Raw genomic sequence first — 71,784 nt, 5'->3', positions numbered from 1 at the left:
ATGTATAATAATGTGAAATGTATATATTATTGTTTTATCTTTAACATGTGATTAATTGCAGATATTCGAAAGAAGTAAATCAAAATGTCTTGGGACCACATTTTATTTTTGGCAAAGTAGTAGAAAGGGTGAAATTGGTATTGTGCTATGTACTTACAGGCCGATTCATGGAATTAATGTGCGCCGAACATTTCGGCGCAAGCGTGTGAAAACGTGCGATTCGCAGTGGAAGAGCGAAAATCGCAGTGCAAGTGCGAAAAATGCAGGGAAACCAGCGCACATCGATTCATGGAAGTACATGCGCGAGAAAAATATTGGATGTGTGCTGAAAAAGTGCGCGGCGCACGCTGGCGCACGCTGGCGCACAGGTCATCGAACGCCATGCGATAAGGCCACAGTGAATTCGCACATAGCGCGGCTCACATAACAAAAGTAGGCGTAACACGGGGTGTTACACGCAGAATGGGGAACAACTCGTGAAAATGTGGGCGTCACGGGGGAAGTACAGGAGGCAAGTGCGCGGAACGCCCACACGCTCGCCTACAACACGTATTCATGGAATGGAATAGGGAAAAGCAGCGCACGGCCAAAGACGCGCACAGGCCCATACATGTCCGCCACACGAAAGCAGGCGGTAGCGTCCCTGCGCAGGCAAAAAATGTGCGCCAAAGTTCTACACGCGCAAGAAGTTCCACGCGCGATCGGGCCTGGGGGAGCGTGTGCGTGTATTTCAGAGGTGCGCGAGAAGTTCCACACGCGATCGGGCCTGGGGGAGCGTGTGCGTGTATTTCAGAGGTGCATGAGAAGTTTCACACGCGATAGGTTTGGGCGCGTGTATTTCAGAGGTGCGCGAGAAGTTTCACACGCGATTGGCCTGTGCGCGTGTATTTCAGGGGTGCGCAAGAAGTTCCACACGCGATCGGGCCTGGGGGAGCGTGTGCGTGTATTTCAGAGGTGCGCGAGAAGTTTCACACACGATCGGGCCTGGGGGCGCGGGGTATGTGTATTTCAGGGGCTCGCGGGTGGTTTTACACGCGATTGGGCCTGGGGGAGCGGGGTACGTGTATTTCCGGGGCTCGCGGGTGGTTTCACACGCGATCGGGCCTGGCGGAGCGTGTGCGTGTATTTCGGGGGTGCGCGGGAGGTTTCACACACGCGTAGCCAACACCCACCCACTGTGAAGTAATAGCGTATGAACCCCAATGACTGGAAAACACACGCACCACACCCCTCGGAAAGCACATACAGAGCAATGGAAATCCACGTGGGATCTCCAAGCCCTGCCAGGGCAACGCCCGTGCGTGATACGTCACAGGCGTGCTTACGCGCTAAGGGCCTTTGGTCCAATGAAATCGCGTATGCGTGCAGACGCGCTTACGTGCTAAGGGCCTTTCCTCGAATTACACGCTGACGTGCAGAATTTTCACGTGCCAAATCACTCCGTATCAAGCTGGCCACGCGTAAGCCCACGGAAGACCACGCTCCTGCCCAGAAGGCTGAATTACTGCCCCCCAGAGCCCTGAGCACGCTCCCACCTGCCATCTGCTGCTGCCTGTCTGCCTGCTGCCCACGTGCCCTGCCATTTGCTGCCTGCACATCAGCCAGGGGTGCTGTTGCTGTGACCCCCCCTGCTGGAACCCAAGACTCCCGACTGGGATTCCATCGCTCCACAGCCCAGCCCCAGGACCCAGTTGCCCACCCACTCCTGCCTCTGGGGTTGTCATGTCGGGCACTGCAACATCTGGCACCACTGAAAACCCCCGGCCAGAGAGGCAGAGGGGCACCAGCTTCAGTGCCAGGGAAGTTGGTGTCCTGGTGGAGCAAGTCCTGGGGCAGTATGATGCCCTCTTCGGAAGTTCCCGCGCCGACAAGGAAGGACGGAGTCAGATCTGGACGGACATTGTGACTGCCATCAACGCGGAGGGGGTGGCAGTCCGCGACTTCCAACATGTCAAGAAGCGCTGGGAGGACTTCAGGTCCAGGACCCTGAACAAGGCCCGGCACCTCTTGAAGGCAGCGGATGTTAAGGGGTGCCGGGGCCACTTGTCGGAAGATCAGATGAGGGTCCTGGAAGGCATATCCCCAGCGCTCCACGTCCAGGTCCTTGAGAGGCAGACCCATCTGGAGTCGAGCGGTAAGTGTACATGCATCCTGATTGTGAGCTGTGCGTGTGGTGATGTTTCAGTAGTGTGCAGGTTGCACATCTGTTTGTATGGGGTCAAGTATGGGTGGGGGTGTACAGGGCCGTGAGGCTAACACATGCGAGGGCTGTAATGTGTGAGACATGGATGGTGCTTGTGTGTGTAGGCTTGCATGCCAAATGCAGTTGTGTGGGCACACATGTTTGGATGAATGTGTATGTAAGTAGACATGTTTGTGATGTCACGCATGTATGTTGTTTTCAGCTGCATGTATCAGCACTGTGTACATGTGCATTTGTGTGTATTTGACAAGGGTGCAACAGTGATGCAACATGGATGCATGTGACAGCGGGATGTGGAAGCCTGATTGGCAGATTTGGCAGATGTGACATGGATGCCCATCTGAACACTGCGACAGTTGGCAGAGGTGTACACATGCATGCAAGTGTGGTGGTGTGTGTACATGTGTAGTGCACTTCCTGTTTTGCATGTGATGTCTGGCTCAGCTTTGCCTGCTCATGCTGTTGTATGTGTATGGATGGTGCTGGCAGTTGCGATATGGCTGTGGTATGGCTCATGTGAGCGAGTTGAAATGACATGTGTGTTGGGGATTGTGATGGCATGTCTGAGGTTTGCCAATGCCAATCATGTACAACTGTCATGTGTGTATGTGTCCATTGTACAGTGCCCTGATGCCTGTGTTTTATTTCTCCCTGTCTGCAGCGTCAACTGATGAAGAGGGCGGAGAAGGTGCTGTGGAGCACAGCGGCGGGGATCCCACCGCCAGCCGGAGACGCAAGGCCCGGCTCTCCTCCCAGGTTGTGATCTCGTCGGGGAGTGAGGAGTCTGGTGCCGCGTCCCAGGCCGCAGCTGCCGGGGGGAGGTCCAAGAGGCGGAGGTTGGAGTTGGACTCCTCGGCAGCAGAAGGGGCAGCTGGGACCCCACAGGGCCCAACGGGGGAAGATGGCACGGAGTCATCCAGGTTGGTGGGTGGTTTGGTGGAGGAGGAGGCCGTGCAAGCAACAGAGACGGGGTCTGGAGGTGGGGATTCCACTGGTGCTAGTGGTGCAGTGCAGGACCAGGGACAGGAGGCAGCACAGGTCGCCGCGGAGGTGCCTGTGTGCAATCCTGTCCCTGCTCCTGTCCCTGCATCATCTTGCACCAGCAGGGATGCCTACGTCCAGACCCGTTTTGAGGCAGGTGATGAGCTCACGACAACTGGCCTTCCTCTGCCTATGGACGTGGCTATCCGGGTCCGGGTCGAGCCTGTCCTGACTGGTGTGGCGTTGCGTCAACGGCCATGCGAGGTGACCTGCAGTCTTTTCATGAGAAGACTGCACGTCATCTCGAATGGCTCGTTGACCGCGTCGGCCTACTGGGACAGGTCACCCAGGCCAGATTCCTCCGTTTGATGGGGCTTGCTACGACCCCCTCCTCCACTGAACCCCCTATGCGCCAGTCGTCCTCCGTGCCATCTTTCCACCCATCAGTCGCCTGGGTGCCCTGGGGAGCTGCCTCTGACGGTGCGGCCAGGCTGGAGGAGGAGGCATCCCTGCCACAGTCGGGAGTCGGACGTCCAGCAGGGGTGGCCACATCAACGACTGCACCCCAGCCAGCGGAGGATGTGCAGGCACCAGGAGACAGTGCACGGGCAGAGGCACAGCAGCAGCAGCAACATGGTGGGAGCCATGAAGGCTCGAGTCCTTCGACATCGGAGGGGCAGGCATCGGCCGGAGGGCAGGAGGACCCAGGACAGAAAGTGTCTTCCGTGTGGCAGCGGTTGGGCCACGCCATAGATGCGGAGCGGCAGCGGGCTGAAGAGGCACGGCTCATGATGGTCAGAGCGGAGAACTCCATGCGGAGGGCCCTGAGGCGGGCCCAGTGCCTCGAGGCAATCCGCAGGGGGTTGGAGGTGGACACGTCGACAGCCCTGCGGACCCTCAGGGCCATGGAGGAGGACCGCCTCCGGGACATTGAGCAGGAGTTCGATGATGCCCTGGCCCGGAACATCCAAAAGTGAGCTGTCGGAGTAGCCCGCTGCCCTTGTACATATTTCTGTAGTTAGTGCTAGGTTTCCTTTGTTTTTGCATTTTTTTGGGACCTTTTGGACAATGGGCCACATTTTTGTATATAGTTTTTTTTTATTAGGTAGTGTTGTTAGATAGGTTTCATTTCTTTTGTTGGGATCATGGACCCTGGCTTGTTCATCTGTACATAATTCACTGTTGGATTTTCTTTTTATTTTACAATTTACCCATGGAGCAATGACTTTCGATTATTATTTTCCATAGGATTTTCTTTTGTGGACTGTGACTTTGGACACCATTCCTTTGGATTATGATTTTTGATTTTGCATTTTTTTCACAGACATGCTTCTTTTTATTTTTTTACATTCCCATTTCTGTTTGTTTATTTTTGATTCAATTTATGTTTCCTTTAATAAATATTTCTTGATCAAACTTCAATGTGTAGTATCATCTCATTGGTTTCATGCATATCATGATATGGGTTGTGAGATTCACTGACACCCATTGGGTGTATGTGAGGGACATGTGTTCGTTTCCAAACTTGCAATTGGTGTTCTATCATGTTATTGCCATTTCTAAGTGGGTGGATGCAATACTCGGTTGGGTGTTTTGCATTTGGAGGCTGACCATAGGGACCAGGGATCTAGATTGTGATGACATGTTGGCTGGGGAACATGAGTTGGGGCCTGGTGGAGGGTGCACCACAGTGCTGGGGGGTGGGGGTGATGGGAGACATGAGTTGGACATGAGTGGGTGCCTGCTGGCAGGTGCCCCACAGTGCTGGGGGGTGGGGGTGCAGGGGAACATGAGTTGCGGCCTGGTGGAGTGTGCACCACAGTGCTGGGGGGTGGGGTGATGGGAGACATGAGTTGGACATGAGTGGGGGCCTGCTAGCAGGTGCCCCACAGTGCTGGGGGGTGGGGGTGCAGGGGAACATGAGTTGGACATGAGTGGGGGCCTGCTGGCAGGTGCCCCACAGTGCTGGGGGGTGGGGGTGCAGGGGGACGAGTGGGGGTGCAGGCTAGTCCCCCGTGGTGTGGGCTGCCTGCAGGGGCCTTGGAGGTTGTGGAGCGAACACCTCACGGCCAATTCACGTGTAGTACTCCACGGAACCCCTGAAATACACGCACCCTGCTGATGTCGCGTGTGAAACTTCCCGCGCACCCCAAGATACACGTAGCCAGGACATTCGCATGTGGAACTTCCAGCGCACCCCTGGAATACATGTACCCTGCTGATATCGCGTGTGAAACTTCTCGCGCACCACTGAAATACCAGCACGCAGCCCAATCGTGTGTGAAACTTCCCGCGCACCCCTGAAATACCCGCGCCCAGCCCAATCGCGTGTGAAACTTCCCGCGCACCCCTGAAATACACGCACACGCTCCCCCAGGCCCAATCGCGTGTAAAACTTCCCGCGCACCCCTGAAATACACATACCCAGCCCAATCACGTGTAAAACATCCCCCGCACCCCTGAAATACACGTACCCAGCCCAATCGCATGTGAAACTTCTCGCGCACCCCTGAAATACCCGCACGCAGCCATTCGCGTGTGAAACTTCTGGCGCACCCCTGAAATACCCGAGCCCAGCCCAATCGCGTGTGAAACTTCCCGTGCACCCCTGTAATACACGCACATGCTCCCCCAGGCCCGAACGCGTGTAAAACTTCCCGCGCACCCCTGAAATACACGTACCCAGCCCAATCGCGTGTGAAACTTCTTGCGCACCCATGAAATACACGCACGCAGCACATTCGCATGTGAAACTTCCCGCGCACCCCTGAAATACCCGCGCCCAGCCCAATCGCGTGTGAAACTTCCCGCGCACCCCTGAAATACACGCACACGCTCCCCCAGGCCCGATCGCATGTAAAACTTCCCGCGCACCCCTGAAATACACGTACCCAGCCCAATCGCGTGTGAAACTTCTCGCGCACCCCTGAAATACCCGCACGCAGCCCATTCGCGTGTGAAACTTCCCGCGCACCCCTGAAATACCCGCGCCCAGCCCAATCGCATGTGAAACTTCTCGCGCACCCCTGAAATACCCGCACGCAGCCCATTCGCGTGTGAAACTTCCCGCGCACCCCTGAAATACCCGCGCCCAGCCCAATCGCATGTGAAACTTCCCGCGCACCCCTGAAATACACGCACACGCTCCCCCAGGCCCGATCACGTGTGGAACTTCACGCGTACCTCTGAAATACCCGCGCCCAGCCCAATCGCGTGTGAAACTTCCCGCGCACCCCTGAAATACATGCACACGCTCCCCCAGGCCCTATCGCGTGTGGAACTTCACGCGCACCTCCGAAATACACGCGCCCAGCACGATTGCGTGTGGAACTTCTCGCGCACCCCTGAAATACACGCACCCAGCCCATTCGCGTGTGAAACTTCTCGCGCACCTCTGAAATACACGCACACGCTCCCCCAGGTCCGATCGCGTGTGAGACCTCTTGCGCACCCCTGAAATACACGCACACGCTCCCCCAGGCCAGATCGCGTGTGGAACTTCACGCGCACCCCTGAAATACACGCGCCCAGCACGATCGCGTGTGAAACTTCTCGCGCACCCCTGAAATACACGCGCCCAGGCCATTCGCGTGTGGAACTTCTCACGCACCCCTGAAATACACGCACCCAGGCCATTCGCGTGTAAAACTTCTCGCGCACGCCTGAAATACACGCACACACTCCCCCAGGCCCGATCGCGTGTGAGACTTCTCACGCACCCCTGAAATACACGCACACGCTCCCCCAGGCCAGATCACGTGTGAAACTTCTCGCGCACGCGTGTTCCTGAAACCCGTAATACGCGTTCCCCGCTTTGCGTTTGCTGTTTGCCAGTCCGGTAAACTGGTACAGGGTTGGCGCAGCCCTTTGCGATGGTTTTGCGATCTTGATGGCTTTTCCTTGCGCGAGGGCGTTCTTGGGGGCGTAACTGGTGCTGCTGCAGGGTCGCTGCGCCACTCTGCGCCACATCTGCTTTTGGACACGAGAATCCATGAATACGCTGTGCGCGGAAATTGATTTTATCGCACGCGGCTGGCGCAGACATTCGCACGGGCACGCTGTGCGCCAGTCGCGTGCGACACTTTTGTGCGAATTTCCATGAATTACCCTGTTAATCTGTTCCTTTTCTATTTGATTTGGAAAAAAAATAACTAACATTGGTTGGGGTCAGAGGTCGCAGGACCGGAGGACGCAAGACATGATGGAGTCCTGAAGTCCACGGGATGAAGCTCAAGTGAAGTCTCCGGACCGAAGTATGGAGGTGAAGACAAAGAGACTGGGATGCCAAAAGAGGTGATTTTTGTGGAAAAACACCCAAGAGCGCCAGGATGAAAGACTTCTACCGAACAAACAATGTGATAAGAATTTGGTGATCAGGACATCTCAGAGGTGCGGTCATGAAGATGGTGAATGCCATCAATGGAACAGTAGTGAGTTGAACTTAATTTTGTAGCGTTCCTGATGAAGCATAGTATTATCCTATTTGACAGAAAATGGGAGTAATGTAGACTCACAAGTTTCTTATTTTATTTTATTTTTTAGTTAATTATGTTGGTAATTTATTTTATCTATTTATTTTATTTTATCATTTTGTTGTTATAAATGAAATGTTGATTTCACATATATAAAGACTATGATTGAAAAGACATTCAAACATATGGGGACACTTCGAGTGGAAAATATGTGTACAATATTCCATTATACATCGACTTGCACATGCGTGTGAGGACTGATGGGCCCATTTGGGATTTGATTTACTGTTGTTATGATTGAGCAATGGTTTGTTGTGAAATGTTTAAATGTTCATTTATTAAGATACTATTATTTCAATTAGGATTCATATGATGGAAAAAGAGAGATGTACATTCTAAAAGGTTTCCTCTAATTATGGGTTTGTAAGCCAGAATTGTTGGAAAAAGGAGGGTATGTAAGGATATGTATGGGGTTTTATTGCCATGCAACATGCAGCATGGAGGTGCAGCCATATGTAAGGCTGTGTGGGGTTTTATTGCCAACATACAAAATACAGCATAGAAAAACAGCCAGGCCCAGTTTAAAACTGCAGGCATTATTTCAGTAACAGCCAGCAGGCAAAGTTGTCAGAACACATTAAAAAAAACACAGTGTACTGCCAGTTAAAATAAAGAAGTACACAATTTATATTGGATGTTTCATGTGTGAAAACTGCATTAGAATACATTGTCAGTCTAGAAAAATGTATACCTCTCATGATTGACGGCAAACGTATTTTGGTGGCCGTGGGCCAACCGTCTCATGCACGATATGATAGAAATACAGGTTTCCGAGTTTACCAATGAACGGCCATTTTGATGTAACAAGGATCGCCATTTTGTTTTCTAACAATTGCTCATTGCTTTCTGTTCAAATTGCTTCGCAGCACATTTTCTGCTTACACTGCTCGACTGTTAATATTGTTGCCTGAACGTGAAAGGACAAGGCCGCAGGGCCGCGAGGCTAATAAGAGTTTGTTGAAACACAACCTAGGCAGTACCGGGAAAGAATGCCCGACTCCCTCCCGAATGTAGCCTTGAAGCAGAGCCGCAGGGCATTTAATCATTTCACAACTGCCAGCCAGTCTCGTTATATGGTAGAATATGTTAGAATAAAGCAGCTAAAGGCTTGAATTATGCTCTTCTTACGGCCCCCCTTACTGAGCCCTGTAGAGCGTGTCGGCTCCCAGGACACGAATAGCACCTCACAGATAGCAAAGTCTGGAATGTGACTCTTCCCCCGTATGTAGCTCGCTTCCAAGAACAGAAGCACTGTGTTCTGTTCAACAACTAAAAGATGCCTCCGCACTTGCAAAATTGCATATTGTTACTAGAATAGATATTTGAAGGTGTCATATTTGTCGAAAGTGTCCATCATCACACCGAGTTCAAAGAAACCCAATAAAGGGGGGCTTAAACATGTCACAGCTGATTGTATGATATGCATTTTGTATATATGTAACTGATGTACCTAATTCACTCTCTTGCGTCCCTCGAGGTCTATAGATACACACCGCGGGGCGTGAGACCGAGTTGGCCAACTGAGACTTTTTGCTTTGCAATAAACCCTAGCTTTGGGAATACAACCTTGTGTCTGGCGTATCTATCGTGTGTGGTGACTTGCCTTGTTTCCATAGACGTGAGGGACCCCTAGGGGCCCCTTTCAACATAACTGATTAACATTGCACTAACATTACTAAAATACTAATTTCAACTTCTCTAACATTATAATGCAGTCTTCTATGCACAATGAAGTACAGTCCATGTTTTGGGTTCACTGTTTAAAATTCATTTTTTCCATGAGGAAATGCACACTAGCGTTTTCTTCATCTTGTGGAGAGCAGAAATATTTAAAATGCAGGAAGAGAAATGAAACAGTTGCTTTGAAAATTAAGTCTTCATTGTCTTGAAAAACAAAGGCTGGCATAGGGCACATTCCTTTATTCTGATTGGCAGGGATTGTAGTTAGACAAGCCACATCAACAGGGGGCTGAATGAGAGTTTTCCTAATGAATGAAAAAGAGGGAGTTGGCAGTTCGTGCTGGGACCAGGAGACGGACGGTGCCATCTCTGCTGAGCTACATGTGGGTCGAGTGCTGACTTCGAATCTAATCAGTTGGCTGCTCCCCACACATATACGGAGGAGTTTCGCACTGAGCCTGGGTCTGCGAATACAGCGAGGTCATGCAGGGATTTCAGATCACTGGCCTTGGTAAGATTTTTGCCAAGTGAGGAAAAAATAGAATGATGTACGTGTGTTGCTAGAATCCATTGGCAGAGCAGGGAGGTTAGAAAAATGGTATGTTTATTTTTCTCTCTATGTTCAAAGTGTGAGAACATAAATTCATGTTTGCAAAATACCCGCTTGTTTCTGTTCTGTTGTTCTTTTATATCTTCCAGGTGATGCTGTAAAAATCATGTGGTAAGATGTTTTGCGGTTTGTAATTGTCATTTAATACAAAGTGCAGAATAAAAAAAAGAAACGGAGGCTTTGGTGTCATTCATTCATCTGTGAATCATTTATATAGGGGAAGCACAGAGGTGATGTTTATATCAGAGCAGTAGCGCATTTACTTAATTATTTTGCAAAGTTTGGAGAGGTTTGGTCCACTGGGGGCCAAGTTATAGGGGGGGTCCCAAAACTTTTGTTTTTTCCCATAGACATAATGGAAAAAAAATTTGCGCACACCTACAGCCCAAACCGCTGGACGGATTTATACCACATTTGCGGCAGGAGCGGGGGCTTGGTCCCGAAAGCGTGCTTTTGCAAATTTAGTGTACATCCATCCAGTACTTTTTTTTAAAATGACCAAAATGTAAGGCAAAAAAATGTGTGATATCTCCGTTCGCTTCGCGGACGGACTTCCCGGTTCGCTCCGCGGACAGTGCCCTGATTGGCCGAGCGGCTTGCGCCATGACCGCGGACATGCGACGTGTTCACTGATTGGACGGCGTGGTGCGTGAAGCGCGTCAGATTTTCTGTGGCACCCGCCATCTTGCATTCGCGGACGACCACGGACAGCGCGGTGAAACTTGGATTAAAAATTGTATTTAGAGGAGTGTGTTGATGTGTAAGAGTGTTTGGGGAGGGTGGGGGAGTATGAGATAGGTTCAATGTTCTGTTTTTTTATGAGCTAGACACTTTTGTTGTGTTCGATTTTTCTGCAGACAACACGGCTGTTCGGAAATGTTCGTAAATAAACAGAATGGATTCAGTGAAAGTGTTCTAAGAAGACTCGTGGGGTCCTGGAATGTTCGCAGGGGGTGTCCTGAAGACGTTGTCTGTATTGTTCGTTGTGAAGCTGAAAGTGTTCTAAGAACACTCGCGGTGTCCTGAAATGTTCGTACATAAAGAAAATGGGTGTGTTCTGAGGACGTTGTCCGTATTGTTCGCTGGCAAGTTGAATGTGTTCTAAGAACACTCGCGGTGTCCTGAAATGTTTGAAAATAAACAAACTGGGGGTGTTCTGAGGACGTTCTCCGTATTGTGTGCCTGCTAAGCTGTATCCAATGAGGGAATTGAACAGAAAATGAAGTGGAAATGGTAGAAGGGCTGTCTAAGAGTTATGCGGTCTGCGGACAGGGCGTGCTACATCCGGGGTTTTCCAGCAAATTCAGCATGGAAAGAAGACTGTAGGGATCAGCCAATCAGATGTTGAGGTTGTGGATTTGTGTTCAAAGAGACTGTGTGTAGTGAAGATGGCAGAAGTGGGGAAAGTCAGGGTGTTGGTGCTCGGAAATATATTTGTGCATGGTTTACAACAGTATTCTAAATGCAGGCATGTTGCAAAGAATTGTGATGTTAAAGGAGTGGAGGTGGTGTGGAGCACTGTGCCTGATTGCAATGTACGGGGAATTGTACAAGTTTGTGAAGATATGGGCAGGATCAACAGTCCCCATGTGGTAGTTTTGCATTATGGTGCTTTCCATTTGGGCTATGTCAGTGCCCCTACATTGTTGGCAGATTTGGAACACTTGGTTCAAGCAGTAATGAACATCCTTCCAAATGCCAAAGTATTTTTTTCTGGATTAGTACCTAGGGCAATATGGGACAATAGTTCAGTTTTTTGTCCTCAGCAAAACAATGCTAGGTGTGTAATCAACCGAGACATGTGTGCCTTCATACTTAGAGCTGGTATGTTCTTCTGTAATAATGAGAATATTGATTCCAGTAATGCTGTTTATTTTAAAGAAGATGGCATTTCCTTATCTTTTATGGGAAATGCCATTCTGTTTTGGAATGTAAGGGTTGCTTTGGAGAAGGTTATGTGAAGATTTTAGGAGTAAAGTAAGAAAACAAAATGCTAAATAACAGGTGCCTGTCAAGCATCTGCAAAAAAAACCAAAAAAAACGGCTCTTTTTAGGGCCAACCTCAAAGGGGAAATGGGGCACACTATTTATATTTACATTCACCACACTCAGATTTTCGATATGTCCGCGGACATGGCGGTAGTCCGCGGACATCGAAATCACTAGCTAGGGGATCAGTATGTTCTATGTTACATGTATACAAAGTCAGGGATATTATGGTTAAGTTGTGCTACTAAAAACATATGAAATTCAGTAAAAAACCTTTGTTAAAGGGACGTTATGGTTAAGTTGCGCTACTAAAAACCTATCAAATTCAGTAAAAAAAACTTTGTTAAAGGGACGTTATGGTTAAGTTGCGCTACTAAAAACCTAGCAAATTCACTAAAAAACTTTGCTTAAGGGATGTTATGGTTAAGTTGCGCCACAAAAAACCTATCAAATTCAGTAAAAAAACTTTGTTAAAGGGACGTTATGGATCAAAGTAAAACCGAAAAACCCCTGAAATTCAGCAGTTATGGTAAGATAAGCAACCATAACTCGCGCCACCGTGCACTGCTAACACTAATACCCAGGAGATCAAAGATGACATCACAAATGTCATTGATGACATCACTGATGACATCACATGTGCATTTACTTTTCATGAAAACTCTGTAGGGGGGATTCTTGTAATGTTGACCAAAAAGTGTGAAGGATCATTTGAATAAATATCATGAGCTAATTAGTGCATTAAGCAATGCATTGATATAAATAGCATTCTATTATGAAGTTCTATCCAGTATACTAAGCAACTCATGCAGAAACTTAGGCAGTGTGTGAAGTATACATGATGAAGGTGCAATATTCATAATCTAACATGTAATAAGTAGCTAATAAAACCCACTTAATACATAATTACACTTAATACAGACAAAACACAAAGAGACAACAACACATACAAATATGAGCATATACAGGGACAGAGGAGTAAGCAAAAAAGCAGAAGTAGTAGCAGAAAGAGTTCATAACCTAACTGATTATCTTTATGCAGAGAAATGATTGCTCTGTCATCAATGACATTTGTGATGTCATCTTTGATGTCCTGGGTGTTAGGCTTAGCAGTGCACGGTGGTGGAGCAAGTTATGGTTGCTTAGCTTACCATAACTGGTGAATTTCAGGGGGTTTTCGGTTTTACTTGGAACCATAACGTCCCTTTAACGAAGTTTTTTTCACTGAATTTCATAGGTTTTTAGTTGCGCAACTTAACCATAACGTCACGCGTCCCGTTAACAAAGTATATATATATATATATATATGGTGAAAGAAAGGAGAGGGGCGCACTCCAGTTCCCTGCACAGTAAACCTTCTCAGCCACTGGTGTTCTCCTCCTACCGGTTTCTGTGCTCTTCACATCATCAGGGAGGCAGTCTTAACTTGCAGCTCACAGCAAGTGCAGGTGTTAACAATCAGTGATGATTCTGCTGCAAGGACTTCTGGTAGCTGTGGTCATCAGGTTTGCAAGGAACAAACGCACACCCAATCCCTTAAGTGGGGAAAGGGGGGAGTAGCCTACAGTGAGGCACTCCAAAGTAGGGCATATGTCACCCCGGTGCAGCACCCTATAAGATTTCCGAAGATTCCACCCTTCAGAAAACTTGCAAATGTGGTATAAAAAGAGGAGAGGGGCGCACTATATACATACATTAACCTTATATCTTCTTAAAGTACTTTCCATAGAATTTGATTTCACCTCATAGTGCACATACATGGGACAATAAGCAGCCCTCAAACACACAATTCATTGTGCACATGATAATCAACTCTAAGGTTATTGTCATTTTTTGGTGCTGTTGTTTCTTTCTTCTTTACTTTATTTTCCCTATATCTGGCTCTAATATAGATGCATTCTGGGTTTTTATATTTTTATATGTATTTCTATATGTATTAACACACGTACATCGTATGTTTTAAATTGTTAGCTACTTATTCCATGTTTAACATTACATACAACTTTGATAAGGTGGCATTTATTATTTTGCTATTGGAAATTACCAGATTATACATATTGTCTTTTTTTAGTACATGCTGCAGCCATTGCCTATGTGTGTGTATGATTAGGTTCCTGTATTAATAACAACACTCAAATATAATGTTTTCTTTAGATGAGAACATTCTTTAATACATTAAGTAGGGACTGTTCATGAAAATGATTCAAATATGTCATGTTATCCAGTGATGTCATCAATGACATTTATGAGGTCATCTTTCATGTCCTGGGTGTTTGTCTAAGCAGTGCACTGTGGTGGCACGAGTTATGGTTTCTTAGCTTACCATAACTGGCGAATTTCTGGAGGTTTTCAGTTTTACTTGTAACCATAATGTCCCTTTAACAAATTTTATTCAGTGAATTTCATGGGTTTTTAACAGTGCACCCTAATTTGCGACACCTTACTAATATCATACTTGCCCCAGTATAGCAACATTATTCTCCAATTTAGAACATTTCAACTTAAAACTCTGCCATTCCCCATGTTCTAGCATAATTTTTAACACTTGTATACACTTTTTGCAACTTTTTCCAGTGTTTTTTTGTTCGCCGATGTTCGCGAATGTCTGATGTCATTGCAGACTTTACGGACAGTGTCACATGACCACGCACTTGCGCACGCCATGATGACATGTTCACAAACGCGTCCGCTTTGCGAATGGGTCCATGCTTTGTGAATAGTTCGGAACTGCATTTTCTTCTGATCTCGGAACATTGAAGCTCAAAATGTACCCTTGCACAGCTCCTACACCTATTCTTACTCATTATCCATTAAAAATCCAGCACACAGCACATACTTGGAAGAATGTTAGGAAAACTGCTATGTATCTTAAAAATGGCGTCCGCTATTGCCATCCATCCTCCCAAGAGCCACCACCACCAGCTGGAGGACCTACACAATGAAAGAAGCGCAATAATTCAAAAGACAATCAAGAAGAACAGGAATAAGAGGTAGAAGAAGTGCCTACCCCAACACCCAAAGAGAATCATGGGTGTGGCAGTTCTTTACCACTGTTGCAAATGTACCAAAGTCTAAAGCTATCAAAGTGAAATGCATTGACTCAGTACTCAGTCGCAGACAACCTGGGCAGTACTCCTACAGGACCACATCCATGCAGCACCACACCAAATCCAACCACAGCAATTTTCTCAGAAAGGCTGTTCGTTTCCTAGGAAGTAGTAGGCTGTCTTCCTCTACCTCATCTTCCTAAACCAATGCTGTAACCACACAGCCTACTCCTGTGGGACACAAAATCCCACCAGCTGCCTTGCAAGCGATAAAAGAGGCTGTTGATCCATATCTTTCAAAAAACAACAGTACTCTGTATATACTACAACACACCACACTGCAGGGGGGAGATATTTCGAAGTGATTTTGAAGTTGTAATGAAGGTGCATGAGAAACACTGCCCTCTAACTTAGATTTAACACACACTCAACATCGTCCCCTGTCCACCTGCCCCTCCATGTGTGTAGGCAGTGGCCCTTCCCTCATTTCCCCCACCTTACTTTCTGGCCACTCCTGCAAAAAAGCAAAAAAGAAAATAGAAAAACATTGAAAAAGAGTCCTTTAGGAACCACCTTTCACAGTTAAAAAATAAAACCCAAAACATAAGCTTATAGACTCCATCTACTTTACATTTTTCAGTAATGTAGTTAGATTTAATAAGATTCTCCAACATTCCCATTAGCATTGTCTACTATGCTAATAGAAATAATGGACAATTATCTACTGGAGAAAAAGAAAAAAGCACAAAAACAAATTTCTGTTAGAAATTCCTCTCTCTAGTATACAATAAACACCTTAATCCATTCCTGTTTATAACTATCCACAGTCTCTGCATTCCCCTGTCTAGCCCATGCCTTATTAGAACACCCGGATTGCACAGGCACACCATCACAGAAAACAGTCCTTCTACACTTTTTACTCATATGTTCATAACACTCCCTCATTACCTGCATAAACCATTCACACATATATCCACCAATCACTTAAAAAAATTCTACATATAGCCTAGCAACATATTAAACTTCCACCCACCAACTGCCACTTAACAATGTTCTACAAATCTTTTGCATCTACATTTCCCATACGTATAGCAACAAATTGTACATAGTGCTCCTATAAATTCACATTTGCATTGTGCAGTGACAAGTGCATAAATAAAAGGGGCAGTACGGATGGACAAGTGCTTATGGGAGCCCAGGGTGGAAGTGCCAAAGGATCCCAACATGGGAGGCCACTAGCTAACTGCTGTGTCAGAGGAGTCCCAACGGTAGGGTACCTCTTAACCGTAACATCACTTTAATAGAGTATTTTCTGTCAATTGAATACATTTTTATAAGGGAAAATGTTTCATAATGTTACATCACTGTATATAAGTTATTAATAATTCATCTTTTAACGTATATGAAAGAACTATAAACTTCCTTTAGCAAACATATTTTTTGCAACGCATACTTATGTGAGTCGTTATCAGCATAGCATACCCCAATAGGTAAATCAGAGTAGACATTTGTCATTGCCAAAGGCCAGGCCCTCTGCCCATGGCAGAACATTTATAACACTATTTTGTGTACTTGCGTTTTGACAATATCAAAAATGTAAAACACAGATTTCCAAAAGCATAATTTCAGGTCATTGCTGATGCTCCTCGCACAACTATGCTACAACCCCGTTCAGCACTCTGGGCTTCAGCCGCAAGCAGATTTTTTTCCCACTTAAACCTACAGCTTCGGTCACGGCGCATGCCTGCAACTTTGCTGCAGTCCTGTCCAGCACTCCGGGCTGCAGTCACAAGCATATTTTATTTATCCCATTTAAATCTACAGCTTTGGCCATGCTGAATGCCCCAATAAGTAAATAAGAGTAGGCATTCGTCCTTGCCGAGGGCCAGGCCATTTGTCCATGCACCTAACCTATATCACTATTGTTTGTGCCACTACCCACGGCAGAAAAGTTATATCACTATTTTTTGTACTTACGTTCCCACATTTTCCAAAAAATAAAACAGCACAGATTTGCAAAAGCATCCTTTTAGGTCCTTGCTGATGCGTCTCGCGCAAGTTTGCTGCAATCCCGTCCAGCAGTCCAGACGGCAGCCACAATCAGAATGTCTTTTCCCATTTCAACCTAGAGCTTCATCCATGCTGCATGCCCCAATAAGTAGCAGGCATTGTCCATGCACCAAACTTATATCACTCTTTGTTGTGCTTACATTTGGACACTTTGGAAAAATAAAACACAAAACAGATTTGCAAAACTTTGCTTTCAGGTCCTTGCTGATGCTCCTCAAGCAGGTTTGTTGTCATTCAGTGCAGCACTTAGGCTATAGCCACAAGCAAAATATTTCTTCCCTTTGAAACCAAGGGTTTGGCCATGCTGCATACCCCAATAATCAAATCATGATTATCAAATAATTGCACGGCGGTAGAATGGGAAGATCACTGCGCTTCATCTAGTACTTTAAACAGATTAACCTGCTGCTTGAAATGGGATTCTTTTGTGAAGGTGCCCTTCCTTCTCCAAGTGTTAGGTTTGGAATAGGAGATTGAGCCCTGTTCACCTCAGCACTGGGTTATTCAATAAGTAAATGTTGTCGTAATGAAGCAGTCTTCAAAACCATTCTTGATGCTATATTTATTATTAGAACTCAGCCGACACGTAATTCAACTCTCTAGAGTGATCCTTAAGGCATATGGATTGTGGGCCAGTCATTGCTGCGAGGTTGTGGAAATGTGTCCAGCATCCAATCCCAATATCTTGTCCCACTACGGTCGCAAATAAGGGTGAGTAATGATTTACTAGTAGATAACTACCAAGCAAGCCGAACCAGGTGTCCACGTGGGCACCTGGTTCGGCTTGCTTGGTAGTTATCTACGATATTCATGGCAATCTGTTGATGCAACTCGGACAGAATTTTAGCCACGAGCAGAATTTATTTTCCCATTCAAACCTATCCAATTGTCAAAATCGTCACCACATAGCCAGTCCCTGGTGGCCATGCCCACTTTGTTATGTTAATAGGACTTGTGGAGTGCACGCACACCCGAGGCATCATGGCTACCCACACTCGTTACAGCGCTCTGCTGCTCTCGAGCTAGGTCCACGCTTTAAACAATAAAATAAATAAATAAACATAAATGAGCATGCGCTGCAGTAGCTGTCTGCATTATGTATCTGTGATTTGATGTGATTGTGTGTTGATAGTAGAGCTGTGGAGGTGGAGCCACGCCGGGAGACGGTGGATCAGGGCTGCTTGTAAGAGCACAGGCTGGCAGAGTGCCTTGGAAGACAATCCTCCATCTTGGGCATCTGAGTGATGGCTGTTGGTGTCTCCGTTGACAATCTCTCTCCGTCCGTCCTGACCCAGGACGTGGACAGAGTTCTTGCTGTGGGGGATTGGAGATGTGTGGCTGGTTGGTGTCATGCCTCCCATGAAGAAGGGTGCAGTCAGTGCTTGCTGCAAAGAGCATCATCTGTTTGTTGAGGTGCTGTAAAAGCCTTGGCTCGGCGCCTGGTGTTCACCATTCATCTTATAGATAACTCACAGCTGCTCGGGATGTAAACTAAAGGAGTCTGTCTTTAGTCATTTGCAACTCTCACCCCTGTGAGTAATCCCAAGCGCTCCACCTCCCCATCTGGCTGCTTCCCGTGTTTGTGAGGCCTCACTCGGCCCACACTGACCTCCCCATGCAGCTGGGATTCGTGGGATGTAGCCAGCATTGCTTGTCGGTGGAGGCCTGCCTATTGTACACGTGGACCCAGTGAAAGGGTTCCAGAAGTGAAAGGAGATATATTTATTTCATCGGGTAGTTTTTCTTCACCATGCCACCGGAGAGTGGGGCAAAGTTTGAACTACTCTGGGCGATTGTACACTTTCAACCAGTTAAAAGACTCAGATTCAACCAAGTGCCCAATTCCATTGCTAGAAAATTTGACGTGCACCCAAAACAAATCAATGGCATAAGCTTATTGTTATTTGTGACGTGATGAAAGATTTGGAGTGCTACAAAAAAAACCTGTTTATGTGTGTCTGGCAAGTAGACATTACAGAAATAAACTAAGCAGTTCAAAAAAGGAGTGGTTACTTTGTGAATGAATGTATTGACATGGAAGATTGAATTGCTAACTGGGGGCTGGGGGGGGGGATTTCAGACCACATACAACTTGTGCAGTGTGAATCACTCAAACATTCACACTTATTGGAATGACTTGTCACAGCCAATTGCATAGAATTTGCTGCATCACAATGTTTACCAGTAGCCTCACTACATTTTAAATAATACATTTGACCAATCTAAATGGTATTCATGTTATTAACTGTGTAAAGATGAAAGAAAGAACAAGCCTTGCCAGAATTTGGGCCCAAGTATGGTTTTTCTTCTCACTTATAACAAAATTCATTTAAAGGAACCACTGAATACGAACAATTCATAAGCTTTCTAAAGGTCGGAATGCAGAAAAAACAGAACTCACTTTTCTCACCTAACATCACCATTAATGCACACTCCTGTTTCATAAAAATATGCCGAAACAGAACTCTCAAATCATGTCCTATTGTATTACATGTAATTTTGTATTTTTGTACATATTATCAATGCAGGGCGACACATACCAGACTGCAATATGACGTGACTTCAAAGGCCTGGACTGGGTTATTACCTAATACGATGTGGCCCAACACAAGCCACACAATGTATGGTAGGGAGCTTCTTTCAGACTTGCATGCAACCTAGAATAACCTGTGTGATAGACACCTGCTTGTTGTCATTGATTGACACATGCATGTAGCTTGGTACTGTGTATACAATTTGTATATCTAAAATTAAATGTGTTAAATCCCTTTCAACATATGACAAGTTAGAAGGGCTATTGAGGTTATTACTGGGCTATATTTGTGTGTGTTTCAGCCGCAGCGGAGGCTTTCTGCAAAGGCACCCAGTGCTTGCATTTATATCAGTTGGCTCCATGCATGAAAACACTCTGAATATGGGCGTGCAGCCCCTGGGATCAAGTCTACATTGTAAAATGAACATCCAACATCCTGCTGTCAGGGAAGGGAAATGCTTCCGGATAGAGTTTGTCTTTAATATTCTCCCCATGCCCATGGGTGTTGCTAGGTCTGGAAAAGATCCGGGGCTAGGCTAATGTTGGGACTGTCGGAACTCAGGGCTAGCTAGCCTTTTGGTTGTAGCCCTTGAGATTCTGTCCGGGGCTACAACCAAAAGACCCGGGGCTACAGGCCCCTAAGCCCCACCGCCCGCCCTAGCAACGCCTCTGCACATGCCCCATTTGCATCCATGGAAGGCACTGAAATGGGTGAAATGAGTTTATGAGTAAACCGACCTTCAGGCTGAGCCCTGATGCTGACGGCACTGGGGGTTTCTGTCCCCCCTGTACTGCCTTATTTTCCCTGTGAGATTGTGTCTGACCCTGTTACGTGTGTTTGCTCATCGGCCTTGTGGTCAGTGAGCACCAGCAGCTTACTACTCCACACTCACCTCCTCCCTTACACATAATCTCACGCGCTAAGCCTTCAGGGAAGGAGGGCGTGCCATGCCCCTCAGTCCACAGCTGGTCTACACCACTGGTGGGATTCCTTCCTTGCTTCCCACTGCCCCCTGTTCATGTTCTTCCAGCCTTCAGCCCCTCCGTGTTCTCCACCTGCAGCTGCTCCTTCCCCACCACCTAGGGTGACCAGACGTCCCGGTTTTCCCGGGACAGGTCCGGGGAAATCACCCCCTGTCCCGGGGTCCCGGGTTTTTTTTTTTTTTCCAAACCCCGTCCGGGGTTTTGCTGCGCGGGTGTCTGGTGTCCCGATTTTCGGACGACACCGCTCCGACGCTGCAGTATGAGCCTGCGCTGCAGTGCGCAGGCTCATACTTTCACTTTGCCAAACATGTAAACGTTGCATTGAAAAAAGTGGCATACAGTGAAGCGCATGTGGGAAAGCAGGATACGCTGCCTCATTCAATTTGAAATATATGCCACAAGTCATCCCATCAATCCCATGCACTCAGTTCCATAATACTTAATTTTTAGGAGCAATTTCACATTCAAAACCACAATGTGAAAATGCTTCAGAAGAAATGAAAAATAAACAGTTATATAATCACTAAATGACTAACATGTCAGCATTTCTGTGGGTAATCGTATGTAGTATATATATGTATTGCACAATTTCCCGTGTAACTTCTCTCCCTCTGTGTGAGTCAATTGTAAATTTAACTGACTTTACAAAGTGTAATGTTAGCAATTTTAACATATAAAAGGTAACATACGGTTTATCATTTAATGTTTACCATATATGCATGCAATGTACTGTCTAAGATGGAAATGCAGAGCACACAACTTCAACCAGTTGTTCGAGGAATGGATATTTCTGTGTACAAGCTGCTCGCCGCACCTTCTAGTGCAACAGCCCCATATTAGTTGACTGGCCTCCACGCTAAATGTTCTCATGTCAGCCAGCAACAAAATATTCAATGACACAGCGAACCACACACAGACGTCCCCTTAAAACTGCTAAAACATAATGTTACAGAACAAGTTACCCCTGCCAAAACTTGCCATTTGCCTGAAATCTTACTATTAATTATCATGTAATGCCCTTCCCCTTCAATGCAGTGTATTGTTTAGTATGATCTGCAGACTTCAGTCCAGCGGTCTCCCAGACAATCAAAAGCGCTCAGATGCCTGGCCAATAGCAGTAAGGCACTCTGCAACTATCAAACCGTGTAAATCATGCTGATGCCCTTGTAGTGATGCCTTAAGTGTTTAATTATATGCTGCTGTTCTGCTTAAAGTATTTCAGGAGTAGTTTCATCAGCTCATTTAACCTGTCATTTGACTAAAATAGATACGACTTGATAATGCAGAATAGAGCCGCTTCTAGGGGCGTGCAAATGGGGCAGCAGCCCGGGGCACAGTTGGGGGCAAGGGACGCAGTAGGGACAGCCTGTTCAGTCTGCCACCTGGGAGAGCGGCTTGCGCCTTTGCACTTTAGATCAATGGACTGCACATCCTCATTGATAAGGAAATTGTATGATGAGAAATTTACCTGTGCCCGTACAAAAGCAGAAGCATTAGTATCCAAAGTGCTGGCGCCTTTAGCTATGGAGGATCTCCAGCGTGATTTGAGTAATGTTACCTGTCTATCAGTTTCGGTTGATGCTTCGAACAGGAAAGAGGTGAAGCTCATCCCAATTGTAATCAGATATTTCCAGGACCTTGAGGGGGTGAAAGTTAAGATTTTGGAGTTCACCTCGGTCCCTGGGGAAACCTCATTAATATTATTTGGGGAACTGCTTCAAGCCCTGGAGAAAAACAATCTAAGGGAAAAGGTAATAGCCTTTTGTGCGGATAACACAAACACAAACTTTGGTGGGAAAGCAAGAGCAGGGAAAAACAATGTTTTTTGTAAGTTGAAGGAGGCAATCCCTGAAAATAAACTAATTGGTGTGGGGTGTGCAGCACACATTGTGCATAATGCAGTGCAAACTGCTGCTGATGGGCTCCCCTTGGATATAGAATCCTTCATATTGAAAGTGTATAAATACTTCCACATCTATACTGTTAGAACAGAACAGTTAAAGGAATTTTGTGAATTTGTTGAGATAGACTACCAGAGCCTTCTTGGCACCAGTAACACACGCTGGCTGTCCCTATTGCCAGCTCTTGACAGGGTGCTCCAACTGTACCCAGCCCTGAAGTCATACTTTTTCTCACAGGAAAAAACCCCTACAGCCATTACCAAGTTTTTGCAGAACCCTATTGGTGAGGCGTGGCTCTGTTTCCTGCAGAACCAGCTAGTCCTGTTTAATGATACGATTAAGGTTCTTGAAAAGCAAAACTCAAATGCTATTGATGTTGGCCAAAGGTTGATGAGGCTGAAGGAGAAAATGATAGGGCGGCGTGATGCATGTTTTCTGAGTAACAAAGTAAAAGGCCTCCTAAATGACCTCCGTGAACAAGGGCAACTAAATGAAACCCAATTCAACGAATATGTGTACTCTTTTTATGACTGCTGTGTAAAGTACCTAGAAGAATGGGGCGCTCACTTCACAGAACTGAACGTTTTTTCCTGGGTCCTCCTAAACAGTGTCCCTGTTTGGGGAGATGTAGAGGGCTCCCTACAATTTGTGCAGTCTACATCAGGAAGGCTCAAACTCGATGACACAGAGCTTTTTGATGAGCTGAGCTGTGTGCGTAATTACACAGCTTGCAGGCTGGCCCAGTGGAACGAGCAAAAAAAGTCTGCAGATGAACGGTGGGTGGAGGTTTTCACCTATTTTTCACAGCAGAACATAACAATGAAAAACATGAGCATGATGGTCCAGTTTGTCTTGTGCTTGCCCGGCACAAATGCGCCAGTGGAAAGAATCTTTTCAATTATGAACAATACATGGACCGATGAACGAAACCGAATGGACATTGAGACTTTGAAATCCATATTGGTTACTAGGGTTAATTTCAGCCTGAGCTGCTCTGAGTTCCATAGCAGGCTACAGAAAGACAAATCGGTGCTACAAAGAATACATTCATCAGCAAAGTACTCATAATAGTAATAAAACGTGTACAGCAATTCTCTTGCTTTTTATCTTCACTGTTTTCAATCTTCACTGTTTTCATTCTTTGCAATAAAGGCATAGTTCTTTTCATCACCAAAAACCTTTTCGGGTGAAATAATTCCACAATAAAGTTTGCCATACGCATGTGGGGTGCATTACTTTTGTGCCATTCTATGATGCAAGGGGGCCAGCAGTCTTCATAAAGTGTGTACAATTGTGAAAATGCTTGCTTTAATCTCACAGCGAAATATTGTTGGGTTGACAATAACCCCAGTCCACTGCAGTGCTCTACCTGTACAGGTGGATCCCCAAGAATTCACTCTAAAAACAGAAAACCGTGCCACATAGTGGCTTCACAGGTATGTGTACATTAATCCAGCATTTGATCTGCTGTGGCTGCCCCCAAACTTCACTGTCATAAGTGCTATGTTTGTAGTCCCTTTTTTGTCTTTATCAGTGCTACGATATGTAGTCCTACTTTTGTGTCAGTGACCCGCGAAATTGTAGTCCTACTTCTATGTCGGTGGCCTGTCCTGGGTTTTTATTTTGAAAATCTGGTCACCCTACCACCACCTACCACCCAGCTGCCTCCCTCCCTTTCAGGCCCTCCACCTGGTATCTGTCTTTCTTGCCGCCCCGTCCCCCCACACCGAACCCTGCGCAACTCAGAGCCCTCAGGATACCGTGGCAGTTATTTACACATTTTGCAGCAAGAAAAATGAAATGCTGTGGCACAAATAAGTGCATGTTGTGGTGTGTATGCCTAATGAAAATAGTTACAGGTAGCTACTAATGTAAATAAATTCATTTCTAATGTCCTTATTGTGCCCAGAGATTAAAAACAATCACTCACCCGGGGAATTCCTTCATGCAGGCGAAGTGTGGGATTTGTGGGCACTGGGTATCAGAAAATGATATTGATTTGCCTGTCAGTCAACACATTATAATAAGTAGCAGAGTGAGATACCCTATTTTGTGCCTTTCAAAAATGTTGCAGCACGTTTAAAAATGTCAAGTGTTGCACTATTTTGCAGTGAGGGCAACATCGCTTTCAGCCTGAGGGTCTGCTCACTGCCCTCTTCCCCACTGACACGCTGCCTACCCTGAGGTCACTCCCTATCCCTTCTCTAGCACACCTTCCTTGCTCTCTCGCCTATGGTTCCTCGTTAAACTCCTCGCCTCACCCTCCAGCTGTCTTCCCACTTCACCCTTGCCCCCATGTGAGTCCCCCTGATCTCCCCCCCCTACATTTTACCTCATGAACTCCTCTCCTTATTCCGTGAGCTGTTTCCAGAACAGCTGGTCAGGGGCGTGCTCAGGACCACAGAATCAGGCTTACTTCTGAATGCGATGTTGAATGCAGTGAAGGAAAACATCTGCATGGCTAACAGGGGAATGCTGTGCATTCCATGGGCCCTGTTTTCGCATGCAGACCGTGAAGGTCCTTTCACGGAGCCCATCTTAGTTACGCTTCCTGTAACGTCTGTATTCTTCCTGTGTGCCGGCAAAACAGCTCCCTGTGCTGGCTACCCCTTCAAACCCAGGAGGTCCTGGTGTGGAGTCCATCTTAATCACGATTCCTGGAACTTGTGCGTTCTTCCTGGGGCATCCGTACAGCTCTCAGGGCTGGTTCTCCCCTTGGACCCAGGAGGTCGTGGTGTGGAGTCAATCTTAGTCACACTCCCTGGAACTTGTGCGTTCTTCCTGGGGCATCCGTGCAGCTCTCAGGGCTGGTTCTCCCCTTGGGCCCAGGAGGTCTTGGTGTGGAGTCCATCTTACTCATGCTTCTGGGAATGTGTGCATTCTTGCTGGGACATCAGTACAGCTCTCAGGGCTGGTTCTCCCCTTGGGCCCAGGAGGGCCTGGTGTGGAGTCCTTCTTAGTCACACTCCCTGGAACTTGTGTATTCCTCGTGGGGCATCAGTACAGCTCCCAGGGCTGGATCTCCCCTTGGGCGCCCAGGAGGTCCATCTTCTTTTTAACTGAAAGCCTTCTTCATTCAGTCCAACACCCCTATCTACACTCAGGCTTCCCCTTCTATAGACTAAATCTTTTTTTAAGACTATTTCTTGGAGCATAGACCGCCATGTTTCAGAAGTCTCAGTCCCTGTCTTTAGAGCCAGACTTTGGTATTTTTGTGTGAAGCCTCCACTTGGCTGTCAACAGAAGAGCCTTTTGGACTTGAGGTTTGATATCAGATCAGAGCCCCATGTCTTACTCAATGCCGCACTTTCTCCCATTACATTCAAATACTCTGTGCCAACAAAGCATTAATTCCAAGCCTTCCTCCTTGTTGAGCTCTAGAATTTAGTGACGGCTCAGTGGTGAAGGACCTTAGGACGCGTAAGAATGAAGTGTACACAGGTTGAAGTGATTGGAAACTATAAGGAAATGAGTTCCAATGCTTTTTACAACTATGTTCAACATTCTGGAATGGTTCTTTTGACGCTGAAGCAAACCTCATAATTTTACCAACATATAGCAGTTACTGCCGCACTGAAATCTGACTAGCTGTACTTTCACGAAGCCTGGTCGACATGTGATCATGGATGGACTATATATAGCTGGCTACTTCTTAGGCAGGGGAAGATGGAGGAGGTCCTGCAAACACTAAGAAGGAATGCCTCCTCAAACCTGTTGTTTGGAAAACGTGTCAAGTTGTCATCTCAAGTTAAATGCTGAGACGTCATAGTTGACAAAGGTCCAGACCATTTACAAGATGTGCTGGTTTAATATCGGGTGGCTAGGTGGAATGTGTCCATTTGTGCCAATGGACAAGCGTGCATGTGTATTGGGAGCCTTATTGACTAGTCGCGTGGACTATTGTAATGAACTCCTGTGGGCACTTCACTATTACCAGACACCAGGTGACTCAAAAATGATTGCCTTCCGAAGATAGGAAAAGTGATCATGTCCAGGAAGCGTGCAGGAACTTGATGTTAAAGCTCTCTGCGTCATCTTCCAATGCTTTCATGGGACTGTCCCCGTCTATGTTAAGGGTGGCCACACATGGCATATCCCAGCATGCAACCTTTGGTCAATGGAGGATCACAGACATCTCTAGGAGTCCGTGCCAGACCAGAGAAGATAAAAGACTGAGCCTTGGGACTCAGGCATTGGCATACATTATTAAATACTACATATGTTGTCCTAGTTTCAGGCCCCCGTTGAAGCAGCATATGCAAAGGTAGGCGTTAGCTATGGGTTCTAGCGAACTTCAGATCAGTTAGTTGAGACAATCAATTTCACAAAGTCAATATGCAAATGCTCCAACTGAGAGAAGAAAAACGGAACAATATAGGGGGGGGGCTCATTTTGCCTGTTCCACCCTCATGGCTGCCAGCCTGTCCCAACTGCAACCCAGTAACACCTGTGTTTCACCCTGCTCCTGCTTACCCTCTCACCCTCTGGAATCACGGTTCCACTACCTTTATTGGTCCACTTCTACCAAGGGAAGGCAATTTGTTTTCTCTTTCGCCCCTCATACACTACCCCTAGGAGACGTTATTGTCCTTTCGAAGTGGTGAGCAAGTGATCAGATGCAAAGTGGAGAGTGTCACCCTATTTTAATGCAATGTCCCTCTTTGGTGCGATGTCACGGTCCCTCTTTGTATTGCTTTGGATCAGCTGGGGTTTGCCCAAGATTTGTGATTCAAAGTATTTTTGTGGGAGCCTTTCTGGGTGTCACTTTTCTGCTTATTATTATACTTGTTGTTTTATAACGTGCTTAATACAGGGGACCAGTGTCTAAACGCGAGCCCGGGATTCGAACCAGCGTTGTCTTGCTCCCAAGACAAACGCGTTGCCCGTGAGCTTTAAGCACCATCCTTTCTTTCGGCCTAGAATGTGTGTACAAAGTCTAAGTACAGGTTTCATTCCAGCCTCTTTAAAGCGTTGTTGCCTTCTAAGCTTTTAATATGCTATGCTGCGTGATATGATATCTCTGCAACGTTGCCGTGCCTTTACCCTCTTCCCTGGCTGCAGCTCCTATGATTGATAAGAGAATCCAGCCCACACTCTCGCCATGCCCTCAAGGCTCATGGCCAATAATTGGTAGATCCCCAGAGCTCTGAAAGCTGCAACTCTCCAGATGTGTTTGACTACGACTCGCATCAACTGTACGTGCCAGAGCTGATAAGAGTTGTAGTCCAACACATATTAGGAACTAAAGGTAACAGCCCTGTGTGACCAACTTTATACTTTTTGACACTTGACCCCCATGTCATGGCCATGGTGCCAGTTAAGCTCCATCGGGTGATTGGCTCCCCTTACCCTATTATATTGCTATGCTGGTTGCTGATCATGGGCTCCAGAACTCTGCGTAAATTCCCAAAGACTCAAAATCTGGGCAATGGCGCCTTCTAAATGCATCCCCCAGCACACCAGGGGCCGCTAAAACAGGGGTGAGATATCTAAAGAAGGGCGGTGACGTTGCAAGCATACCAAGGCAGTGGGCATGCATGTGAACAGTGCAATAGGGCTCTGAATAGCAGGAATGAAAGTCAATGGGTGTCTGCATGCAGCAAGCAAATGAGAAGCATTCATTGTTGGCAGTGTGCAAAGGGTGCGGGGTCGTCATGTTGATTGCGTGCATTAGAACTTGTGGACATGCAGAGTCTGCATTCGAGTTACCGCAGCTAGGCCCAGGTAGGTTGGCTGCAGTGATTTACACATTGCAGGGGTGCACAAGCAAGGTGGGGCAACAGTGGGTGTGCTCGTTTGGCATAGAAACTGGCATATGACTGCAAGGGATCAGCTGTGCACAAACCAGGCATGAGAAGAGGTGCTGAGGTAGCTAGCCCCAAAGGGGTAGGCGAGGTCGTAAGCAATCACGAGCATTGGTACAGAAATGCATGCAAGCCAGGCTCTGGTCATTTCTCATAGTCAAATCTTTATTACTCGTTTCTCTGTGCACACAAAACACAATAATACTTCAGGGAAACGAAGACGCGGCGAACCTTGAGAGTGGCAGAGCTCTCAGCCTGCGAGATCCTATCCACACTTGCAAGAGTAGTGTTTACATGAAGACGTTCTTCCAATTACCAAATGCCCGCAACGGTGTCCCGACTCCAATCACACCTTTCCATGGCCCGCCTTCCCCTTTCGGTGATGTCATAATGCAATGCAAGCTGGTGCGTTCCCTCTCTGAGAGGGGCACTCAGAACACATCCTTGCCAGGGTGCGACGCTGCCCACCCCGGTTCCTCCAGGAGCTTGAAGAAATCGCGCCAAGCGGAAGAATAAGGGGCAGGTGAGCAGCATGGGATGTTTATTCTTTGCACAGTTGTCATGTTTCTGAAAAACCTTGCACTGCCCGACCTATGTATCCCTCTAGCCCCCCTCACCATCCACTCATTCTCGCCCCTAAAGTGCTAGCCACCAGCATGCCAGACCTGCAATGCCGCTTACTTCAACACAACCCCTTTCTTGCGCCAAACTTCCATAAACCTGCAACATTGTTGGTTCCTCTGCTTTACACGACAAACCCTCAAAGCGCGCCTTGAAGCCCAGGTTCCTTCTCCACCACTAAAAAGTGCAGGACTTACCGGGTTTGGAAGGTTATTGGACATTTATTTAAAAATATTTTCCTTACGAAACAATGTAAAAAAGGTTTGAATCAATAACCGAGACATTGCAGTCTAGCCTTTTTAGGAAACTTTGAGTGTTAATTGGGTGAAAGCAGACATTCGTTTGGGGAGCAAAGTCCAGGAGTGAGGGAAAGTGAGGGAGAGAATTAAGGCTTTTGTGGTGAAGGCCACTAGGAATGAGTTGTCTTGTCTTCTGTCTTCTTTTTTTAGCACCGTTAATACACTTTTCAAATCTACATTAGCACCTTGTCCCAAGAAATAAAAGTTAAAAAGAAAAAAACAAGGAGGTTTGAACTATTTTCTTTAAAAAAAAAAAAAAGCCAATGTGAAGGAAAGACAGCCGCACGCGGTGGCACGATTAGATCACCAAGTCCTTATCGATGTCCTCTGCAGAGAAAGAGACACAAAAACAATAAAAAGCAATGAGTGTGAGCAGGACAAGTGTCAAACAGAGGTATTTCATGGGGAATCTCCCCAGTGATGAAATTAGAGCAGTTATTCCCTGGCTTAAGAGTCCAAGGGCCTGTTGAATAACGCAGGTATTGCCCCAGTAGATCCAAGACGTGCATGTACTCAGGGGCCCGGTGGGTCACTCCCATTTTAGGAACTGCTGTCAGAGCTGATTGGCCAATCCAAATGGCATTAAACCGAGAATGTTTACAGGAAGGTTAACTTTATGATATCAATGCTCAAGGTTTTTCCCACTTCTGGAGATAAAACCAAACCTAGGGTGCTGCAACATCAAGGATGTCAAGAAAACTTAATGACGTTGATAAAGTTGCCCATTTTTTTAAACCAACAAATGTTTGGAGAAAAAGTTTGGCAAAGATTAGAATATTTACTTCCTGGTTAATGGTGAGGCCTTTCTTTCACAGGAAAGTGATAACTCAATCTGAAATAAATGTATGGCACCGAAAGCTACAAAAGCCCATTTGTAACTTCCTAAATAACTCTTGTGCAGTGTTCCTGTGCTCATGTTGTACACAGGGCCCACCAAAGTGCAGTATTCCTACTGTAATGCCCAGATTGGTGCACGAGGCCCATGAACTCTCGAATTCACATACTATAGTTCTCTAGACCTTTTGGACTACAACGCACATGTTCCTTCACCTTTGTCTATGCTGGCTAGGCTGATGGGAGTTGTAGTGCAAAGCATCTGGAGAGCCAAAGGTTGCAGACCACAGTTTAAGTATCCCAATAGTAACGCTATGGATTTGGCACACTCTGGCCAGCGTTTCTAAGATAATGCTGTGCACACTATAGAGTGTCTTTGCGGTTATAATAGTTTGGTGCATTAATTCAATGCTAACGCTCTGGACTTTGTAAACTAGGACCTCCATGAGGAGTAATGGTACAAATGAGTTTATAGCCTTATTACTTGATTTCTCGTGCAATGTTTTCTGTGTCAGGTACCAGGATCTACTCACTCTAGGACATTACCCTGACTTTGTATGTCAGGTGGGCCGCCAGTTTGACCTGAAAGTACTAACGTCAATTCCCTTCTAACGGTTGATACTTACGTTCCTTGATCCCGAAGCATTTGGCCCACTCTTCCAGGGCGATGTACTTGTCGCTGTCGGAATCGCACTCTTCGAAGAATCGGGTGGTGCAGTGCTCCATGGGGATCAGTGGGGCACGGAGGGGAGACAGCTCGGTGTGGGACAGGAACCTGAAGGGAGCAGACAGACAGAGATCAGCCACAGGCAAAGGTAAGGGGCCTGCGTGAGACAGTGTGAGATAGTAACCTTTAAAAGGGGGCGGTAATCGAAGGCCTTGCACATGAGATACCAGCCTTCAGGGCTATATAGCAGGCTAGATATCAGAAATGATGAACTGGCTTTCAAAGCTGTATAGGTGGCACGATATTAAACAGGAGATGCTGGGCACAAAAGGATACAGGTGACAGAGGATGCTTAGAACGTGCCAGCCTTCAAAGGGATCCATGAGGCATGGAACATACAATAGATACCAGCCTACCATCGGTGTGTACATGAGATGCCATCCTTAAGTGCCAAGGACGAATATGCTTTTCCTTTTTGCATAGACTTGCATAATAGCCTGGAAGTTAAGGGGTTAAAAAACATGACATGGGGCAGGCGACCCCAAGCAAGTTACCAGTCCTTCAGTAAGATTTGGGGAAGACGTTACACTGGTCCACAGGCCCTTGATGCCTGTTTTAAGTTCGCTCTTTAGAAATATGCCTTTGCTCCTTAATATGTGGCTACACAATCCTGCTCCTAAATTTACTTTGCCTAAAAGTGCCCATCCTTTTTCTCATCTTAGCTTTGCTACTTTGGTCATGATTTAGGGCCGGGCACAGCAACGGTTGCATACCCATCAATGGGGTGCTGGTCCAGCTGTCCAAACTGCCAGTGGACGGGGAAGATGTACATGTTGTAATTCTTCTCAAAGTCGCGGGCCAGCAGCTCCATGGAGTGGTCTCCAGCTTCCAGGCGCTTCTCGTTCTCGTGGATCTTCTTCACCTGTGCCAGAGAGGGTAGGGCAAAAGGGTCATCAGTATAGAGCTCACCCCTCAATCACAGACCCCTCATGCCAACATTCCACCGCTGATGATACTGAAACAAGTAAGGCAGGCAAGTGTAGCCACTCACGGGGCACATGGAGATGTTCTATGGGCCCGTGGAGCTGAAAAGCCCTTGACGAGGGAGTTAGTGCATGCGCTTTATGATGGATGCTCTGCAGACGTCTAGTGTACATTAGAGATGTATGTAGATTCACTCACTGGAATGGAAGAGGGCTGGTTATTGCTTAATATACTATTCTACATATGTGCAGGATTGCTCTGTAGGTGCACTAGTGCCTTTACTGGTGACTGCATGCACTACTGGACATGGCACAAGCTCACGGTCATCAATGTGTGGTTGGAGCACAGAATTAGTCTGACATGGACTTGTTGCATTGTGTTCTGAATAAGCACTCTGGTGTCTGACAGATGACTGGGTGTGTACCCGTGAGCTCATTGTTGCAGGTCTGTGTGTGTGTGTGTGTGTCCCAAATTGTTTGGGTGTGGTTTTCTAAAATATGGTGTTCTTCTCTGCACCATATTATTCAATATGTTTTCAGGCCATTATTCAAGTTGCCAGTGTGTACAAACCCCTGGCTTTCTGATCCTAATCCTGTTTTATCAGTCCTACCAGCCTGGCAGGCCTGTGTGCACTGCAGTTCATGTAATCACATCTAAGAGACATTAGCAGCCCCCCATGAGCCAATACTCTAGAGTCTTAGCTTTCTTAAGATGTTACCACCAGATAATCTGAACTGAAAAGCTTCTTCCAAATGTCTATCTTTTCAGTAACATTCAAGCAAACAACCCATTTGATCGTATTCTGCAGGAATTAATTCAGTGGTCTTCAAACTTTGGGGCTTGTCCCCGCAGGGGCCCAAAGGATGTCCTGGGCGGGGGGGGGGGGGGTGTGAGGCTCTTTCAAAAGAGAATACGGTGATTGCCTTTAATAGAGAATATAAGCAAATATGGCATCTGGCAGGGGCAACAACAATAGTTTTACTCAAGGGGGATCAGAGTAGAAAAGTTTGAATACCACTAGATTAATTGATTAAACAATTAAAGAAGGACTCACATTTGTCATGCCCCACTGCTCTGCAGATACACACACTTTATCACAGGTTATGGTGATACATAAAGTTTATTGTCACATAGTATCGATTCTTCAAGAAGGTTACACTTAGCGCAGTGCAAAAGTAATGTATACACCACTTATCCTCTCACTGGACATCTGCATCTTAAGCCCTTGTTAGATGTATTTATTAGTGGATTACAATTATCATCCAACCTTTAACGTGGTTCCTTGTACCAGGCTGATATCTGATTTGTTAAGTGATGAGCATTTTTGTTCTCCTGATTAAGCCTGGAAATGTGAGCCTCTGACACCTGAACATTTAGAATTTGCAAGAAGCATCTTTGTTGAGGATATTTTAATCTGCTTGTACCAAAGACTGCTTTCCTGGTCTCAGGATGCGTTGAAACTGCTCTCTATAGGAACTCAATGAGCTCCTGCCAACTTGGAAGGAGTAAACCGTCCATTTCTAAAATATCCAGTAGATCTGATGACTTTTCTCTGATTTGTGAGATACAGAACTGGCAAGAAAATGCTCTCTGCATAGACCTTTTTGTTTGCAGAATTTCCCCATGCCCAATTTTCTGTAGGTAACCAGATATTTCATTGAGTTGGATAATTTCATTAATTATTTAGGCAGACACCGCATTCATATTAGTGCCTATCAATGCCGGAGTCTTTGGCTTTGTGTACAATCAAAGATATACATTTAAATGTGCAGTTCCCACAATCCTTTGGTTTCACTGGAGCTTGCATACCTTTCCTCTGACTTATCAAGTGCCTTTTTAAGCCCAGGTAAAGATTTCAGCTAGAGTATCGCATTTATTAATACTTTTCCTGGGTATAAATAAAAGTGAATAATCAAAAAAATAGAATGAAGCTTTTGGACTAGTAGCATCTTTGTCACATGTACCTGTACTGTTAACGCTCGGATAATGTATTCCACTTTGTCATCAATTCTTTGTATTATGTATGTTCTTTAGCCAATCCCGAGCATGCACAGGCCAGGGGATCTCCTGTCTTGGAAACCCTATTACTTCCATTTGGGTTAGACTTGTTTGAAATCTAGATTTGCTCCTGCATTCCTGCTTCTAGTACAGAAATGCGTGATTCATATGGTGCTTGCTATCTCAAATGTTCAACTTCCACAGGGGTGATTGTAGGATTAGGAGCACCGTGCTAATCAATAAAGGATCCATGCTGCAAACACAGCCGTGCTGCTACCCGGCTGACTAGTTCCACTCGATTTTGGGAAGCAGTATCTATAAGGTGATCAGCTGCTTATAGCAGCATTTCCTCCACCAGCTTCCGTGACAGAATGGTTTGATGTTGAGATGTTTGCCTTATTTCCACACACAAGTCAAACAAAAGGGGCCAGACGGGGAGACTTGCCGTGCTTTGCTTTTTATAATGAAATGAGCTCATTACCTAAGAGACCTTTTTGCTCTGATATAATTCGTACACACCTGTGTTATAAAATAGAGCTAATCAAAAACCTAGGTGTCCTACAGAGAAAATCCTAAAACCCTCTGTAGCAATCACTTCTTACGTCTATACTGAATTTAGCAAGCAGGTTTTAAGGAGACATAACCATCTCCAGTTCCAGATTAGTCGGATTAGTTCCCGGTTTTCTGTTTATCCGGGCATGCACATGTCTGTGCTGCTTCTGAAGTCTGTAAAGCAGCAGTGCATTGATATGCAGCAATGACATTGGCCTCTGCAACTCTCTTTGCTTCTGGATCAGGGTAAGTAAGGCCTGCCAGTCAGCAGCTTTTCAGCGAGCTCTTTCTCTAAATGACTTAAAATAATTCAGATTCTCGGGACTAACAGGGGCATCGCCATTTTGTTCCTCTCTGCACATAATTCACTGTCCTGTTTGTTTGTTTTTTTACAACTTTAATGCTTATTTTATTTCTTTTTCTGTATATTAGGAATCCAGATCGTTCCTAGCCACCGACAATGTTCAAAATGGCGTCGTTTCTTTTATCATATGTTGTCTGCGGTTTTGCTCTCTATATGGCAATTCTCTCTTATATTGTTCTGTCTCATATACATCCTGTTCACTGCACTACACCGTGTATGTGATATGTCTATGTGTATCGCGTGGGTGTGTGTGTTCGTGGGTATGTGTGTGTGTAGTTGTTCTGTGCATAATTTGAGACCTGTCACTAGTGCACGCTGTCTTTTTTTCAGACGTGCCCTGTGTCTTGTGGGGTTCCTTGTCGCGTGCTTACCCTGAGTTTCTGTTTCTCGTTGAGCAGGTTGTTGTCCTCGTCTCTTTCGTACAGAGTGACGAGCACGTTCTTCAGCCAGTCGCGCATGCGCAGAGGAAACTCTGTCAGCTCCAGGTCGAGGCAGGGAGCAATATCTGCAACACAATGAAATGGGACCAATCGGCGTCAGATGCATCCCCAAAGGCATAAATGAGAAGTACAGCCCCTGCAAAAGTCAGAGGAGTGCCCCCTCTTTGTCAAACATTTCCATAGTAGAGAAATCTCACTTTATCAGCTTGCATATGAATGGCGCAGGTGCATAACACAGCAGATATAGCCAGTGGTGTCTCACCCATCTCTAGGTGGACAGGCTGTGGATGGGCGGTGATAGCCACACAGCCTTAGCTCACTTGCATGAGGACAATACTTTGGCAGAGCTCAAAAGGTAATACAGACCTCACTTTTTATCGCCAACAACCCCGGCCGTCACCCAAGAAAGGCAAGACACCCACAGGAGACAGCTACTCTGCAGCCCTCCCCTCGTGGAGGGCAACACACTCTCTACTCAGAGGAGACTGCCTCCATATCCCTAGCCACTCCATGCGTCCCCTCGATAAGGGCAAAACATAGCCTGGGAACAACTATCCTAGACCTAACTGCCAGGACAAGGACACAAGGAAGGAAAGCTGAGATGGAGGGAGAGAGAAAAGGAGGGGAATGGGGAAATGTGTTTAGAGAGACGGAGAGAGATCGAGTGGATGAGAGAAGGGGGCATGCCAATGGCTGTAAGGAGGCAGAGGGAAAGGGTATGGAATAACAGAAGGAAGTAGAGAGGAAGGGAGAGAAGGAAAAGGGCAAATGAGCAATAGATGAAAGGAAGGAAAGGGGCACATCGTCATTTATGAGGATGGAAGAGAGAAAAAGAAGGGAACAAGCAATGGAGGTAATGAAAGGGGAGAGGGAAGGAGCGAGAGAGGCAGGGGCTTAGACGGCGGAAATTGAAAGGGAGACGGTAAATGGGACAACAGACGGAGGAAGGGAAGGATGAAGAAAGCTAAGGGTTCCATGAATGGCGAAAAGGAGAGAAAAGGTTAACTATTGGGTAAGGTTCAAGAGACAGAGAAAAGGGGAACCGGAATATGGGGAAGAAGAGTGAAAGAGGGAAGAGAGAGAGAGAGAGAGAGAGAGGGGAAGAGAAATAGAGAGAGAGAGGGAGAGAGAGTGGGGTGGCAAATGAACCAATGGTTGCTGGGAGAAAGAAGGGCTACAAAACAGGCAATAGATGAAGGAATAAAGGGAGACTAAGTAGAAAGAGGTAGAGGATGAAACAATGATTAGCGAGGAAGGGATTTGGCCACAGTAGCGGCCTAGTCATGTAGAATGGAAAGATAAGAAACATTACTGAGCCTGGGCGCTCGGCTTAACCTACATTTGCAGGGTCCGATGTAGTCCAGGTGCAGTTTATGGCCCTTCTTTGTTCCCTCAAGGGCACATTTGGTGGCGAAGAATTGGCAGGTAGACTCGTAGGTCTTGTTGTCATTGCTGCACACCTGCATTGGAAATAGAAATCAAAAGGATATCAAAGGGAGCAGCAGAGGTTACATGCATACAGTAGACCGGTCCCTGGCAGCCCTCCCACCCCGCCCCCCGATTCAAGCCAACCTTAATCCTTGTTGGTGTACCAGCATTAGCAACCCCCGCCCCCACAACCCTGCGCAACAACTGAGCGCTGCCTTTCCAGCAGTTTGAGCCATTACCCCGCTGCAAAGTTTTGATTGGACAGCAGCAAGAACCGCCTTGGTTCGCTTGGCCTCTCCCTGTTGCAGCTGATCCCACCTTGCTCCCCCCATTGGATTGCAGGAGCAGCACTTCAAGAAACACCCCAGTCCACCGAGCTTCCCTAGTGAAGCTGTATGTGCAGGTCCAAATTCCTCCCACACCCCTCAAAGCACTGCTTGTGAATCATACAGAGGATATCCCTCACCCGCTAGGTTTCATTGGTGTACCAGTATCGGCCCTGCCAGACCCTAAACCACTTGAGAGTTTTCTCTGGTCCAGTTGGAGTAGCAGTACAAGGATTTACCCCAGGCAGTGGGAATATGGCTTTTGTGGTGCAGCGGTACTAGCCATCCTTGCTCCGCCCAAGTCTAGTTGGTCCAGCAGCAGGAGCTCTCCTCGAGGCCATAAGCATGTACTCACCACCTAACAGCACCCCTCTCGCTTCAGTCGCTGGATCTTGTTTATGTCGCGGTATCAACCCTCCACTAACTCCCTGAATCTTGCTGGTGGCACAGCCTTAGCTCTTAAAATGTCAGGTTTTGCTTATGCAGCAGTATGCACTGATCCACAGGTGATGAAATGTGTGGCTATAGCAGTGTCAGCCCTTGATAACCTGTCCTGAGATCTCTCTGGTGCAGCAGTGTGATTACCCTTCCCTGCTGCATCCTGAGCAGCAGGGGTGCAACACTGAGGTGCACAGTGGTTGAACAGATTTTGAACCCTCACTGGTCTCTTCTGTAGAAGCACAAGTTGCCCCTGAATCCCGCTGTTGCAGTCTTGAGAGCCTCCTCTCTTTCCACCTTACCCGCTCAAACTCGCTGACGCTCGCTGGGCAGCTGGTGGGGTCCTGGCACACGCACATGGGGTTGTTGCTTTCATCCACCTCGCACACCTTTCCGTGCTTGCAGTGATGGTTGAGGCATGGGTCTGTAAGAAGAGACGGGAAAAGTGAGAGAGGCACAACATGCAGGTACTCTGGCCACAATCATACTCAGGGACACGTGCTGTTCCCATCACCGCCCCATGACATAGGCAAGCTATAGGGAGAGCGGTGCCTCTTAACAGTTGTTAGGGAGCACACGTACCACGTCAAGCAAGACCAGTGAGCGGTGGTAGGGCACTGAACAATGGGAAGCCGCCTTCTTGCCACAATGCTCTGCTCTGGGTGCAAGGAGTTCCTGGGTGAGTGGCAAGGCCCTTGGCCACATCTCGAGGAAGTCACTGATCTCTAGAGCTACTGTTGGGTTTTTTGGCTTCTAAATGTCCAGGGAGGACCCATTGGTGATTCAGTGTTCTGCATTTGAACTGTGCTGCAATATTATTGTGAGAAGGGTAAGACAAGTGATGAAGGAAGAGTTCACTCCCAGGAAACTGGATACAGGTTCTATCACATGTGCACTACAGTTCCAGATCATGAAACCACGGTCCTGAAAGAGGCCACGCTTTGCAGCAAGCGTGGGAGCCCCAGGAGAGGCCAAGCACTGCAGCAAGCGTGGGAGCCCCAGGAGAGGCCAAGCACTGCAGCAAGTGTGGGAGCCCCAGGAGAGACCATGCTCTGCAGCAAGTGCGGGAGCCCCAGGAGAGGCCAAGCACTGCAGCAAGTGTGGAAGTCCCAGGAGAGGCCATGCTCTGCAGCAGGTGCGGGAGCCCCAGGAGAGGCCATGCTCTGCAGCAGGTGCGGGAGTCCCAGGAGAGGCCATGCTCTGCCTCAAGTGTGGGAGCCCCAGGAGAGGCCAAGCACTGCAGCAAGCGTGGGAGTCCCAGGAGAGGCCAAGCACTGCAGCGAGTGTGGGAGCCCCAGGAGAGGCCATGCTCTGCCTCAAGTGTGGGAGCCCCAGGAGAGGCCAAGCACTGCAGCAAGTGTGGAAGCCCCAGGAGAGGCCATGCTCTGCCTCAAGCGTGGGAGCCTTAGGAGAGGCCAAGCACTGCAGCAAGTGTGAGAGCCCCAGGAGAGGCCAAGCAATGCAGTCTGTTTGAGAGTCGCAAACAGGGGGTATCCGGTAATATTATCCCCATATATATGGTGGCCATACAAATGGTCAACGGGAAATGTCTGTGGCTACTTTATATATGGCGACCATATGTATGGGGTCAAGGGGAGAGGTGTAAATGGGGTGCCCCCCACCCTCCTTGAAAAAAAAAGGTTTTGGGAGTTGCAGGGGTGTCCCCCGCATGTTCAATGTGATAATGTCCGTTGAAACCACAGCCATTTTCTTGCGTCATTTTTGTCAGACGACATTTTTGCAGGGACATTAATTATCACATGGAAACAAACATGGGTGGTTCTGCAGCCTGCCTAGATACCAGAATAAACCACTTTCTGCAGGTCTGTGGTAGAGTCCAAAAATGAAGCAGGCTCTGCAGCCCCATGAGAGTTTCAGACGAGGTCAGGCTCTGCAGCCAGTCATAGTCTTAGAACAGACGAAGGTCTGCAGCCTGTTTGAGAGATCATGGAAAAGCCAGGCTCTGTAGCCAGTGTGGGAGTCCAAGAACAGGTCATCTGTACACTATGGTGCTGGAGGTTTCCAAACTAGCTGGGTCTTTATGCTCACCTTGACTGCAGGGGCCTACCTCTCTGGGTCTTTATGTGCCACACCGGCTGCAGAGTGTGACCTCTCTGTCTCTTTATGCATCACACTGGCTGCAGAGTTTGAACTCTCTGGGTCTTTGTGAATCACACTGGCTGCAGAGTCAGACCTCTCTGACTATTTATGCATCACATTGGCTGCAGAGTTTGACCTCTATGGCTCTTTATGCATCACACTGGCTGCAGAGTTTGAACTCTCTGGGTCTTTGAGAATCACACTGGCTGAAGAGTATGACCGCTCTGGCTCTTTATGCATCACGCTGGCTGCTGAGTTTGAACTCTCTGGGTCTTTGAAAATCACACTGGCTGCAGAGTCTATCTTCTCTCTGTATGCATCACACTGGCTGCAGAGTTTGAACTATCTGGGTCTTAATGCAATGCATCACACTGGCTGCAGAGTGTAGCCTCTCTGAGTATTTATGGATCACACTGGTTGCAAACTCTGCAGCCAGTGTGGCACATAAAGACCCAGAGAGTCCAGACTCTGCAACCAGTGTGACGCATAAAGGCCCAGAGAGGTCAAACCCTGCAGTCAAGGTGAGCATGAAGACGGAGATAGGTCAGAACCACCAGCAGAATGGTGCATAAAGACCCAGCGAGGTCAAACTATGCAGCCAGTGTGATGCATAAAGACCCAGAGAAGACAGACTCTGCAGCCAGTGTGACTCATTAACACATAGAGTTGCCAGACTCTGCAGCCGGTGCAACGCATAAATGGTGTTTATGCATCACACTGACATCAGAGAGGGCAGACCCTGCCGACCCAGAAAGGCCAGACTCTGCAGCCAGTTTGATTCAAAAGGACTGAGAGAGGCCCGACTCTGCAGCCAGTGTAACTCATAAAGACCAGTGATGCCAGACTCTGCAGCCAGTGTGAAGCACAACGACCCAGAGAGACCAGACTCTGAAGCTAGTGGAAGCACAAAGGTCAAGAGAAACCAGACGCTGCAGCCACTGTGATGCTAAATTACCCAGAGCGGCCAGACTCTGCAGTCATCGTGACACATAAAGGCCCAGAGAGGCCAAATCCTGCAGCCAGTGTGACAGGGAATAGAACTAAATAGACCATGCTCTGCAACAAATTTGAGAAAGGAGTGAGGCTCATCAACAAGTGTATGAAAAGGGAAATCAGAACGGGCAGGCCCTGTAGCTAGTGAGACTGGACAAGAGACCAAAAGAAAAAGAGTTCCACACCATAGTGAGAAGGAAGACTTATACAGCAGGCCAGGTTCTACTACCAGGTGCAAGAAAGTGCAATGTAGAGCCTGTCAGCAAAAAGTAAATAGGGCAAGGCAGGGAGCTGAGGCTGAGCAACAGGTGTTTGAAAAGCAGAGCAGTACACATGAGGCTCTCCATCCGGTGTGGCTAGGCCTGGGAAGAGGGCGAGGGCAGTCAAGCTCTGCAGTCTGTAAGAAGGAAGAAGACCACAGAGGCCTAGGTCTTCAGTCTGAGAGATAAGAGGCACAGAGAGCTTAGGCCAGGCACCCATACTGACGGAAAGAGAGCAGAGAAGTCACTCTCTACAGCCAGTGAAATGGGAGAGACCTACCGGGGCTTAGCTCTTACACACGTGACAGTGGGGAGCCGCAGCAAGACCAGGCTCCACAAACAGGCTAAGAGCAAAGGAGCCACAAAGCCAAAGTGGGGTGGGAAGAAAGAGCCACAGAGAGGGACCACAAAGCCAGGACATGCAGCCGCGTTGATCTAGAAACTAATAAAGGAAACGGACCCTGCAGCAAAATAGAAAGAATAAGATCAGATTGTGTTACGCTGCTGAAAAAGGGAAATCAGGAAGATACAGCAGACTGCTCAATCATATGGCAGAGGCGGCACATCTTCTAACTTTCTGTTGGATTTCGCCCCCACGCAATCTTTGAGAAGAAAAAGAACTGAAGCCATGGTGAGCCATAGAGAGGGCAGGCTCTGCGGCAAGCGTGTTGGTGACAGGATCGAAGAGGACAGGTTCTTCGGGAAGTGTTGTGGAGATGGTCCCACTTATACAGCCACGGAACTTGGGGATTGGCCCAAAGACTGCGGGGCAATGGCAGTGTGCCAAGGGGGCAGACACTGAGGCCTCTCTGCCCCAAGTGTGACAAAGAAGAGGCAACGAGAGACCAGGTTCCACAGCCATTGCGACAGAGGAGGTATGTCCCTCTGCCATTGTGACTGAGGAGAGCCCAGGGTCTGCACAGTCTGTATGACAGCCAAAGAAAGCAAAAGAGACAAGGCTCTTCGGTCAGTGTGACAGTTGTGAGGCCCAGAGGAGCCAGAGTGTCAGGGCGCAGAGTCTAAAGGAGGGAGGCATTGCTCATATGCACTTAAGTAAGCTTAACTAAAGTTGAGGCAGAGCTCTGTTAAAGTGTAGAGAGGCCTAAGGAAGCCATGTTCCTTGGTCAACCACTGGGCGGAAAGGCAGAGCTCTGCGGCCAGTGTGCGAGTGGAGATACTAAAAAGGACCAAGATCAGCAATCAATGTGGCCGAAGATGTTCAATCCTTGACGCCTTGATTTTCTGCCTGCCATTCTCCATTGTTACCGAGCATGGAATGGACCACGTGTAAGAAACAGTAATTCATAGTTATAAGGAAAATCTGCTTACTCTCTGGAGCCACGACTTCCTCCTCCTCGTCCTCGATGGCTTCATCAAACTCGCCAACCTCGACCTGCACGGGATTCACCCCAAGCACCTCCTGGAAAATGTTAAAACATCCTAATCAGCCCTGTGCTCTGATTGGCTAAAGTGGAAAACAGATTGCCTAATGGACTTCTCCATGAAGAAGGTGGGAGTGCAAAAGGGGATAGATCGAAGTAGAAACAGACAGGTTGGCAGAGGAATCATGGAATGCAGGAGGGTGTGGACAGGACTCTGGGTAGCAGTGAAGAGAGAACAGGGTTACGAGACACGACAGAATTGTGTTTTATCTCACCTCGGCATCCTCGACCACCTCCGCCTCTTCTGGCAGAGCATCCTGCTGCTGTAGGAAGGAAAGACCAAAGAACGATCAATGGGAGCCAGCTGCAAGACACAGAACCCCCGACGACCGCCTTCTTCCAGGTGAAGAGTGCAAGACATGCACACGCCAAAACATGAACCAGTACCCTCCACCTGGGCCTGGTGTGGCACCATGCCTGGGGAGAATGTCTAGACCTCTAAGGCATCCCTCAATTCTCCCACTTGCAACAGAAGAACCATAGACATATTGGGGCACTGTGCCACTCTCCGCCATTGTGCACAGAACCCTGCGGCACCTCTCAGAGACAAGCATGGACAGGCCTGCAGGGAAACCCAGAGTTTACTTGACTTTGTGGTGCCTACTTTGTTTTACAGACTCTCCTCTTCAGAGCCATGCTGGGATCAGGAATGGGGACACATTCTGAAGGCGCTGTTGGTCTCTTTAAGAAACAAATAACCCGGCCCCGGCCCACATGTAGATATAGTTCAGAGGCAGAGAGGCATTACCTTGCAGGTTTAAGAGTCTCCCCTACAGTCCAACCAGGGGGGCACTGCATACCAGCTCTAGGAGTCTCCCCTACACTCCAACCAGGGGGGCACTGCATACCAGCTCTAGGAGTCTCCCCTACACTCCAACCAGAGGGGCACTGCATGCCAGCTCTAGGAGTCTCCCCTACAGTCCAACCAGGGGGTCACTGCATACCAGCTCTAGGAGTCTCCCCTACAGTCCAACCAGGGGGTCACTGCATACCAGCTCTAGGAGTCTCCCCTACAGTCCAACCAGGGGGTCACTGCATACCAGCTCTAGGAGTCTCCCCTACACTCCAACCAGGGGGGCACTGCATACCAGCTCTTGGAGTCTCCCCTACACTCCAACCAGGGGGGCACTGCATACCAGCTCTAGGAGTCTCCCCTACACTCCAACAAGGGGGGCACTGCACACCAGCTCTAGGAGTCTCCCCTACAATACAAACAGGGGGCACTGCACACCAGCTCTAGGAGTCTCCCCTACACTCCAACCAGGGGGGCACTGCACACCAGCTCTAGGAGTCTCCCCTACACTCCAACCAGGGGGCACTGCATACCAGCTCTAGGAGTCTCCCCTACACTCCAACCAGGGCGGCACTGCATACCAGCTCTAGGAGTCTCCCCTACACTCCAACCAGGGGGGCACTGCATACCAGCTCTAGGAGTCTCCCCTACACTCCAACCAGAGGGGCACTGCATGCCAGCTCTAGGAGTCTCCCCTACAGTCCAACCAGGGGGTCACTGCATACCAGCTCTAGGAGTCTCCCCTACAGTCCAACCAGGGGGTCACTGCATACCAGCTCTAGGAGTCTCCCCTACAGTCCAACCAGGGGGTCACTGCATACCAGCTCTAGGAGTCTCCCCTACACTCCAACCAGGGGGGCACTGCATACCAGCTCTTGGAGTCTCCCCTACACTCCAACCAGGGGGACACTGCATACCAGCTCTAGGAGTCTCCCCTACACTCCAACAAGGGGGGCACTGCACACCAGCTCTAGGAGTCTCCCCTACAATACAAACAGGGGGCACTGCACACCAGCTCTAGGAGTCTCCCCTACACTCCAACCAGGGGGGCACTGCACACCAGCTCTAGGAGTCTCCCCTACACTCCAACCAGGGGGCACTGCATACCAGCTCTAGGAGTCTCCCCTACACTCCAACCAGGGCGGCACTGCATACCAGCTCTAGGAGTCTCCCCTACACTCCAACCAGGGGGGGCACTGCATACCAGCTCTAGGAGTCTCCCCTACACTCCAACCAGGGGGGCACTGCATACCAGCTCTAGGAGACTCCCCTACACTCCAACCAGAGGGGCACTGCATACCAGCTCTAGGAGTCTCCCCTACAGTCCAACCAGGGGGTCACTGCATACCAGCTCTAGGAGTCTCCCCTACAGTCCAACCAGGGGGTCACTGCATACCAGCTCTAGGAGTCTCCTCTACACTCCAACCAGGGGGGCACTGCATACCAGCTCTAGGAGTCTCCCCTACACTCCAACCAGGGGGGCACTGCATACCAGCTCTAGGAGTCTCCCCTACACTCCAACAAGGGGGGCACTGCACACCAGCTCTAGGAGTCTCCCCTACAATACAAACAGGGGGCACTGCACACCAGCTCTAGGAGTCTCCCCTACACTCCAACCAGGGGGGCACTGCACACCAGCTTTAGGAGTCTCCCTTACACTCCAACCAGGGGGCACTGCATACCAGCACTAGGAGTCTCCCCTACACTCCAACCAGGGCGGCACTGCACACCAGCACGAGGAGTCTCCCCTACACTCCAACCAGGGGGGGCACTGCATACCAGCTCTAGGAGTCTCCCCTACACTCCAACCAGGGGGGCACTGCATACCAGCTCTAGGAGTCTCCCCTACACTCCAACCAGGGGGGCACTGCATACCAGCTCTAGGAGTCTCCCCTACACTCCAACCAGAGGACAATTCATAACAGCTCTAAAAGTCTCCCCTACACTCCAACCAGGGGGGCACTGCATACCAGCTCTAGGAGTCTCCCCTACACTCCAACCAGGGGGGCACTGCATACCAGCTCTAGGAGTCTCCCCTACACTCCAACCAGGGGGGGCACTGCATACCAGCTCTAGGAGTATCCCCTACACTCCAACCAGGGGAGCACTGCATACCAGCTCTAGGAGTCTCCCCTACACTCCAACCAGGGGGACACTGCATACCAGCTCTAGGAGTCTCCCCTACACTCCAACCAGGGGGGCACTGCATACCAGCTCTAGGAGTCTCCCCTACACTCCAACCAGGGGGGCACTGCATACCAGCTCTAGGAGTCTCCCCTACACTCCAACCAGTGGGGCACTGCATACCAGCTCTAGGAGTCTCCCCTACACTCCAACCAGGGGGGCACTGCATACCAGCTCTAGGAGTCTCCCCTACACTCCAACCAGGGGGGCACTGCATACCAGCTCTAGAAGTCTCCCCTACACTCCAACCAGGGGGGCACTGCATACCAGCTCTAGGAGTCTCCCCTACACTCCAACCAGGGGAGCACTGCATACCAGCTCTAGGAGCCTCCCCTACACTCCAACCAGGGGGCACTGCATACCAGCTCTAGGAGTCTCCCCTACACTCCAACCAGGGGGGCACTGCATACCAGCTCTAGGAGTCTCCCCTACACTCCAACCAGGGGGGCACTGCATACCAGCTCTATGAGTCTCCCCCACACTCCAACCAGGGGGGCACTGCATACCAGCTCTAGGATTCTCCCCTACACGCCAACCAGAAGGACACTTCATAACAGCTCTAAAAGTCTCCCCTACACTCCAACCAGGGGGGCACTGTATACCAGCTCTAGAAGTCTCCCCTACACTCCAACCAGAGGGGCACTGCATACCAGCTCTAGGAGTCTTCCCTACACTACAACTAGGGGGGGGCACTGCATACCAGCTCTACGAGCCTCCCCTAGACTCCAACCAGGGGGGCACTGCATACCAGCTCTACGAGCCTCCCCTAGACTCCAACCAGGGGGGCACTGCATACCAGCTCTAGGAGTCTCCCCTACACTCCAACCAGGGGGGCACTGCATACCAGCTCTAGGAGTCTCCCCTACACTCCAACCAGAGGGGCACTGCATACCAGCTCTAGGAGTCTCCCCTACACTCCAACCAGGGGGTCACTGCATACCAGCTCTAGGATACTCCCCTACACTCCAACCAGGGGGCCACTGCATACCAGCTCTAGGATTCTCCCCTACACTCCAACCAGGGGGGCACTGCATACCAGCTCTAGGAGTCTCCTCTACACTCCAACCAGGGGGGGAGGCACTGCATACCAGCTCTAGGAGTCTCTCCTACACTCCAACCGGGGGGGGCACTGCATACCAGCTCTAGGAGTCTCCCCTACACTCCAACCAGGGGAGCACTGCATACCAGCTCTAGGAGGCTCCCCTACACTCCAACCAGGGGAGCACTGCATACCAGCTCTAGGAGTCTCCCCTACACTCCAACCAGGGGGGGCACTGCATATCAGCTCTAGGAGTGTCTCCCCTACACTCCAACCAGGGGGGGGCACTGCATATCAGCTCTAGGAGTCTCCCCTACACTCCAACCAGGGGAGCACTGCATACCAGCTCTAGGAGCCTCCCCTACACTCCAACCAGGGGGGCACTGCATACCAGCTCTAGGAGACTCCCCTACACTCCAACCAGAGGGGCACTGCATACCAGCTCTAGGAGTCTCCCCTACACTCCAACCAGGGGGGCACTGCATACCAGCTCTAGGAGTCTCCCCTACACTCCAACCAGGGGGGCACTGCATACCAGCTCTAGGAGTCTCCCCTACACTCCAACCAGGGGGGCACTGCATACCAGCTCTAGGAGACTCCCCTACACTCCAACCAGAGGGGCACTGCATACCAGCTCTAGGAGTCTCCCCTACAGTCCAACCAGGGGGTCACTGCATACCAGCTCTAGGAGTCTCCCCTACAGTCCAACCAGGGGGTCACTGCATACCAGCTCTAGGAGTCTCCTCTACACTCCAACCAGGGGGGCACTGCATACCAGCTCTAGGAGTCTCCCCTACACTCCAACCAGGGGGGCACTGCATACCAGCTCTAGGAGTCTCCCCTACACTCCAACAAGGGGGGCACTGCACACCAGCTCTAGGAGTCTCCCCTACAATACAAACAGGGGGCACTGCACACCAGCTCTAGGAGTCTCCCCTACACTCCAACCAGGGGGGCACTGCACACCAGCTTTAGGAGTCTCCCTTACACTCCAACCAGGGGGCACTGCATACCAGCACTAGGAGTCTCCCCTACACTCCAACCAGGGTGGCACTGCACACCAGCACGAGGAGTCTCCCCTACACTCCAACCAGGGGGGGCACTGCATACCAGCTCTAGGAGTCTCCCCTACACTCCAACCAGGGGGCACTGCATACCAGCTCTAGGAGTCTCCCCTACACTCCAACCAGGGGGGCACTGCATACCAGCTCTAGGAGTCTCCCCTACACTCCAACCAGAGGAAAATTCATAACAGCTCTAAAAGTCTCCCCTACACTCCAACCAGGGGGGCACTGCATACCAGCTCTAGGAGTCTCCCCTACACTCCAACCAGGGGGGCACTGCATACCAGCTCTAGGAGTCTCCCCTACACTCCAACCAGGGGGGGCACTGCATACCAGCTCTAGGAGTCTCCCCTACACTCCAACCAGGGGAGCACTGCATACCAGCTCTAGGAGTCTCCCCTACACTCCAACCAGGGGGGCACTGCATACCAGCTCTAGGAGTCTCCCCTACACTCCAACCAGGGGGGCACTGCATACCAGCTCTAGGAGTCTCCCCTACACTCCAACCAGGGGGGCACTGCATACCAGCTCTAGGAGTCTCCCCTAAACTCCAACCAGGGGGGCACTGCATACCAGCTCTAGGAGTCTCCCCTACACTCCAACCAGGGGGGCACTGCATACCAGCTCTAGGAGTCTCCCCTACACTCCAACCAGGGGGGCACTGCATACCAGCTCTAGAAGTCTCCCCTACACTCCAACCAGGGGGGCACTGCATACCAGCTCTAGGAGTCTCCCCTACACTCCAACCAGGGGAGCACTGCATACCAGCTCTAGGAGCCTCCCCTACACTCCAACCAGGGGGCACTGCATACCAGCTCTAGGAGTCTCCCCTACACTCCAACCAGGGGGGCACTGCATACCAGCTCTAGGAGTCTCCCCTACACTCCAACCAGGGGGGCACTGCATACCAGCTCTATGAGTCTCCCCCACACTCCAACCAGGGGGGCACTGCATACCAGCTCTAGGATTCTCCCCTACACGCCAACCAGAAGGACACTTCATAACAGCTCTAAAAGTCTCCCCTACACTCCAACCAGGGGGGCACTGTATACCAGCTCTAGAAGTCTCCCCTACACTCCAACCAGGGGGGCACTGCATACCAGCTCTAGGATTCTCCCCTACACTCCAACCAGAGGGGCACTGCATACCAGCTCTAGGAGTCTTCCCTACACTACAACTAGGGGGGGGCACTGCATACCAGCTCTACGAGCCTCCCCTAGACTCCAACCAGGGGGGCACTGCATACCAGCTCTACGAGCCTCCCCTAGACTCCAACCAGGGGGGCACTGCATACCAGCTCTAGGAGTCTCCCCTACACTCCAACCAGGTGGGCACTGCATACCAGCTCTAGGAGTCTCCCCTACACTCCAACCAGAGGGGCACTGCATACCAGCTCTAGGAGTCTCCCCTACACTCCAACCAGGGGGTCACTGCATACCAGCTCTAGGATACTCCCCTACACTCCAACCAGGGGGCCACTGCATACCAGCTCTAGGATTCTCCCCTACACTCCAACCAGGGGGGCACTGCATACCAGCTCTAGGAGTCTCCTCTACACTCCAACCGGGGGGGGGGGGGGGGCACTGCATACCAGCTCTAGGAGTCTCCCCTACACTCCAACCGGGGGGGGGCACTGCATACCAGCTCTAGGAGTCTCCCCTACACTCCAACCAGGGGAGCACTGCATACCAGCTCTAGGAGTCTCCCCTACACTCCAACCAGGGGAGCACTGCATACCAGCTCTAGGAGTCTCCCCTACACTCCAACCAGGGGGGGCACTGCATATCAGCTCTAGGAGTGTCTCCCCTACACTCCAACCAGGGGGGGCACTGCATATCAGCTCTAGGAGTCTCCCCTACACTCCAACCAGGGGAGCACTGCATACCAGCTCTAGGAGCCTCCCCTACACTCCAACCAGGGGGGCACTGCATACCAGCTCTAGGAGACTCCCCTACACTCCAACCAGAGGGGCACTGCATACCAGCTCTAGGAGTCTCCCCTACACTCCAACCAGGGGGGCACTGCATACCAGCTCTAGGAGTCTCCCCTACACTCCAACCAGGGGGGCACTGCATACCAGCTCTAGGAGTCTCCCCTACACTCCAACCAGGGGGGCACTGCATACCAGCTCTAGAAGTCTCCCCTACACTCCAACCAGGGGGGCACTGCATACCAGCTCTAGGAGTCTCCCCTACACTCCAACCAGGGGAGCACTGCATACCAGCTCTAGGAGCCTCCCCTACACTCCAACCAGGGGGCACTGCATACCAGCTCTAGGAGTCTCCCCTACACTCCAACCAGGGGGGCACTGCATACCAGCTCTAGGAGTCTCCCCTACACTCCAACCAGGGGGGCACTGCATACCAGCTCTATGAGTCTCCCCCACACTCCAACCAGGGGGGCACTGCATACCAGTTCTAGGATTCTCCCCTACACGCCAACCAGAAGGACACTTCATAACAGCTCTAAAAGTCTCCCCTACACTCCAACCAGGGGGGCACTGTATACCAGCTCTAGAAGTCTCCCCTACACTCCAACCAGGGGGGCACTGCATACAGCTCTAAGAGTCTCCCCTACACTCCAACCAGAGGGGCACTGCATACCAGCTCTAGGAGTCTCCCCTACACTCCAACCAGGGGGTCACTGCATACCAGCTCTAGGATACTCCCCTACACTCCAACCAGGGGGCCACTGCATACCAGCTCTAGGATTCTCCCCTACACTCCAACCAGGGGGGCACTGCATACCAGCTCTAGGAGTCTCCTCTACACTCCAACCGGGGGGGGGGCACTGCATACCAGCTCTAGGAGTCTCCCCTACACTCCAACCGGGGGGGGCACTGCATACCAGCTCTAGGAGTCTCCCCTACACTCCAACCAGGGGAGCACTGCATACCAGCTCTAGGAGTCTCCCCTACACTCCAACCAGGGGAGCACTGCATACCAGCTCCAGGAGTCTCCCCTACACTCCAACCAGGGGGGGCACTGCATATCAGCTCTAGGAGTGTCTCCCCTACACTCCAACCAGGGGGGGGCACTGCATATCAGCTTTAGGAGTCTCCCCTACACTCCAACCAGAGGGGCACTGCATACCAGCTCTAGGAGTCTCCCCTACACTCCAACCAGGGGGGCACTGCATACCAGCTCTAGGAGTCTCCCCTACACTCCAACCAGGGGGGCACTGCATACCAGCTCTAGGAGTCTCCCCTACACTCCAACCAGGGGGGCACTGCATACCAGCTCTAGAAGTCTCCCCTACACTCCAACCAGGGGGGCACTGCATACCAGCTCTAGGAGTCTCCCCTACACTCCAACCAGGGGAGCACTGCATACCAGCTCTAGGAGTCTCCCCTACACTCCAACCAGGGGGGCACTGCATACCAGCTCTAGGAGTCTCCCCTACACTCCAACCAGAGGAAAATTCATAACAGCTCTAAAAGTCTCCCCTACACTCCAACCAGGGGGGCACTGCATACCAGCTCTAGGAGTCTCCCCTACACTCCAACCAGGGGGGCACTGCATACCAGCTCTAGGAGTCTCCCCTACACTCCAACCAGGGGGGGCACTGCATACCAGCTCTAGGAGTCTCCCCTACACTCCAACCAGGGGAGCACTGCATACCAGCTCTAGGAGTCTCCCCTACACTCCAACCAGGGGGGCACTGCATACCAGCTCTAGGAGTCTCCCCTACACTCCAACCAGGGGGGCACTGCATACCAGCTCTAGGAGTCTCCCCTACACTCCAACCAGGGGGGCACTGCATACCAGCTCTAGGAGTCTCCCCTAAACTCCAACCAGGGGGGCACTGCATACCAGCTCTAGGAGTCTCCCCTACACTCCAACCAGGGGGGCACTGCATACCAGCTCTAGGAGTCTCCCCTACACTCCAACCAGGGGGGCACTGCATACCAGCTCTAGAAGTCTCCCCTACACTCCAACCAGGGGGGCACTGCATACCAGCTCTAGGAGTCTCCCCTACACTCCAACCAGGGGAGCACTGCATACCAGCTCTAGGAGCCTCCCCTACACTCCAACCAGGGGGCACTGCATACCAGCTCTAGGAGTCTCCCCTACACTCCAACCAGGGGGGCACTGCATACCAGCTCTAGGAGTCTCCCCTACACTCCAACCAGGGGGGCACTGCATACCAGCTCTATGAGTCTCCCCCACACTCCAACCAGGGGGGCACTGCATACCAGCTCTAGGATTCTCCCCTACACGCCAACCAGAAGGACACTTCATAACAGCTCTAAAAGTCTCCCCTACACTCCAACCAGGGGGGCACTGTATACCAGCTCTAGAAGTCTCCCCTACACTCCAACCAGGGGGGCACTGCATACCAGCTCTAGGATTCTCCCCTACACTCCAACCAGAGGGGCACTGCATACCAGCTCTAGGAGTCTTCCCTACACTACAACTAGGGGGGGGCACTGCATACCAGCTCTACGAGCCTCCCCTAGACTCCAACCAGGGGGGCACTGCATACCAGCTCTACGAGCCTCCCCTAGACTCCAACCAGGGGGGCACTGCATACCAGCTCTAGGAGTCTCCCCTACACTCCAACCAGGTGGGCACTGCATACCAGCTCTAGGAGTCTCCCCTACACTCCAACCAGAGGGGCACTGCATACCAGCTCTAGGAGTCTCCCCTACACTCCAACCAGGGGGTCACTGCATACCAGCTCTAGGATACTCCCCTACACTCCAACCAGGGGGCCACTGCATACCAGCTCTAGGATTCTCCCCTACACTCCAACCAGGGGGGCACTGCATACCAGCTCTAGGAGTCTCCTCTACACTCCAACCGGGGGGGGGGGGCACTGCATACCAGCTCTAGGAGTCTCCCCTACACTCCAACCGGGGGGGGGCACTGCATACCAGCTCTAGGAGTCTCCCCTACACTCCAACCAGGGGAGCACTGCATACCAGCTCTAGGAGTCTCCCCTACACTCCAACCAGGGGAGCACTGCATACCAGCTCTAGGAGTCTCCCCTACACTCCAACCAGGGGGGGCACTGCATATCAGCTCTAGGAGTGTCTCCCCTACACTCCAACCAGGGGGGGCACTGCATATCAGCTCTAGGAGTCTCCCCTACACTCCAACCAGGGGAGCACTGCATACCAGCTCTAGGAGCCTCCCCTACACTCCAACCAGGGGGGCACTGCATACCAGCTCTAGGAGACTCCCCTACACTCCAACCAGAGGGGCACTGCATACCAGCTCTAGGAGTCTCCCCTACACTCCAACCAGGGGGGCACTGCATACCAGCTCTAGGAGTCTCCCCTACACTCCAACCAGGGGGGCACTGCATACCAGCTCTAGGAGTCTCCCCTACACTCCAACCAGGGGGGCACTGCATACCAGCTCTAGAAGTCTCCCCTACACTCCAACCAGGGGGGCACTGCATACCAGCTCTAGGAGTCTCCCCTACACTCCAACCAGGGGAGCACTGCATACCAGCTCTAGGAGCCTCCCCTACACTCCAACCAGGGGGCACTGCATACCAGCTCTAGGAGTCTCCCCTACACTCCAACCAGGGGGGCACTGCATACCAGCTCTAGGAGTCTCCCCTACACTCCAACCAGGGGGGCACTGCATACCAGCTCTATGAGTCTCCCCCACACTCCAACCAGGGGGGCACTGCATACCAGTTCTAGGATTCTCCCCTACACGCCAACCAGAAGGACACTTCATAACAGCTCTAAAAGTCTCCCCTACACTCCAACCAGGGGGGCACTGTATACCAGCTCTAGAAGTCTCCCCTACACTCCAACCAGGGGGGCACTGCATACAGCTCTAAGAGTCTCCCCTACACTCCAACCAGAGGGGCACTGCATACCAGCTCTAGGAGTCTCCCCTACACTCCAACCAGGGGGTCACTGCATACCAGCTCTAGGATACTCCCCTACACTCCAACCAGGGGGCCACTGCATACCAGCTCTAGGATTCTCCCCTACACTCCAACCAGGGGGGCACTGCATACCAGCTCTAGGAGTCTCCTCTACACTCCAACCGGGGGGGGGGCACTGCATACCAGCTCTAGGAGTCTCCCCTACACTCCAACCGGGGGGGGCACTGCATACCAGCTCTAGGAGTCTCCCCTACACTCCAACCAGGGGAGCACTGCATACCAGCTCTAGGAGTCTCCCCTACACTCCAACCAGGGGAGCACTGCATACCAGCTCTAGGAGTCTCCCCTACACTCCAACCAGGGGGGGCACTGCATATCAGCTCTAGGAGTGTCTCCCCTACACTCCAACCAGGGGGGGGCACTGCATATCAGCTTTAGGAGTCTCCCCTACACTCCAACCAGGGGAGCACTGCATACCAGCTCTAGGAGTCTCCCCTACACTCCAACCAGGGGGCATTGCATACCAACTTTAGGAGTCTCCCACACGCTTCAACCAGAGGGGCGTTACATTGTAGGTGTAGGAATCTCCCACACAGCCCCACAAGAGGGGCGGTACATCCCAGGTCTACGTGTCTCCCCCAATACTGCACCTAGAGAGGTATTCAATTCGAGGTCTAGGAGTCGCCACCATACTAAAACCAGAGGGTCATTACATTGCATTACTCCGAGTCTCCCCACAGCCTCAACATAGGGACATTGCATTCCTGCACCAAAAACCGCTTCTTACCTCACCAGAAGTGTGTGCATTTCTTGACTATCAACCTCCCATGCCCCGCCCCAGGAAACTTGGACATGCAACTGAGAAACCTACATTCGCCTCAATGCTTAGATTTTAGGTGGGATTGCCGGCTAATTGCCGGCAGAGAACAGACAGGTCCCCTGTTTGCAGACAGTAATCCCATTTACCTCCTGCCTGCCTGCCGGAGATTACTGCCTCGGCTACCTGTTCAGGCGGCTCCTTTACAGGTAAGCTCACGGTGAGTCCGGGAGGGGCTCTTTCTAATGCTGGCGGGGGCTGGGCCTCCAGCAGCTGTCCCACAATGTACTCTTTGTCAGACATTAAGGTCTCAGAGCAGGAGATCTTATGCCTTGCTCTCTAATCCCCCTCTAGACTGTTCCCCTCCCCAGCCCCCGCGCCCCTGCCATTCCTCTACACACCGCGCCCCCTGTCCACCGAGGCCAGCGTCGCCCCCATATAGAGATTTTGCCATGCCATACTTACAGGAGCAGCGAGTGACTTGCCAGCCAAGCAGAGAAGGAAGAACACCCAGGCCCTCATGGTGCTGTGGAACCTGTGGGGTGGGACAGAGACCATGAAAAGATTATCATGCGATTCATTCTATTAAACTGTTGCTGCCTCACATCTACGTCAGAGCACTCCAAGACATGAGATAACATCATAACCCCCAAAATCACTCAGTGTTGCATGCATGCAGTAAACACAATAGGTGTAAAGCTCGGTGCCAGTGCCAGAACCCCTGGGTAGTCTGGGGTTGGCCGTGCCAGGGTCCTGTGGAGGGATTCTGGGTGCATGCGGTTTTGCAGCACGCACATGTTCGATTCCATTCGCCTCCTCAGTAGAACGGTATGTGTTACAGAAGTTTGGTGAGAATCTGGGGTTCAGGTCCCTTAACCTTAATGATCTCCCTCTGGGTGTGTTTAGAAATTGTGCCAGGTCTGGGGGCCCCAACTGGGACCGCCTGCCGCCAGCTGGAAGCCCAAATCTCTGATGGTTCCAAGCAAGCTGGGGTGGAGGGACCCCAGAAATGCTCTCACCACTTCTCAAGAACTCAAGTTGCGAAAGAAACCCCCTGCGATCCTTGCATGAGGTACCCGGGTATGATGCAGACCTTAGGGAGAGCACAGCCATCGGGAGAGAAGCACAGTTCTCGGCAGTGAACTATTCAATGAGGTCTTCCGTCTTCTGCGCATGGGCTCCACATGAGCCTTTTTAACATATCCACAGCACTGCAACAACTTCACAAAGTGCAGGCTGTGAGTAGTCATAGCAGCCTACTGCAATCAGTTGCTGCCTGAACATTAGTAGCGTTAGAGGACTTCTCAGCTGCTGTGACGTGTGCTCAGGTCTGGTGCAGCCAAAAGCAGCACTTCCCAAACACAGCCCTACCGCTCCCTGATCCACTGAATTGTAAATCTGTCCTCCCCAAAAAGTGCAGCCCTCCTTCCTTTTATGTTGTGGGAGCTACAGCCCATCTGCTTATGCTCTCAGCAAATCCGAGCAGTCTGGCCACCCACACACATACAGCACAGCACATCGCCCCCTGACCCTGCCAAATATGTCCGTCTTCCAGTATCTGGAGTCTGAGTTCACCAATGGCTGCCTCCCTGCCAATGCTCGCTCATCGGTCTGGTGAACATGGCCACACGATTTAACCTGAGACCACCCTGCTTCAACAGCATGGTATCCATGGGCGTAATTTTAGGAGGGCACAGGGGTGTTTTATCCCCCCCAACTTTCAGGGCACACTATTTTGTCCCCATTCATTTGAATGAGGCACCTTTTTTTCAGAGGTCTTGTCCCCCCCAACATTTTCAGCAAAGTTTCTCCACTGATGGTATCTCATTTCCCTGGAAGCCATCTAACACAACAGACCTGCCTCCGCATCACACCAATACAAATTCAACCCAAAGCATCAAAGAGCATAATCTTCTATCATCATGCTGCGTCAGCAAACTTCGCCTTGCATTCTCAATACCATCCATCATCAGCAAACATGGTCGCCAATCAGCAAGCTGCCTCAAGAAGCATCGTCTTCCATTCCCATCAATACCATCCATCCTCAGCAAACATTTCCTCCCATCACCACGCCGCCTCGGCAAGCCTCCTCCCATCACTATGAAACGATAGAGCTGCTAAAGAATGCCTTCATTCTTCCCTCGTCTATACTGCCCAAACCAACATGGCCTCCCATTCACCATGAAACGACAGTGCTGCTTTTCCCACGTCTATACTGCCCAAACAAACATGGCTTGCCATTCACTGTCATTCCAGCCTGCCTGGACAAGCATTCTGGAAGCTATTCCAGGTTGCCTTAACAACTCTGTGTTCCTTCGCTAAGGCATCCCACAATGCCTCTGTCTTTTCAAAAAAACTGCACTTCTCTTCACCCAAGACCCCAAAAAGCATGGCCTACTTCAAATCTTCGCTCCCAAAATACTATTGCACAAGTGGCACGCTGCATAACTTACATGATGGGGTGGCAGCCTATGCTACCAAATCCACCAGTAACAAGCTGTTTTGTTACCCTTTCTAAGCTCTATTGTAGTAGTGGCTTAGAAAGGGTAACAAAATAAACAGGCAATAGCACACACCAACAAAAGACGCATACTGTTCAGGCCCAAAACACGCATGTCAATAACACCCTGGAACTGCTACACAATTCACCATTACACATCACACTATCAAGGAGTGACTGCTACCAAAAATGTGAACTGTAGCAGACTCGATATTCCATTGCACAGAGCACCTGCACAGCACATACCGCAAGGTGAACCGTGTCGGGGTGCTTGAATACTTGGGGTTCTTATCTCCCAACTCAATGGCGATCATTTCCTCAAAGGCAGGAGAATGAGAGCTGGGATCCACTAGGGTCACGTTCGAAGACGAGACTCGGAGATTATGGAATCCATTTCAAAAGGGCCCTCCACCCACTGGACCCTCTCATGCACTCGGCTTATGCTCGAGGCTAGTAACCTTGCAAACCCAATGCTTGGGATCTTGGCCCCGTAGCTGCACTCTATGCTCAGGTAAACACGCAACACATACGAATGTCCAAGCAGATCTAATCATCCATGGACAGGTTTTGCCAAATCGAATCCCTTTGCACAGGACATCATAGCCCAACGGGCTGATGATATTTTGAGAGGAGATCTCTCAAAAGTGTCCTGCTTTCATGGAACAAGGGGGCTTCTAGTTCCCTTGCCTTACGGCCTCTCTCCGAGGATCTAGAGCAGTGGGCTACTTGCCCCTCGTCTTCCTTTGATCTGATGAGGTGGGAACGCTGCCATGAGAAGATCGACCGCCACCGTAGACTGGGAACTACAATTACTGAGGTATTCAATGCATTCGCTTTCTATTCTACAGCACGAACTGCGCTCCTCGAGGCAGCAAAAAAAGCATATTACAATATGAACATACAAAAAAAGGCATCAGAAATGCAATTTTCAAAAACAAAAAGTTTGATGACGAATGCAGGAGTGATCAAGTTGGTAAAACGACTGAATGCTAGAAGCAGGTTTGTCAGAGTCCCAGATAAGCAGAAGCGGCTCCAGGTGCAGCTCTGCAGGCAGCGCATTCCAGAAGAAAGGGGCCGGCCGAGTGTCTATTTCAGGGGTCTGCAATCTTTGGCCCTCCATGTGTTTTGCACTACAACTCCCATCAGATCTATCCAGCATTGTAAATGGTGAGGAATCATGGGAGCCGTGGTCCAAAAACCACTACTACTCTAGCCTAAGGTTACTTCCGTGTCTCACCCCATTGAGGCCTGCAAATATATAGAGTTTAATATAATACAGGAAATTATCGTTTTATAATTCAACAGGAGTGAGATTTGAATGTGTGGGCCAAAAGATGATTTCAAAGAATGATGATTCACAGATATGCTTCCATTAAAGCCAATGGACCCTTGGAATTGGCCCACACTATGCTCCCAGATGGGAAACTCACAACTGCTGAGCTGCTCCGAGTCAGACTTAAACCCAGTCAGTGACATGGTGCTCTGAGGGACGGACGGGGCAAGCACCCAGTGGCTGACGCTGTGTTTTGAGGAGTGAAACTCACACCCATTCAACAAAACTGTGTTTCTAAAAGTGGTATTCATACCAAATGCGTGAATTCTGCCAAAGGGGTGATACTCACACCCAATCAGTGAGACTATGCTATAGCGAGTGGCACTCTCAGCGAGTGAGTGCACCTGCTTATCAATACATTTACACAAAACAGTGCTCTGGGGAGTCACAATCGCATCACATTTGTGGGACTCTGGTCTGAGGGGAGACATATTAACCCAATGAGACCAGAATTATCTAGAACAAATACTGCGGAGAGTTGAAATTGTGAGCCTCACAAACGAGGGCAGCTATTTCATCTTTGACCCTGGCTTCCTAGAGGTGCCCCTGCAGGCTTCTCTGGATTGGCTTGATGAGAGCCTATCAGCTGCTTTCTTTCTGTGACCAGTTCCCGTCTATTCGGGCCGCCTTGTGGAAACGTACGACAGCTCCTGCCGTACTTTTCCACCAGACGATCGTTGACTAAGGGAGCCCAGTCTGTACACAGCGTGCCTGTGCACTTCCAGGGGCATGTCTTATTTGCATTGGAAGGGTCTACGCTTATGTAAATGGTCCTGGAACTTCCTCAAGTCAGGGAACGGAGAAACAAGATGGCCGTCTGTTGGCATCGCCCCTTTGAGCGCAGCCCCCGCCTGAGGCGCTCTCTTCCTGGCGCGTCCAAGGTTGCAGATGGAGCTCTTGAATGAGGGAGTAAGATGCGGTCAGCGTCGCTCTGAGTATTTGTTGTCTCTCTGGCGTGGGAGGGGAAGCGGCCATGGAACAAGTGTCTTTTGTGAGAGGTCCAACACAGTGACGGAAAAGTAGCAGTGCCCTAGTGGAACAAATAACCACCCAAATTGTGGCATTAAGAAGAAGAAGAGGAACGAATGCGACTCCCTGAGCTTGAAAGCCATGGCTTAGCTTGTAGCGTTCATTATTCTAGAGGTCCCCCCATAATTTCATCCTGCTCTAGCTTCCGATTCTTATCACTGCTGCAGGATTTGGGGGTGTCGGTACACCAAAAGGCTGCTACGGCAATGGGTATGGGAGCCCAAGCTATTCAGAAAAAAAGGGTGCCTGTTTGGTCATCACTCAAAAGCCCACACGCAGACCACAGTACCTTGCAGGAGCCACTCTGTCTCTAAGACTGGAAAGGACATGGGGAATTGCACGCGCCAGGAACCAATGGGAAGGTTGCACAGCAGGATGAAGCCTCTGAATGTCAGCGGGTCTGGGGCAGAGTCAGTCCCTTTTCAATGATGCTCATTGTCTTGACCCCCAAGAGGGCGGAATACTGAGATCACCCTGTTAAAACATGCGAGGGCCCCCCACAGGATGGACATCTCCGCATTTTCCAAAAGACCTGTCAACACGGCCTGATCGCAGCCAGACAGCCTCCCATGTGAAGGTGATCATGGCATAATAAGTGGGTACCCAAGAACAGCCAACCCCAAGAGTATCACCCCTGATGAAAACATCATGCAAAGTCCCAGGAGCCATGCCGCCGATCACCTGCGCTTGTAGGACCTCTTGTATTCATCTGTATGACACCATGCGTGTCTACGTGTTGCCCTATGGGTGGCTGCTTATAGAAATGTGCCGCGTCAACGCCTTGTCCTATCGAACCTTGAGGGGCTACCCAGGTGTTCCTAAGCACATCTGCGGCTGCGTGTTACTCCCCTTCTGGCTCCCCCAGAGCAGTGGCCATACTCAATCAAGGATAGCCTCCGGGGGCCAAATTCACGCAAAATGGGATCTGTCCAAGGGCACAAGGAGTGTCAGGGGCTCCTAGTACATCACACCGGGCTCCGCGCCAAGAGTCATAACTAACACTTAAGACTCCACTCTTTCAGCTCCTCTTCGAAAAGCAAACAGCCATTAAAAACTTGAAAATTCAGGAAACGTCAGCGGTTGATTTGTTCCCTGGCACGGCCCAATGTGGTGTTGGGGCTGCAGGGGAGGGGCGAAGGAACAGTCCCGGCTTCTGTGCGGACATTTTCCCATGCCGGCCAGACCAGATGTTCTCCAGTGGATTTGTAAACACTTTTTCCTCCCGTCATGGGGAAAAGCAGCAGCTGGAAATTTGACTTGGCAGGGGGCCTCTGGAGCAATCCCACCGGGGGGGAGCGGGGGAATATAGAAGAGGGGTCTACCCCCAGGCTGGGCGGTCCATAGCGGGAACTGCAAAAAGCAGGCAGGTCCATCACACCATAGGACCATACGGATGGAAATGTACGCGAGGATGTCGGGTGGAAAGTGCCACCTGCTGCGGATAAGGGAGGATGATGGCGAATCGCTTCTCCATCATCTCATCAATACGGGAATCCCCCTTTGCTGACGGCAACACGCTCAGATGCCTGAACCCACTTTATAGTCCGGCTGGATAGCTCACAAGATGAGTGCTCCCCTCAATACTTCGCAAGTTTTAATCCTGCCCTTCAACCGCACCAACGTTGATAGAGTTCCAAGAAATTGTGCAACAATAAAGCCTGCTTTTACAGCGCTTAGAGGCTGGGGGAATATGGTATCAAGTGATAAATAGGAACATAAATTATAATGATTGCTATTGTTTGTGTATTGTTGCTCCAGTCCGAGTTGAAGAGGATATAACACCAAGGCCTGGATCCCTTCTGCTTAGGGAATCAAGCTGCTCCTTATGGATGAGAACCAACGAGGCTGCATTATGTTGGTCGCCTGCACTAGCGGTAGGGCTGCTGCATTGATGGCAGGAGTAAGGCTGATTTGCACATGGGTCGCCCCTAATGTGCTGGTTTAGGCAGGCTAACAAGGCATGCAATATAAAGCTGCCCAAAGACTTAAATGCAGTGTTGCGGTCTTGCATAGAGCTATCCTGCCATGGTTGGTGGCCTCGCGGAGCAGTTCCCTGTAAGGCAGGAGGTGGCATTGTCAGCGGGATGGAGGGAGAAGCAGACGCGAAACATGTGGTGTAGACGAGTGCAGGTCGGGATCAGCCCCGAAAGCTGAGTGCTGATCTGATTGTGTGCGTCCGGCGGAGACTTGGGAATAGGTTGATCTGGAGGGGAGGGCCCAAGTTCTGTTAGATAGTTCTGCCTGCACTGATGTGCCCGGCAGGTGTGCCGGGCTAGAGCTTTGCCTTAGCTCGATTAATCCTGGTGCAGTGATGGACCTGAGGTGGCCGTGTGCAGGGGGGATTTGGGGATGGAGTATAAGGCGGCAGGAGAGATTAGAGGGAAGAGGGGTGCAACACGTAGTGGAATGCAGTTATGTAGATATCTGTGTTATAAAGAGCTAAATACAGCTATCAGTTCCTTTGTATGTGGGTCCTACTCAGCAGGGCAGAGATCAAAGGCACTGGGAAGTTAAGTGATTCTTCATGTAAACAAAATCTAGCCAGGTGGGAACGATGGGATCCCAGCAACTTCCACCACCCACAATTCAGCTCAAAGGGCACATCTCCTGGTTTCAAGGGAGCCTGCATTTCTTTTGGGTTGCATTGTTTGTAGGACACGCAACATGGCTCCTGTTTAGTAATACACTCCCAGAATGCTAAGCAGGCTGCAGCATAGCAGGCCTGAGAACGGTGATTGCCCATGGTCACCTCCTTCTCCACAGTGCCAACAGGTCACATCATGTTCACTGCCAGTTTGCGGAGCCGTCGAGGGCCACCCTATCATGGGACACATATGTTTAGGGCCAGACTAGCTGCATATGTCACAGCCTGTGAGCCTTCCACAGACATTCTATGCTGGATCACAGATTACTGGGACGCTTAGGGACATACCGGCATTGTCACATTCTGCTGAGGTTTTTACGACCATGATCGTCTATGTTAAGACACACAGAGGCACTGTCCAGGCGCTATTCTGAAGCTACGATTGCACGCAGTGTCTACACGGCTGCACTGAAACTTTGCCAGGAGCCCAGGCTCGCCCAGAGGCTGTACCCCCACCAGCCCTCGCTCCTTCCCCTATATTGCTGGGAATGCCATTTTGAGGGGGGAGGGGTGCAAGGACTTTTGCTTTGGTGAACTCTGCAAAGATATGCTAATGTCCTTTCTAAATGAAGCTAGGGCCTCAATTCGGACATCAGTTGCCTCCTCTTCGCCAAAGCCATGAACTAAAATACCAAATTATATTCCCAGCACCAGGGCAGGCATTCCCAGTATTCTAGCCACTGTCCCCTACCTTTCAGCATCCAATCAGAAGGCAAGGACCAGGCCAGGCATTCCCAGCATTCTAGCCACTGCCCCTTACCTTTCAGCATCCAATCAGAAGGCAAGGACCAAGCCAGGCATTCCCAGCATGGTATTAGCTGTCCTTTACCTTCACCATCCAATCAGAAGGCAAGGATCCGGCCAGGCATTCCCAGCATTCTAGCCACTGCCCCTTACCTTTCAGCATCCAATCAGAAGGCAAGGATCCGGCAAGGCATTCCCAGCACTCCAGCCACTGCCCCTTACCTTCAGCATCCAATCAGAAGGCAAGGATCAGGCCAGGCATTCCCAGAATTCTAGCCACTGCCCCTTACCTTTCACATCCAATCAGAAGGCAAGGATCAGGCCAGGCATTCCCAGCATTCTAGCCACTGCCCCTTACCTTTCAGCATCCAATCAGAAGGCAAGGATCAGGCCAGGCATTCCCAGCATTCTAGCCACTGCCCCTTACCTTTCAGCATCCAATCAGAAGGCAATGACCAGGATAGGCATCCCCAGCATTCTAGCCACTGCCCTTTCACCTTTCAACATCCAATCAGAAGGCAGGGATGAGGCCAGGCATTCCCAGCAGGAGGAGTGGTAATTTGCACCCGTGAGCACTCCCGCCCCCACTCCTGACCCTTGCAGGTGATCCACTGTAGGGATATGCTGGCAGGTATAGGGGCAGGCCTGGACTCGTGTGACCCCAGCATCCACAACAGCGCACGAATTAAAAGATGCCTGCAGACACGCCCGTGATGGATGCATAGCAGACAGGATGTGCCCTGCGGCGTGGCATGAACTGCTCCCGAGCTGGCATTTCGCTGTCTACGTCCATTCAATCAAGCAGGCACGCGTGCACGCTACATGTACATGAACACGATCCATTGCAGGGATTATAATGTAACAAGAAAACGCCATTTTATCAGCACTTGAGAGTCAAAGTCGCATTTATAGAGCGCAAATACAGGTCGCTGTTCTAACAGCCGCACAGCCCGGCGCTTCTTCAAGAAGGCAGCTGCCTCTGATGTTGCCTCAGCTGTGGCTCGTCTATAATCCCGTGTTTTACTGGCAACACATCGCGCCTCCCTGCCTCCTGCTCCGTCCGACGGTTCCTCGCCGTGTTCTGTTCGCTCTGCTTGTCCTTGCTTGTTGCTGCCTGCCCTCTCTCTGTGGTTCTTGCTCTACTTGGCTGTGACTGTTGGTTCCTGCTCCCCTACCTGTTCTTTGTTAGTCTCTGATCTGTCTGCATGTTCCTCAGTGGCTTCTGCTCTTCCTGCCTGTCCCTTGGTGGCTTCTGCTCTCCCTGTTTGTCCCCTGATGGCTTCTGCTCTCCCTGTTTGTCCCCTGATGGCTTCTGCTCTCCCTGCCTGTCCCCTGATTGCTTCTGCGCTCCCTGCTTGTCCCTTGGTGGCTTCTGCTCTCCCTGCCTGTCCCCTGGTGGCTTCTGCTCTCCCTGCCAGTCCCTTGGTAGCTTCTGCTCTTCCTGCCTGTCCCCTGATGGCTTCTGCTCTCTCTGCTTGTCCTCTGGTGGCTTCTGCTCTCTTTCCTTGTCCCCTGGTGGCTTCTGCTCTCCCTGCTCGCCCCCCATGTTTCAGTTGTTTCATCGGTCTATTCCTCTGAAACTTCTGCTCCACTGACTGTTTGTCTGTGGTTGCTGCTCCCTATGCCTTTCCCTTCGTGGTTTCACATGTTCCCGTGTTTTCCCTGTCTGTGTTCGAACTTCTCTTTGGTTTCTGCTCCCATGTCTATTCCTCTAGAATTTCTCCTCCCTCAGCCTGTTCCTCAATAGATTACACTCCAATGCATGTTCCTCAATAGATTACACTCCAATGCATGTTCCTCAATAGATCAGACCCCAATGCCCGTTCCTCAATAGATTACACTCCAATGCATGTTCCTCAATAGATCATACTCCCATGCCCGTTCCTCAATAGATCATACTCCCATGCCTGTTCCTCAATAGATTACACTCCCATGCCTGTTCCTCAATAGATTACACCCCAATGCATGTTCCTCAATAGATTACACTCCAATGCATGTTCCTCAATAGATCAGACTCCAATGCCCGTTCCTCAATAGATTACACTCCAATGCATGTTCCTCAATAGATCATACTCCCATGCCCGTTCCTCAATAGATCATACTCCCATGCCTGTTCCTCAATAGATTACACTCCCATGCCTGTTCCTCAATAGATTACACCCCAATGCATGTTCCTCAATAGATCATACTCCCATGCCCGTTCCTCAATAGATCATACTCCCATGCCTGTTCCTCAACAGATTACACTCCAATGCATGTTCCTCAATAGATCATACTCCCATGCCCGTTCCTCAATAGATTATACTCCCATGCCTGTTCCTCAATAGATTACACTCCAATACATGTTCCTCAATAGATCATACTCCCATGCCCGTTCCTTAATAGATCATACTCCCATGCCCGTTCCTCAATAGATTACACTCCTAGGGCCTGTTCCTCAATAGATCATACTCCCATACCCGTTCCTCAATAGATTACACTCCCATGACTGTTCCTCAATAGATTACACTCCTAGGGCATGTTCCTCAATAGATTATACTTCTATGTTTTCTGATGTCCCTCCCCATTCATGAGGGATTTCAGCTCTCCTGCCTCTTTCTTGGTATCTCTGCTTGCCATGCCTATGTCAATGTGGTTTCACCTCCTGTCTCTGCTTACTGGTGGTCTTTGCTCCCCTGCCTGTTTTCTGGTGGCCTCTTCTCCCCTGCCTGTTTCCTGGTGGTCTCTGCTCCCCTGCCTGTTTCCTGCTGGTCTCTTCTCCCCTGCCTGTTTTCTGGTGGTCTCTTCTCCCCTGCCTGTTTCCTGGTGGTCTCTGCTCCCCTGCCTGTTTCCTGCTGGTCTCTTCCCTTCTCTGCTGTTACTTTGTGGTTTTCTCCCTGTGCCTCTGCTTTCTGCTCTCTGTGCCTGCACCCCTGTGGTTTCTGCTCCTCTGCCTGCACCTATGTGGTCTCTGCTCCTCTGAATGCACCTCTGTGGTTTCTACTTGCCCTTCTCTGCAGTTCCAGTGCCACTGCCTGTCCCTCTGTTTTTATGCCCCCCTTGCCTGTTCCTCAGACATTTTTGCTCTTTCAGCTTTCCCTGTCCGCCCCTGCTCACCCTCACTGCCTCTTTCTCTATTGTTGGTTCCAACTCTCCTTGCTCTTCCCTAGGCGCATTGTGTTGGCAGTGACAATGTCAGGGCCGTTCAACCTTTTCAAATGAAAGGGGTCTCGAGCCTCATTGGGCGCCCCAGCAACTGCCCCCATGTTACCAGTCACCAGTCTTATAACACAGCAATATATACATTTCTCTATTTTCGGTCTGGGGCTTAAAATCTGCGCTTTACAGCGCTCACATTACAAACTGCGTTTTCTCTTTCCATGGGATATACACACCTTATTGCCTTCTAACACTGGTTCCTCAACAGCAGCCCCTTGCTGAAAAAGAAGGAATTATAGCTCTTCAGTGGGCATTTAGTTTTAAGATCCCTTCTGGCTGGCCTTCTCGTGATAACCAGCAGCTATTAACCTTATCTTTGTTACCATTGTAGCGTAAGAACCCCAGGGGTACCTCTGACTGTTTTTGCTCTAAGCAGGGGGCCACCCAATCATCATGTTGAATTGGGCCGCCACACATCTTCAGCCAGGCCTGGGGGTGGGGACAGAGTATAAAGGAAGCTCTTATCTGGACATGTCTGGTCTGTCTGGTCGAAGTACTTAGAACGCAAGTCATCAGTACATCACACCAAAGGGGTCACTGGTGCAGGGTGATCTAGGCTTAGTGGTGACATAACTCTAAAACCTTCCCAGGGAAGGTGGAGAAGCTGAGCTTGTTCCACGAGAGGTTCTCTGACTGACAAAGAATACGACTCCTGCAGCCTTATTACGGCTTCTATGGAAATAATCGTCAATAAATGAGACAATGGCATGAAAACCAGAAAGACACAAAGGTGTAGAAAAGGGAGAAAAAAAGAGAGAAAACGAGAGCGCGAAAAATAAGAGAAAATAAAGACAGAAAACAGAGGGGAAAAAAGGAAGATGATAGAAAGAAAAGAGAGAGAAAAGGCAAGAGTGAGACGAGAAAGATCATGAAAGATTGTAAAGAGAAAGACGGCAAAGAGGGAAACGTAGAAGAGAGATTACAAACAGTGAAATGAAAAAACACGGGTGTATGTATGAGTGCGTGGGCACTTAGCATGCTACCAACTCACAGCCACCCCCGCCCCATCCATGCAACCATGGGTAGAGGTTGTCTCTTGAAAACGGTGTCCACCTCACTGATCGGGGGACCGCAGATATAAAAAATATCTCAAGGGGACTTGGGGAAAAAAGGTTTGGAGACCACTGGTGTTATTATATAGGTCCAACAGGTGTACAAAAAGGCGGTGCTGTGTAGAGGTCATAATGCAAGAAATGGCGAGCGGGCGAGAAAGGCGACGTGGACCCCGTGAATGAAGAGTCCTGGAGAAGGGGGGCTCTAACTTGCGAAAGAGAGGCTCGCTATGGCCAGAGCTCGGGGACCCCCGTGCCACTTCCGAGAGAAGGATGGAGAGAAAAGGCCGCGGGACAAAGGCCTCGCTGGCAGATCCCGGCTCAGCTGAAAGACTTGGCAGCAGAGGAGCATTCCTGCGGGCGGGGGGAGGCGCTGTAAGGGGAGAACCCTCTGCTCTGCTCAGAGAGTCGGGGAGGGGCACGCAGGAAGGATGGAAAATCTGATCCCCCCTCAGCCTCTCGCCCTCCCCCCATTCTCTGCCTATGTGGCAGACAATACGTGGTGCATCTTTAACCCTTTCACGCGCCTCCCCCTTGCAGAACACGCCAGGAGGGACATGTACAGCATGATGTCTCGCCCTGGTGAAAACACACCCTGTGTATAGGACTAGCTTCGGCAAAACCTCTTTAACTAGAAGCGCGTGTCTTGGTAGCAATACTTCATCTTTAGCAATACTGTATTGTCCGGATCGTCCGGACACCCTGAGCTTCCTTCTGGCGTGAACTACACACAGCCCAGCCCGGGAAAGGGGAGAACTTTCAGAGGAGGCCACGCTTCCTCACGCCTCCCTCTTCGTCCCCACTGTGTCGGGGGCTTCCAACTCAAACGGCAAACAGTTAAGACAAGTACAAAAGCGATGCGAGAAACACCCCCTCCCCCACTCGAGAAAGTTCTACCGGCCCTTACACACAAGTATCTCCCAAGACCCCATTCACAGAGCCTCAAAACCATGCAGGCAGCTGCCCCGACATATCACCCGCCAGGCGCCAGTCCAACTTTCACGGACTGCAGACAAACCCGTCCCATCTCTTCACAGAGCCTCGCGTCCATGTGCACACACTTATGTAACGCATGTGTCACTTGGAGTTACCTCCTAGACCCCCACACACCCTTAAAGCGAGGGGGGGGGGGCTTTCTGAGAAAGGCTCCATTTTAGGGTCGTCTTCGGATAACTCCGAAAAGGCACAGCCGCCCCAAATAACCTCCTCAGTCGGGTTTCTGGAGGGTGGAACACCGCACAGAAATCACCACAGGTCTCTTGGAAGTGCACTCATCCCACTCAGGCCGAACACAGGAATGTTTCGGTGAGATTTGGGAGCTGCGTGTTCTCGGGGGGGGAGAGAGGGAGGGGGCATAGAGGTGTGTACATGTTCGTTTAAGTTGCTATGGGAGACACACGAGCTTCCCCAATGCGCTCGGGGATGGAGCATTACTCTATGAACACACCTGGCTTTTAAGAAAGAGTGGCCCGCGCACCGGCGGGCACTGATCTGCCTTGGGTGCGGGCCACCGCGCTGCCTGTCAGGCCTAAATGGGGTCATTAGCGCTCCCTCCGCGCCCAGGGGATTACTTTCCCCCCTGTCCCCGCCTCAGCTCGGCTCGCGCCACTTCAAGAGGCTGAGTGGCTGACGTAAAGTAAAGCATCAAAGGACCAAACAACAGACCGACCTCGTCAGAAGACTGGTCGACTTTCTGGGATGTGTGTTGCGAATAATGTCTTCTTTACAATACAGCGGGCGTTGGCCACTGCGCCGGGCGCTATATTGCAACGTGTGATGCTCTAAAGTGGACGTTCTAAGCTCATTCAAGCTCAACCCTTCCAACGCAACCTGTGCTTCGTTTTCTGGGTTTAGCTCATGGGTTACCCGGAAGTCTTTTTAGTGCGCCTTACAATAAACCCAGCACTATGCGTACGAACTTTACCAAACATTCACTTATGCATTCCATTCCCGTGGGACCGGGAAGCAGCTCAGCCATTTCACACACACCCAGTGTCGCCACAGCATACGGTATCCAGAGCCCCCCAGTACACAATTAGACATTTCCCAAGCCACTTGCTTGGCGGGGTCTTCAAAGATCAGGGGCCCCTAACACCCAAGGTACACGGAGGATCAGACCACCAGACGTTGGTAGGGCTAGGCAAGGGCACTTCATCTCATGCCAAGGGGAAACAGGCGCCCCCGAGGCAGGGTGTCCTGGGAGCTGGGCAACCTTTGGCCCCTGGGAGCTGGGCAAGCAGGGGCTCCTGGGAGCTGGGATAGGCTGTGGGAGCTGGGCAGGCAGGGGCATCTGATAACTGGGATAGCCTGTGGGACCTGGGCAAGCAGAGGCTCCTGAGAGCTGGGATAGAGTGTGGGAGCTGGGCAGGCAGGGGCTCCTGAGAGCTGGGATAGGCTGTGGGAGCTGGGCAGGCAGGGGCTCCTGAGAGCTGGGATAGCCTGTGGGAGCTGGGCAGGCAGGGGCTCCTGAGAGCTGGGATAGGCTGTGGGAGCTGGGCAGGCAGGGGCTCCTGGCAGCTGGGATAGTCCTTGGGAGCTGGGGGCAAGCAGGGGCTCCTGGGAGCTGGGGCAAGCAGGAGCTCCTGTGAACTGAGGCCGCCAGGCACCAGCTCCCGTGGACTTGGGCAGGCAGGCAGGGGCCCGTGACCCACTGGGACTCCCGATACGCGTTCTCGCGAGAGCCGGGCTGATGAGGGGGCGCTTCACGTACCTCGGCCGGGAATGCAGGCAGTAGAGAAAGCTCCAGGCTCTGTGACGGTCTGAAGGAATCTGAGCGCTGCGGGGGCCGGCGCAGGGAAGGCAACCCAGGCTGGGCTGGGTTGGGCTAGGAGGCGCTGTGCAAATCAAAGGCCCCGAGCTTGCACTCTGGTGGGCTGTCCTCGCCCCTCCCTCATCCGCTGCTTCCCCCTTCCCCCAGCCCCCCACCCTCTCAGCCTGAATCTTTCTTTTCCAAGGATAGACCAGCACAGAACCATCTACTTACTTTGGCAACATTTGGTTGACTGGACTTAGCAATAAAGCAAGCACCGTGTATTGTTTATTGAGTAGACGCAGGTGCCCTTTCTCCCCCCTCACCCACGGATGGGAGACCCAGGGTGCCCGTGAACTGTACACATCACTCGGGTTCGAGAAAAAAGTTCAACATTACCCAGACAGCAGTTTGGCAAGAAAAAGTAGACTTCTTTTTTCTTTTTGACCCCCTCTGCACTCCACCTTCTATACTGTATTTCGTAGGGCAATACTGGGCGGAAGTGCACGAAAGTCAGTATTTTACATTGCATATCCCCTATTCTATCGGATAGTGCGAGTCAGGCCCAGAGTACAAGGGTCCCACAAGCCGGGCGCCATTACAGTGCAGAGTAATATGTACCACCAGCAGTGGCGTAACACAAAATGTGAGGGACCCCCTGTGAGCCATGCTGAGACCCCCCCCCAACTCAGCAACAAATCACGGGTCTTGCTACTCTCTGAGCCGTCCTAGATTATCACGCTTGCACACTACGCATGAACGTGCTGCTGAGGGGGTATGCCGCATACTGTACTAGCAGAAAGATATAAATATGTGTTTTAATGCAATATACAGAAAACTTTCTGAGAATAATTGGCCAAAAAGCCAGAGTGTTTGCAATTGTTTTGTAGGGTAACATCAATCCAATACATGCAAGTCACCAACAGTGCACAGGAACATTAATGCTTTGCTATTAAAAATGCCATGTCACAATGAAAACATGCCCAACTGGCTTCACAATGTAGGCCAGTGTAGACACGTAATAGCATTACAGTAAAGCATGCCAGGACACATTTAGACATACCTAGACTGGTTGCACAAAAATGCAAGTCGAAGCAATTACACTCATCAATAAGAGAGCACACATTGAAGCCCGCGTCTCTGCAGCCTCTAACAACATGTGGCCAAACTCTTTAAAATCTGCACGGAACTGGTCAATCCAGTTGCGGTTCCACCTCTCCTGTTCCCCCTCCAGGCCCCCTGTATGTCTCTGGCCTCTCACCTCTCTGCTAAAACTCAGGACATCCTGTCCACTATCTCCTTTTCCTCTCCCTCTTCCTCTCTCGGCCTTCCTTTGGCCATCTCTACCTCTCCTCCTTCTTTCTCCTCTTTCTCTCTGACAACACCTGACAAGGTTTCTAGACAAGTCCGATCCATGAACGTTTTGTCCAAACAGGTTCTCCCCTGCTCCTCCAGAACCATCAAGGACAATATTGACACCCTTGCTGCAGCCTTGGCCGATTTCTGTAATCACGCTTTCACCACTGGAATGTTCCCCTCTCCCCTTAAGCACTCCCTTGTGCACCCACTCCTCAAGAAGCCGCCTGCCGATCCTACCTTTCCAGCAAACTATCGTCCAATCTCCATCAGCCCTTCCTGGGCAAACTCTTGGAAAAAAGCTGGCCATCTCCCAGCTTACTCTCCACATTGAATCTGTTGGTTGTCTCCATGACCATCAGTCTGGCTTCAGAGCTGCCAGAGGCACGGAAACTGTTCTCCTGAACACCTGTGAAGATCTGCTCTCCAACCTTGATTCCAGCATTCCTTCTGTCCTAATCCTCCTTGATCTTTCCTCTACTTTCGACACAGTCAACCACGCCATCCTGATCAATCGACTACATGAGAACCAGGGCATCACGGATCAGGCCCTGGAATGGCTGACCTCCTTCCTCTTGGCTGCCCCTCCCAGATCCAACTTGGTCCCTTTCTCTCTGCCGCTGCTCCCTCTACCTGTGACATTTCCCAGGGCTCTATCCACTCACCCTGGTTTTTCAACCTCTACTTGGCCCCTTTGGCCCACCTGATCTCTACCTTCTCCTCTAACTTTCAGTGTTATGCGGATGGCACTCGGCTTTCCTTCAGGCTCCTCTCATCTCTCGCTCATTCCTGACTGTCTATCTGTGATTCAGGATTGGTGCACCTCCAATGATCTCTGACTTAATGCCATTAAGATGGAGATCCTTCTCATTGGGAACTCTGCCCCTGCTTTCCCTCCCTCACTCAGGCCAACCACCAAGGGCCCTTTTCCTTTGCCTTCCTGCGAGGCAAAAAACCTTTTGTGTCATCTTCGACTCCACTCTCTCTTTCTCTCCTCGCATCTTGGACGTCACCAATAAGTCGCATTACCTACCAGCTGCTCCTCCTCAAAGGGACTCTTCCCTTTCCCCCAGAAGCTCACTCTCTCCAGAGCCCTGTTTCTCTCTAGGCCGGACTACTGCAACAGCCTCTTTCTAAATGTGCCTTTCTCTACTCTCCGCCCTCTGCAACTTATCCAGAACAGGACTGCGAGACTTATCCTTGGCCACAAGCCCAGGGGCCGTATCTTTCCAGGCGTGAAATCTCTACACTGGCTACCGGTGGTTGCAAGAATCAAGTTCAAGACCCTTTGCATTGTCCACAAGGCTTTCTGGGGTCGGGCCCACACTACATCCAACGCTCTCACCAAAATA

At 50.1% G+C, this 71,784-nt stretch overlaps 1 protein-coding gene and 1 long non-coding RNA gene across 3 annotated transcripts; both read right to left on the bottom strand.

Annotated features, from left to right (window-relative positions):
• Positions 1–18,805: 18,805 nt before the first annotated feature.
• On the bottom strand, positions 18,806–24,804 carry LOC138582584 (uncharacterized). Its single transcript, XR_011305047.1, has 2 exons — positions 24,181–24,804; positions 18,806–20,725 (listed from the first exon to the last, which is right to left on the bottom strand). It is a non-coding gene; the product is annotated as an uncharacterized lncRNA (long non-coding RNA).
• Positions 24,805–28,478: 3,674 nt separating this feature from the next.
• On the bottom strand, positions 28,479–69,188 carry SPARC (secreted protein acidic and cysteine rich). 2 transcript variants are annotated; one of them, XM_069653998.1, is made up of 10 exons: positions 69,038–69,188; positions 54,293–54,362; positions 42,296–42,343; positions 41,968–42,058; positions 37,588–37,709; positions 36,433–36,553; positions 35,025–35,158; positions 31,529–31,677; positions 30,715–30,863; positions 28,479–29,581 (listed from the first exon to the last, which is right to left on the bottom strand). In XM_069653998.1, exons 2-10 carry the CDS (start codon positions 54,347–54,349, stop codon positions 29,553–29,555), a joined length of 900 nt encoding a protein of 299 aa, XP_069510099.1. In that variant the 5' UTR covers positions 54,350–54,362; positions 69,038–69,188; the 3' UTR covers positions 28,479–29,552. The 2 variants fall into 2 exon arrangements, with proteins under 2 accessions (XP_069510099.1, XP_069510100.1); XM_069653999.1 differs by lacking the exon at positions 69,038–69,188 and adding an exon at positions 65,452–66,654.
• Positions 69,189–71,784: the final 2,596 nt, after the last annotated feature.

The sequence above is a fragment of the Ambystoma mexicanum genome, chromosome 3q, assembly GCF_040938575.1.
Source record: "Ambystoma mexicanum isolate Mex_15411 chromosome 3q, UKY_AmexF1_1, whole genome shotgun sequence".
Lineage (NCBI taxonomy): Eukaryota > Metazoa > Chordata > Amphibia > Caudata > Ambystomatidae > Ambystoma > Ambystoma mexicanum.
Note: the sequence above shows the minus strand (reverse complement) of the source record. Positions and strands in the feature narration are given on the sequence as shown.

Excerpts from the sequence above, each read along its gene's own strand:
- SPARC (XM_069653998.1), bottom strand. The coding sequence starts at position 54,349 with ATGAGGGCCTGGGTGTTCTTCCTTCTCTGCTTGGCTGGCAAGTCACTC. Across the intron at positions 42,059-42,295 it reads AGGTGGTCGAGGATGCCGAG|GAGGTGCTTGGGGTGAATCC; the intron begins GTGAGATAAAAC and ends AACATTTTCCAG. Across the intron at positions 36,554-37,587 it reads GCGTCAGCGAGTTTGAGCGG|GTGTGCAGCAATGACAACAA; the intron begins GTAAGGTGGAAA and ends TTTCCAATGCAG.